Source organism: Papaver somniferum, unplaced genomic scaffold (genome assembly GCF_003573695.1).
Source record: "Papaver somniferum cultivar HN1 unplaced genomic scaffold, ASM357369v1 unplaced-scaffold_123, whole genome shotgun sequence".
NCBI lineage: Eukaryota > Viridiplantae > Streptophyta > Magnoliopsida > Ranunculales > Papaveraceae > Papaver > Papaver somniferum.
In genome coordinates, this window is record NW_020621381.1 from 6,882,694 (window position 1) to 6,954,782 (window position 72,089).

Below are 72,089 nucleotides of genomic sequence, written 5' to 3' on the forward strand. Positions count from 1 at the left end.
ATTTAAACGACTCAATAATGGAAGAGGAGGCTTTACTGAAGAAGGTTAGTGTCAGAAAACTCCAAACGTCCTCATGTCTTGTACTCCTCCAATCATATATTTGGATCACTACCAAACGCTGAAATACTATAGACTGATTTCAATGATTTGAACTCGTTGAAATCAATTACCAAAACAACCCAGTTTGGACTTATTTGAATCCAAAATTTTCATTCGCAGCGTTCCTGTGTAATGCAATGATAAAACTTCTACAAAACTCGAGTAGCTTCTGATTCATACGCCATCCACAAACAAACCAGTGATTGTTTCGATATCCATTATCAAATAACTCTTTAAAATTGTTGGAGATTTTATGCCTGCAATGGAAAGGAAACAACAGTCGTAATGGCTTGAGGCGCGTAGCACGCTTTCTTTAAAGCGTTATTTGCTCCCACTCGATTAGAGTTGTTGAAGGGATCGAATGCCAATCCCTTCCAGGATATAACAAGCCTTTGCGTGATTGACGATCAACAATATCGGCATATCACCCCTAAACTCTATGGTATTCCCACTCGCTTTACAATACAACAAGAGAAAGGATAAGATAATACAACACTGTTCTGTCTGATTTGCGTGAGTCCTTTTATAAGATCTCAAGAGACGTATCTCTTTCTTACCCATATGAAAAACTATTGAAAAATAAACCAAGATGCTATGAAGAAGACTGAATGGATCAACAATCATTGTTGATACAATAGTATGGATCAACTATGAGAGTTGACAGAATGTGGCTGCATCAACTGGTACAGTTGATACGTTGTGAATGGATCAACAAGTATTGTTTATCCAGTGGTACGGCATTTGGGTTGCAAGTATTACGAGCTTTAAGAGTGTGTTTGCGTGAGAATTGTCTAGAAGTTTCTTTGTTAGAGTTTGATTATGTTAGGAAAGTCTTTTTACTTGAGAGTCAAGTTTGTTAATCATATAAATAGGTTGTTGATCCATGAGTCGTTCATATCAATTGAAGAGAGTTTCTTTGAGTTATTCTTGTGTTAAGTTTTGCATTAAGTCTTTGATATCAGATTTTCTACATCTGGTATCAGAGCACTGATATCAGATTCTAGGGCTGTGGGTATGAGTTATTGAGTTGAAAAAGATGACGAGTTTAAGTTCAATTAAGGTACCGGTTTTTGAAGGAAAAAACTTTGACCACTGGAGGTCGCAGATGGAGAATATTTTTATATACCAAGAGTTATGGGATATCGTGAAAGATGGTTATGTAGAACCAGCAGAAGGAGCAGAAGTTGAAGGAGTTGCGCTAACTCTGTTAACTGAAAACAGAAAGAAGAATTCTAAAGCTACATATATTCCTCATCAGGGTATTCATGAATCACTTATGGATAGAGTTATCTATATCAAAGATGTTAAAAGAGCATGGGATGGATTGATAAGTTATTATACAGGATCTGACAAGGTCAAGAAGGTTAGGTTACAAACTTTGAAAAGAAAATATGAACTGTTGCAGATGGAGACAACTGAAACAATTTCAAAAAATTTCTCAAAGACATTGAATCTTGTAAATGAGATGAAGGCCAATGGGATACTATAGAAGATTCATCCATTGAAGAGAAGATCTTAAGAAGCTTACCTGAGAAGTTTGAATCAAAGGTTACTTCCATAGAAGAATACAACACAGTTGCAACTATGACTCTTAATGAGTTGTTGGGATCATTACAATCTTATGAACAAAGATTACAAGAGAAAACAGTTGCTGCAAAACAAGTTGAAGAGGCACTTCAGAGTCAAGTTAACTGGAGAAACAATTAAGGAAAACCTAATGCTGGAGGTTTTCAAGGAGGATACAATAATGAAGGGAGATCAAATAATGGGAATTATAGGAAGCCATTTGATAGATCAAAAATACATGTTATAATTATGGAGATTTTGGACATATTTCTGAGTGTCCAAAACCAAGAAAGACATTTGATAATAATTATAAAGCAAATTTCAAAGCTAATATTGCAGAAAGTCAAGAAGAAGAAGAAAAGAAGGATGAAAACATGCTACTTGCATGTCACACAGCAGAAGAACAACCACAACTTAAGTGGTATTTAGATACTAGTTGTAGCAATCATATGTGTGGAAGAAAAGATTTATTTGATAAGCTTGATGAATCTGTTAGATCAACAATAAAGTTTGGTAACAGTTCTACAATTCCATTTATGGGAAAAGAAAGAATTGGAATTGTACTTAAGAACGGTTCAAAAGCATACATCATGGATGCATTTTATGTTCCAGGTTTACATCAAAATTTGTTGAGTATGGGTCAGTTGTCTGAAAGAGGATATTCTATGAATATTTATAATGGTTTATGCTTCATCAGAGATAGAAAAAGAAGGTTGACAGCTAAAGTTCAGATGACCAAGAACATGTTATTTCCTTTGAATATTCAACATCAAAAGGAAAGTTTTTATAGTAGCAGTGTTCATAATGATTCTTGGTTATGGCATAAGAGGATGGGACATGTGAACTTTAACAGTTTGCAAACTTTAGCAAAGAAGGAGATAGTGTCAGGCTTACCCTTTATTGAGGTACCAGAATCATCTTTGGCAAGCAGCACAGAGATCCATTCATAGTCAACAAAGATAGAAGAGCTGATCAACAATTGGAAATTGTTCATAGTGATCTGTGTGGTCATATTGAAGTAACTTCACATGGAGGTAATAATTATATTATAACTTTCATTGATGATTTTAGTAAAAAGGCATGGGTTTATTTCTTAAACAAAAGAGTGATGCATTTCAAGCTTTTAGAAGTTTCAAAGCTTATGCTGAGAAACAAATTGGTAAGAGTATCAAGATCTTGAGAACTGATAGAGGCAAAGAATATACTGTTGTTTACAATTTTATGGAAGAACATGGCATTCAACATCAACTAACTACAAGATATACACCACAACATAATGGAGTTACAGAGAGGAGGAATAGAACCATAATGAAGATGGAAAGAACTATAAGAAGAACAAAAGATTTACCAAAAAGTTTTTTGGGTTATGCAGTTGACACAGCTGTGTATATACTCAACAGATGTCCTAAAAATAGTTTGAACAATATAACACCAGAAGAATCTTGGAGAGGTGTAAGACCATGTGTAAGACATCTGAGAATTTTGGGTGTATTGCATATGCACATGTACCCAAAGAACTAAGAAAAAAATTGGATGACAAGAGTCAGAAGTGTATCCTTGTTGGTTATAGTTCAGTAACCAAAGGATATAAATTATACAACCCAGAAGCAGGAAAAGTGTTTACAAGTAGAGATGTGATCTTTGATGAAGATTCAAAATGGAACTGGAATAATGGATCAACAACAAATGTTGATCCACATAACACTGGATCAACAATGAATGTTGATTCAAATAATAATGGATCAACACTCCTTGTTGATCCATCTACTGCTGTAAGATCAGTCCCAATTGTAGTTGAAGAAGAAATACAGATTCAAGACAATACTGAAGAGCACCATGAAGAAGCAACAACAGAAGCAACACCACAACAAGAAACTGCAAGACCAAGAAGGAAATATATCACACCTGCTAGGTTGAATAACTATGTTTTATCAAGAGATAATGAAGATACTGATGATGATGTGGTGAATTTTGCACTATTTGGAGATTGTGATCCTGTAGCTTATGAAGAAGCTGTTAAAGAACAAAGTTGGATTCAATCCATGAATGAAGAATTGGAGTAAATTGAGAAGAATAACACTTGGGAACTGACAACACTTCCACCAGGAAAGAAACCTATTGGTGTCAAGTGGTTTTACAAAACAAAATATAAGTCAAACGATGAAAAAGAAAGATTGAAAGCAAGATTAGTTGCTAAGGGATATAGACAGAGAGAAGGAGTTGATTACTCAGAAGTATTTGCACCATTTGCAAGACTTGATACAGTAAGAATGATTATTGCTTTAGCTTCACAAAAGAATTGGAAGATTTTTCAGATGGATGTGAAGTCACCATTCTTTAATGGAGTATTTGGAGAAGAAGTTTATGTTGAGCAACCAGCTGGTTACATTATGAAGGGGAAGGATAATGAAGTATACAAGCAAAACAAGGCCTTGTATGGTTTGAAACAAGCACCAAGAGCTTGGTATACAAGAGTTGATTCTTATTTCATTCATAAAGGATTTACAAGATGTCCACATGAGCATACTCTATATTTGAAAGCTGATACTCTTGGCAATCATATTGTAGTATGTTTATATGTAGATGATCTTATATTTACTGGAAATAGTCCTGAGATGATCAAGGAATTCAGGGAGGATATGGTGAAGGAATTTGAGATGACATACCTTGGTTTGATGTTATATTTTCTTAGTATTGAAGTACAACAAAATGAAAGAGGAATTTTTATTAATCAACAAAGGTATGCAGAAGGAATTTTGAAGCGTTTCAAGATGGATAATTGTAATCCAATTTTAAAACCAATAGAAGAAAGATTGAAGTTGACTAAAGATGGAACAGGAGAGCTAGTAAATCCAATAGATTTTAAATGTCTTCTTGGATGTCTCAGATATCTGACTGCTACAAGACCTGATATCATGTATGCAGTTGGTTTGGTTAGCAAATTTTTGGAGTCACCAAGACAATATCATTTACATGCTGCAAAACGTATTCTGAGATATGTCAAAGGAACAACTAGTTTGGGAATATTTTATGTTGTTTCAGAAGATCCAAAGTTAGTTGGTTTTACTGATAGTGATTGGGCTGGAGATACAAAAGGAAGAAGAAGTACATCAGGTTATGGATTTCAGTTGGGAACTGGATTTTTCTCTTGGTCATCTAAGAAGCAACAAGTTGTTGCATTATCTACAACAGAAGCTGAATATATAACTGCTAGAAATTGTGCTACACAAGCTGTATGGTTAAGAATGATGCTGAAGTCATTGTTTCAAGAACAAACAACACCAACAATAGTTTGTGATAACAAGTCTACAATTTCACTAACTAAGAATCATGTGCTTCATGGGAAAAGTAAACACATTGATATTAAGTATCATTACATCAGAGAGCTTGTCAGTAACAAGGAGATAGTTGTGGAGTTTGTTGAAAGTGAAGAGCAAGTGGATGATATTTTCACCAAGTCTTTGAAGTCTAACACTTTCATTTACTTGCGTGGAAAATTGGGAATGATTATCAAAGAGTATCTTGGTTTAAGGGAGGATGTTGGAGAATAAACCAAGATACTATGAAGAAGACTGAATGGATCAACAAGCGTTGTTGATACAATAGTATGGGTCAACTATGAGAGTTGACAGAATGTGGTTGGATCAACTGGTACAGTTGATACGTTGTGAATGGATCAACAAGTATTGTTATCCAGTGGTACGGTATTTAGAAGTTTACTTGGGTTGCAAGTATTACGAGTTTTAAGACTGTGTTTGCGTAATAATTGTATAGAAGTTTCTTTGTTAGAGTTTGATTATGTTAGGAAAGTCTTTTTACTTGAGAGTCAAGTTTGTTAATCATATAAATAGGCGTTGAGCCATGAGTCGTTCATATCAATTGAATAGAGTTTGTTTAAGTCATTCTTGTGTTAAGTTTTTCATTAAGTCTTTGATATCAGATTTTCTACAAAAACACATCCCTCGTGTCTATTGCGAACAACAGAAATACCTTCAAACTTGAACAGTCAAGTTCTTTCAACTTGTAATCAACCAAAATCAGTTATTAACCACTTTGGTTTTTATCTCTTCTACATCTCTATTTAATGAAATCATATTTAATCTATATTTGAATATTTGATCAGAATATTCAACAACTCACGTATACCATGCTATACGTGAAAAATCCTATTCGTACCAACTTCAGTTCTTCTCTGCACCTAAGCTTTCTCGGTCTCAACCCTGTTCACAGCCCAGTTTCTCATTACTAACAATCATACACGCTGCCAAGATCAAACTAACTCGACTCGTTCTTTCTTTCTCATCTTAAACTCTATCGATGGTGGTAACAGCCATGGCTCACTCTTCATCACTGATGTTGATCGTCAGTAACAACTTCAATCGAGTCTTCCGACTCCAGCACAAGCACCACATACTCTTACTTCATCTTCACCATAGCCTGAGCTTTCGATCATCGTCTCTTCCAGCATCAATCCCACAAGCTCCACCCATTCTTATCGTTTCGTATCAACAACAGTCATCTCCAAAACCAGCGTCAACATCAGTCATGGAAACAACATACCAAGCTCGAGTTCTCTTCATCCCTGCCATTAACTCGAGCTTCTCCATCACAGCTGACTCATCGTCACTTACAATCTCAGCATCATTGTCTCTGCCAATCACCAGCCACAACACCGTTCAACCAGTACATTCCATTGATCCATGCCACCAATCACTTCTCCTTCTCTACTGCTATCACCATTCATCGAAACTTCTATTAACAGTCGTAATCAATACATGGCTGGTGCCTTTAACAATTTACACTTCAACTGTCAGTCTTGCAAGACTGACAGTGCAATTTCTTTGTTTCCTTCTTAGTTAACTGCCAGTCCCGTGGAACTGACAAGCTTAACATACTCTTTTGCTCATAGTTTCTTCATATGATGTCGGAATGAGTTCGTTCTTTTGCTGATTGCTTCGTCCTCTTCAAGCTGATAGAAAGCACTCTTAGATATAAACGAACTCTCCTTGGTCTTTGTCCCTTCGCCGCTTGCGGCTAACTTCTTTTATTGCACAAATATGTGCCAATTCACTTCTTTTGGATGATTCACCTAGCAAAACATAAACAAAACAAAAGAAACGTAATATTCAATAATTTGCAAGAAACTAAGCAACTACTAGCATGGATTTGACACTAAATATATGCAAAATATGCACTTAACATCTATCAAAGAGAAAGATCCCTCAATCTCTGTTATAGACGAACCTAGTGTTCAAACGAAACAGATTAACATTGACATGTTTGTTTCTAATGAATATGACTTTGTTATTCAAGAGGAAACAACTAGAGAGAGTAAATTAATTCTAAACCTTGTTAGAATTCAAGCTGATAGATTCTAACAGTTAAAAAAACATGTCAATGTTCGTCTTGGTGTAGTAAAAGACTGTGGATCCAGTGAAAAGGCTCCTTAGAAAGAAAAACCTGAAGTTCGATCAACTCGTATCTTACTTGAGGCAAAGCTTAAAAAAGATGCCTTAGATGTTGAACATCTCTTGAGAAGACTCTCCATTCAAGGATGTTCAGAAAAGTCTATTATACCATCTACTTCTATTCAAACTGAAAGAGCTCCAGTTTCAGAAGTAATTTCAGATTCCCTTCCCACTCAAACTATTGTGGAGGGGATTCACACATCTATTGGAAGAAAGACATCTCCAAACGATAATGTCAGGTCTGAGATCTCTAATCACTCGCGTGATCAGAAAGTGTGTCTGTTTTGTGATTCAAAAGGGCACATTGTCCAAAAAAGGAAATCTAAGTTGAAAAACAAATATTTGATTCAACTTCAACACACCTTATATTTAATTCTTAAAGGTGTAACTGACATTCGTATGTCTAAACCAATTGGTTTTGGTTCACATACTGTGTTCCCTACCAAGAAGGTCAGTTCGATGAGTTCCTCAAATGCACAAAAGCATTATAGACCCGTTAACAAATATCGTCCAAGAAGAACTACTGTTCTCTCTCCTATCATTATTGGTGATAATAAAAATTCTGATGTGAATCATTTATCAAGTAAAGAATGCAGATATGAGCGGATGGATGATAACCTAAGATTGATTATTGAGGGATATAAGGAAATCGTCAACAAACTATGTACTCCATCTAGACAACACTCTTCAGGTAAAAATCCTTACTATGTGTCATATTATGATGATAGTAAATTTTATGATAATTTTTCACATCGTAAGAGTCTTCTTCCAAAGTACAGAATAAAGGGGTTTAACCAAAAGCGATATTCATTTGATGATCTAAAAGCTCATACTTGTGCAAATTGATCACAAGGTTGAAATCTCTCACACAAAAATCCTGGTTGAGAGATATGCTCAGGTATACTTGCGTCATAGTATTCTTGGATTCTCAAGCTATTTTCTTATCGTTCTTAGCATGAATATCTTTTTTTTAAATAATAATACTTGTACAAGTATTTGTATTTGATGTGTCATTGTTTTTCTTTTTGGTTAAACAAGGTGCTACTCATGTACTCTAAAACTGCTTCTCTGTGAGACATAGATTTTTAGAGTCATTAAGATTTCTTCAATTTGCAAGAGTCTTCACAAGGTTGTGTGCGTATCACTTTTGTACCTTTTCTGGGTCGAGATTGATCTCGTACATGTTTACCCGTGTAACTGGCACGAGTCAATTAAGGAAACCCTAAATTCCCTACCCTAACAAACCTTCTAAGTACCCGACCTATTGAGTTACGTAAGTCACGTACGTATACTCTAGGTTATTCTTTGGTTTATCAAGAATGTCATCTTCTTCATCTCACTATGGTGATTTTGCAAAGGGATTTCTTGAGAAAGGTTTTGGTTTCGAATCAAAAGGGAGGAAGAAAAGAACTCTTGTAGAAGATGGTGCACCTAATGCCTCATGTTTTTATGCCTACTCACACCAAGATGTTGAGAATGAGGATATGGTCTCTGCTGAAGTGGTTCATGACCTTCTTAAGTATTTTGAGGAAGCAAAACTGCAACTTGTTGATACAATGAAGGATCTTGATGTGGTTAAAATTGAGTTGAAAAAGGTTACTTCTGACCTTTGTCTCATAAAGTCACATGATAAAGAACTTCTCAATAAGGATATCTTCTTCGAAGACGTAGTTGATATTTTGAATCACAAGCTCGAAGGCCCCTAACCCCGTGAAGCTGGAGAACGTGAACTTTGATTTAGCTTGTGATCGGGTTCTAGCAGATGTTTTTTTTTTCTTTTATTTCTTATCTAGTAAATCTTCTCATGAGAATTTTATTCTTGTTTTGTTTAGAAGAATAACTAGAGTTTGGAATAACCATTATTGTGATTACACATAGGTATTCCAACGATTTCATCTTCATGTTTTTAAGTTTATTTGTTTAAATTCTAAAAAAATTGTTTTGGAAGATGATGATTGTAGTATTAATCTTTATGGTTTTATATATTGCAATATGCTATGGGATATGCATGTTTGCGTCCATGAACTATTATTGTCCCATACAATGTCAAAAGTTATCTCATTTATATGTCGATATGCATGTATTGATACAAGAATGAATGAACTTTTGACAAACAAAAGTTAAGCCTATTATGTCAATTATATGATGGAAGATAGGTTAAAATATTTTGTATACAAGGATTATGTCTATTGTATGTCGTTATGCAAATAGTGATGAAAATATAATGAATCCTTGTATATTCCGCAGTATTGATCTTTTCCTGATCCATATCTTATGTGTATACTGCAATGCTCCATAAGTTTTTCTTGTGTTGAGAATAAGACGATTGGGTTTATCATTCTTTTATGGTGAACTTAGTCGTAGCTCTGTAATTTCTCTTATGTCGAGTATTTCCAATTAAATTGATCACTTTTGTGTTTAATTTGATTGTGTATTCCGATTAGATTAATCATGGGTTCTCTTGTGGTTAATTTGATTGAGAATTTTTTGGATAACAAAATCGTTTTTTGGTTGTTGGTGTCCAAAGAAATCCTTCTTTTCTTGTAAAAGTAAGCTCGCTCTTGTTGTTCTTTAGGGAATGACATCAAATGGGGGAGAGTTCTTTTGAACTTGCGCTTAATTTCCATATATTTATGGGGAGTGCGACTGTGGAATATTTGAGGAGTTATCTTGTATCTTTATAATCTCCGTGATGAATGCATTTAGCTTCGGCTTTATGATTGCATAAAAACAAAGTTGATATGTACTTTTCTTTGGTCTCGAAGTGTCTCCATGAGAATTTCACTAGGATCCGTTTTCGTACCTTTGCAAATTTTATTGACAAAAAGGGGGAGAATTAATATGTAGTTCACACTACAAATACATATGGTTTTCGGATCATTATGCAAGGGGGAGTGGTTTTCGTGTTGAGACGAAGTATTGACTAAGGGGGAGTGATACATATCACCATAGTATTGTTGTCGAAGTTGTGATATGAGAACTTTGATGTTGTGTAATAATACTATGACATTGTATAACAATGATCGAGAGCTTTTGCATTTATTTTGTCATTGTTATGGCTACGGAACTTCAACAACGATGATGCTAAACTTACAACCTTTGGAATCATTGGAGTACTTGGAAGTGACGAAGATTTCGAGTAATTTTGAAGCACCAAGGAGATCAAGCATGTGGACTAGAAGCTAAAAAGTTTTATCTTTTTTGTAATCCATATGTATTGATAGTTTTTCCACTAAAATTGACAAAGGGGGAGATTATTAAAGCATTGCTCGGTCGAACTCACTTGCGTTGCTATCTCAAACATGTTTGTCAATATTAGTGATCAAAACTATATGTCTTGATTTCTAGTGAACTTATGACTAAGTCTCGGTCTAGGATAGTCAAGTGTAGTTGAAGCGCCAGACTCCATGGCGATCATCTTATGAAGATGATAACTACTCGAGGAACCGGTGGAACTTCATCTGACTAAAATGTATGTGGAGACTTGAACTTATCTATCACTCAAAATTCTATTCTATCTCCTACTCTTGAGAAAAAGTCGTATAGGTATGATAGTTTTCATACATACACATTTGCTATTTCGAGCCAAGTTTACTCGCCTATCTTTTTCTCGAAATATATGTTGGTAAGCTTTCGCTTTAACCATTTTCATCTTTACCCATGACGAAAGTCATGATGACGTTTCAATCTTGAAAATAGCTTTGATGACGATAGTCGTGAATAACAATTGTTATAACATTATAGAAGAATGCTTCAATGATTGAAATGTAGAGTTGATATTACCATCTACGGACATAAGCATATATAGTGTGTTTGCACATTAGTGTATAAATCTATGTGTCGGAAACCAAGTGTGTGCATATGTGTGCATGCGGTATTGGTGAAGGAGACAGGTTGAGTACGCGTACCCATGAAAGTTTTCATACCGAAAATTTCTGCTGGAGTTGTAAGTTTGCAAACTAGTAAACCAGTCACCTTAGGTACGCGTACTCACTGAAGTTTTTGAACCGAAAATTTCTGTTGATTTTGTAAACTCAAATCTGGTAGCTAAGGTACGCATACCCGTACGCGTACTCAAGCTGGTGATATCTCAAATCGGTAGTTCATGAACTTAAAACAATAAATTATAAGGAACGCAATATTTGCAAACCGTGGCTATATTGTTCATGATAGGATTCAAGTGGATCAAACCGATTTTGTTTCAATTGTGTCTATGAATAAAGACCTAAGCAATTGAACAACTCTTCAACTAGTTCTTATGAGTCATTTGAACTAGTTATGAGAAAGATGAATAGGTTAATATGAAAGTGCTCATATGGCTAACCATTTTTTAACTATTTGTGAACCAACTAAGTGTACACGTTTAGGTACGGTCACTCAAACCTAAATGAATACATTTCATTTGTGTGTGTGACAAGCTAAGTTTCGATATAACGGTTGAAAGATATTAGCTTGGTTGAATCAGGTTTTTCATCTAACGGTGATTATTGAATGCTTTGTTACCAAGGTAAATTAGATTGCAAACCCTGATTTGAAAATTATATAAAGGAGACATCTAGCATCTGGAAAAACTAATCCCCACACCTCCTGTGTGATACTAGTTGGTTTGCAAGAGTCGATTATCCTTTAACCTTAGGTTTCTTCTCTGTAGGTTAACGACTGAAAGACTTCAGTGGGAATGTGAAGCCAGACGAAACTACTTTTCTTGTAGTTGGGCGATCTGATCTTGCCATTTTCTATCGTACGAGTTCAATTGAATAATTGTCTTGAGATTATATCTCCGATAGGGCAAGATAAAAATAAATCACAAACATCTTCGTCTCATCGTTTGCAATTCCACAATATCTAGTTTCGCTACCATAAGATTTAGATTATTGTGAGGTGATTGATAATACTAGGTTGTTCTTCGGGAATATAAGTCTGGTTTATCAAAATACGGAACAAAAACTCTTGGGTATTTAATTATATAGAGTTTTCTGTGTGAGACAGATTTGTTTATCAAGTCTTCGACTTTGGGTCGTAGCAACTCTTAGTTGTGAGTGAGATCAGCTAAGGGAACCAAGTACGTAGTACCTGCTGGGATCAGAGACGTAAGGAGCGCAACTGTACCATGAATCAGTGTGAGATTGATTAGGGTTCAACTACAGTCCAGATCGAAGTTAGTTTGTAGTAGGCTAGTGTCTGTAGCGGCTTAATAGAGTATGGTGTTCAATCTGGACTAGTTCCCGGGGTTTTTCTGCATTTGCAGTTTCCTCGTTAACCAAATTTTTGGTGTTTGTGTTATTTCTATTCCACATTATATTTTGCTATATAATTGAAATATCACAGGTTGTGTGTTTCTATCGATCAATTGTGAAATCCAACCTTTGGTTGTTGATTGGAAATTGATTGATCCTTGGATATTGGTCTTTGGTACCATCCAAGTTTTTATCCTTGTATTTGATATTAACTCCTCGATATACTTTTCTCTAGATTGAGTATGACTGTCTAGTTGATTCTCTAGAAAGTATATTGGAGTTAGTCCATACAGATTGCTAATAAAAATATTGAGTGAGGTTGTTGTACCCTAGCATTTTCAGTGTTCTCCCAAGGATTCTAGAAATCGAGAGATATGTTCGCGTGCATTACCAGTGTCGTCATATAGGGAGAATTGAGGAGAGGAATATCCCCTTGGAAGAGGAACTCTTTGCACATCAGGAGGATATGGAGGTTGATGCTGGTGCATGTCCACCGGGTTTTCTCTGTCTCGATTTCGGAGAAGTCGTTCCAAATCTTCACGCGTGATGAAATAGGATGGCTGATTTTTCTCCAATGAACGGGCCTCTTCATCTACAAGGGTGTGTCCTGCTGAGGTATTGGTAGGTTTCTAAAAGACCTACAAACTAATACCGCAAGTGCACGGCGTCGATGTAGCTAATGTGCAAGTGCGGGTCGATCCACAGGGACAAGGTGTGTGTAGTTGAAGCTTAAGATTTCACTAAAACTAAGTTGTAACAAAGAGTCTTGGTTGTGTTAAAACACACTTGAGATGATGGCAGTGACTGAACTGAAAAACAGTAGAATGTAAAGCAAGTAAACAGGAACATGCTAGGGCTTTTGAATCCACCTCTAACTCACACTGATTATTCATCACTGACAGTAACATTGTTTTTCTATAACCACCGGCAAGAGGGATGTCAATCCTCTATATAGCAAGGGTCATTTTGATATGAAATCTCCTATCACAACTAAGGTATCTTCCCTAAGTATTAACTGTCTGTTTAAAGCACAATCAATCAAAAGAACAATATATAAAATTAAGCATGAGTTGCAGTTCAGCAACACTAGATGATTCTAACTACAGTGGATGCCTGACATCCAATGTGAAAGACTAGTGTTGAAGCCCTAAGATGGAGTTTCACTATGAGCATTTACACAGATCATGGCTACTGACAAGAGCATGAATAACAAGCAATAATCTAGGGCTTCATCTCAACCCTAGCAGAACAGGTTAGAACATAATTGACAGTGCAAAACAATTGAAAATAACACAAAACAGTTGAACTAAAAACAGGACATGAACAATTGAGGAACTGGCTAGTCCAGTCCTCTTGGTGGTGCACTGGCTAGTCCAGGCATGCCCACAACAGCACCAAACACCTTCTATTTATACCCAATTTACATAATTAGGGTTCATACACCCAATTCCCAAAAATACCCAAATACAGTTGAAATTAGGGTTTGTTGAATCTTACCCATACTTCTCTGATTTGCTTCATAGCCTTCGACCCATTCTTCTGCTTCCTCCCATGCTTCTTTGGTGCGAGTTGGTGCCCTAATCCTTACCCCTACTCCAACTAATATTAACCTAATTCTTCACTGAGAGGAGAAGGTGAAGATGTAGGCTGATAATAGGTGGACAGAAGAGTGATGGTGATGTGTGAGGGTTTGTTTACTCGAGCTTTGCTCGAGTTGGTGGAGGCAGCAGGAGAAGGTGGTGGGAATGGTGGTGCGGCAGGGTATGGTGGTGTTGCATAGGGTGAGGGAGAAAGAGAAGAAGTCGATGGAAAATGGATTGGGGTGCGTTTGTTTTGGGTATAGGGTATTTGGTACTCGGGTGTTGAGCGGGTTTAGCAATTGTTGATGAACAGCGAGGATGCGACGTTGGATGCGGAAGATGATGGATCGATCTAACGGCGAGACAGAAGGAAGCGAGGAGCGACCGTTGGATGCAGAAGTACAACGAAACTGACGGCTCAAGATGGAGTTAGGTGCTGTAGTGTTTGACAGGAGCTTCAGACTTCGATGCACGACGATGAAGCGACCATAGGATGCTGAGATGATCCAATCTGACAGCTAGAAATGGAAACGGGTATGGATATAGGAAATGGATTTGGGTGAGGGTTTTGGGCCTTGGGTATGCCAAGCCCATATCTTCTTTAAGGACAATTCTTCCTCTTCAAGCCCAGTTCTAGCCTTTTGGTCTTGCGCACAACATTCTTCGCGGCTTCCTTGTGTAATTCCTCCCGACTTTTCACTACTTTTCTGCTCTTTTTGCTCCGCTATTCATCCAAACTTTATTTATTACCTAAAAATGCAAAATTAGTTAATAAAAATATTTATTCTTGAAAACAAAGAAAATACAGAATATGGGATAAAATGTAGAATTAATGCACAAAAGATGAGTTAAATGCCAAGAAAAATATATTGAAATATGCACTTTTTAGGACTCATCAAATACCCCCAAAACTGAATTTTACTTGTCCTCAAGTAAAACAAAACTAAGGAAATCCTAACTATACCAATGTCGCTGGTCTCTCGAATGCATTTAGCATATGCACTAAGCCTTTTAAACCACTAAGTGTCCCTAGTGGACGAGTGAAGTCTCGTGAAGGTTTGCTTAGAACGTACCTACAAAGTTCTAGGTCAAAATATAAGCTCAGATTCCATCAAATGTGATATGTGCAAGTCAGTTTAAGCTCACAGCAAAATGGAGATGTCAATCTAGCTATCAAAGGCACAATCCTAGCACTGATAACAAATAAAGACATGTGATAAGAGTGTAAAGTGTATCTACACATGTGTAAAGAAAGATCGTATGTTATGATTACTAATCACCAAGAGATAGTTTCTCAGGCTAAGAACCAAGGTCGAAATCTAGCTAGCTGTCCGGACTTTACGAGAATTGTGAATGAGTTGGAGGTATTTCACAATTACTCGCGTTGTACATCAATGGCATACACCCTCCTTGCTTATTACAAGACTATTTACAACAAAAAGATGACTCTTTACATGACTACTCTCTTTTATTTTTGGAACAAGAGAGGATGGAATTGATAAATACTTGATTGATTTTTTTCATTTTTTTTTTTTTTTTAACAAGCAATACTTTTGATACATAACAAAAAGAAACAAAAAATTACATGACACTTTGCAAGAGGTAGCCCTTTTTGATGCACCCAGTTAAATTCGATGGTTGTTTTTCTTAATGTAACCTCCACCTTCTATCCCAACCAACCAAAGAACAAGCTAGTCAAGTTTCGTTCAGTATTCTAAAGTGATTGGCAACTAAAACTTCCGATAGAACACCTCAAGGATGAGGCTATACATGTATTGGTAGATCGTGCGCGTGCAAGTTTCTTATCACTATGTGAATTGTGCTAGAATCAGGGTGCCTAAATATCTAAGACTCCTAATAAAAATACATATTTGCACAAGAGTCAACATTTCAAGGTAAATGAGCTCCATTTTTATGATTTTTTTAATTTTTTTAATTATTTTTTTTTTTTTTGGAATTTTTGGAATTTTTAAATTTTTCAAAAAGAAGGAGTTCTTGTTTTCAATTATGGCATATTATCAAAGTATCTACTTTTCACCCCCAAACCTAAACTAAACATTGTCCTCAATGTTTCAAAATATGAACAAAATTATAATACAACATATGAAGAGGATCATGTTGAGTAGAGAAAAAGGAAAGAGAATACCCGATTTCGGCGAAAGCAATATTAGAACTCCGTTATTCAAGGCAAGAATCCAACATATGTCAGCCGAGATCATATTGGATTAGCAAAATATATACAAAAGGAACAAAAGGATTTTTAAAATTTTTATCTACTGGATTATATACAAAAAATTCACCATACACTAACAATCTAAAGAGTTGAGGATCAACCCAAAAGACAAAGTGTAGAGGTTTCAACAGCTTCACACAATAATAATATGATAGGCACGCAAGTGAAGCTGTGAAACAAAATGAGCTACCCCCAAACCTGGATTTTTCAACAGATAAAATTTTGGATACAAAATCTCGCAGTTTTTGGGGTTCATCATGCACAAGGTCTAACTCAAAGTGAACTTTGCTAGGGACGGGAAAACATGCATATCCTAACTGTGGCTCCTCGAAAGTATTGTATTTAGATGCAAAATAGTCCAAGAGGACTTGAGAGGCACACAGTTCCAGGCCTAGATTAGGTATTCTCATGAAAATTGGTTTGACAATATTGTGACAAACTAAATCTAGGTAGGATGCAAGGCTATCAGATTGTGACTTAGGCAAGAAAGTGACATCTAAGCGTCTCACATGCATGAGATCAAGAGTATCAATATTATCAGTCACATCAGCATTATCTAATTCACACTCAAGATGTGTAGCATGCTCATCATCACAAAAAATTTGCACAAGTCCTAATTCAGAATCGTGGTTATCCGACATATTCAAATTATCATCAACAGAAGCAATATATTGTGGTTAAGTATGGAATCAGACACATCAACTATGTTTTCCTGCATAGGATCATTAGTGTCAACAGAAGATTTACCTAAGTCATGTTCTTCACAGGATAATTGCACAATATCAAAATCAATATCAACATCACATGCATATGGAATATTAGAAGAAATATCATTCATGAAGGTCGGGGCAGAAAAGCCTAATGTATTTGAAACCAAAGGTTCCACAACATTTTCAGCATAGACATGTTCTTCTAACATAACATTATCATCATCATCATCATAGTAATATGCATAGTTGTCCCTATTAGCAGTTGTGGTGTCATTAGTCAACTCATGTTCCTCTAGATTAGGTTCATATTCAATATCATACACATGAGAAGGACTAGACATGCTATTTTCAAAGTTCAATTCATTACCACCTATATCATGTGATAGTGTCTCAATTTCCCTAATGGATTCCCATTGACGGGTTTTCTCCGCAATCTCAGCTAAAAATTTCCATGCATCATCCACAGTTTTATCAAGAAATTCACCATTACACATACACTCAACCATGGCTCGAGATTTAAAGTCTAGTCCCTCATAGAGGATAGCGACAAGTCTCCACTTCTCAAATCCATGGTGTGGACATTCGCTCAACAAATCATTAAAATGTTCAAAATAGTCAAAAACAATTTCCTCATCCAATTGGACAAAACAATTGATACTTTGACGAATAGCGATGGTCCTATGATGTGGAAAGAATTTTTTGAAAAATAGATCGGTGAGTTGGTCCCAAGTGTTGATTGATTGTGGTCTCAAACCGTAAAACCATGTTTTGGCCCTTTCCTTTAGAGAAAATGTAAACAAACGCAATTTCAGAGAGTCTTCGGACATATGATCAGGTTGCATAGTCCGACAAGTGTGTTCAAACTCTCTTACATGAGTATAGGGGTTTTCAGAATCGAACCCTCGAAATTTTGGAAGTATTGTATCATGCTTGCATTTATTTTAAAAAAGTTATCGGTTTGAGGTAAAACAATACATGATAATGGAGTTTTTATTGTGGGAAACATGTATTCATGGAGAGCATGAGGTTGGCCCATATTTAAAAAAAAAAAAAGGAAACTAGTGTGACACAAAGCCCACTATTTGGTTGATGAAAATTTGGTTTTTAAAGGCAAGGGGCAAAGCCCATTTTGGTTTTTAAAGATGGGGAGCAAAAATTTGGTTTTTGAAATTAGAAGCAATTTTTTTTTTTTTAGCCCAAAATTTAGTTAAGTTTGGTTCACAAAAGAGGCAAGCCCAAAATCCAAAAAGTTAAGTTTAGAGCAAGCCCACTATTAAGAAACTACAAGCCTAACAAACAACTAAATTACAAGCCCAAATAAAGAAAGAAATAAAAATAAAACTAATTATTACAAACCCACAAAAAATAAAACTAAAATTATTACAATCCCAAATAAAGAAAGAAATAAAATTAAAATTAAAATAATTATTACATGCCCAAAAAGATAATTAAAATTACAAGCCCAAAAGAGAATAACAATATAAACCCACAAAAAAAAATTACAAGCCCAATAAATTTGGGTTTGGGTTTAGGCTTACCTTTTTGGAGGGAAGCCCAGTTAGGCTTTGGTCCCTATTTTTTTAAGTTGCACAAGCCCAGTTGGGCTTTGGATCTTCCTAAACTTTTGTTGGAGAGGCCCAGTTGGGCTTTGGCTTTCCTTTGGCTTTACAACAGAAATCCAGTTGGGTCAACCCAACAGCACCAGGCAGCTTGGAGAAGGCAGCACCAGCAAGAATGGCTAGCTGTACCAGGTTCACTCCAACTGCACCAGGGCAGCCTAGCAGGCAGAAGTAGCAGCAGCAGCAGGGAGAAGAAGAAAGCAGCAGCACAGCAGCAGAGGCTGGCAGCAGCAACAGGAAGCAGCAGCAGCAGCAACACCTGTTGGCTCAAAAAGAGAAGTAAGTTTCTCTTGAAAAAGAAGCAATGAGGGATCAATACAGCAGTGATATGCAAACTAATATGCAATATGCAAGATGCTAATGCAAGTTACACTAAGATGCAGTTAACCTAAGATGCAATGCAAAACAGTAAGATGCACAGCAAGTTATGCAAAAACAGCAAACTAAGATACAAGAAAAACTTCAACAAAACAGCAGCCAAGTCCCCGGCAGTGGCGCCAAAAACTTGGTAGGTTTTTAAGAAAGCCTACAACTACACCTGCAAGTATACAGGGTCGAATGTAGCTAGTGATGGGAAGAAAGGGAAAGTCCTCAGGGACTTGGAGGGTGCAAATGTTGTTTCTACTTTTCTAGTGACAGTGGGAATGAATTTTGTGTTGTGTTGAAACACAACTGAGCTGTTTTGGTATGTGACTGAAATAGTGACAGAAAGTAAAGGTAACAGTGGCAGGGTACTAAGGCTTCAAATCCACCATTTTACCTATGCTAAGGCAATCTCAGTTTAATACTGCTCTTGTCCCTTGTTAGTTATCAGTCAGCTTCTAGGCTCAATACTCCCCGGCAGCAGCGCCAAAAACTTGGTAGGTTTCTAAAAGACCTACAAACTAATACCGCAAGTGCACGGCGTCGATGTAGCTAATGTGCAAGTGCGGGTCGATCCACAGGGACAAGGTGTGTGTAGTTGAAGCTTAAGATTTCACTAAAACTAAGTTGTAACAAAGAGTCTTGGTTGTGTTAAAACACACTTGAGATGATGGCAGTGACTGAACTGAAAAACAGTAGAATGTAAAGCAAGTAAACAGGAACATGCTAGGGCTTTTGAATCCACCTCTAACTCACACTGATTATTCATCACTGACAGTAACATTGTTTTTCTATAACCACCAGCAAGAGGGATGTCAATCCTCTATATAGCAAGGGTCATTTTGATATGAAATCTCCTATCACAACTAAGGTATCTTCCCTAAGTGTTAACTGTCTGTTTAAAGCACAATCAATCAAAAGAACAATATATAAAATTAAGCATGAGTTGCAGTTCAGCAACACTAGATGATTCTAACTACAGTGGATGCCTGACATCCAATGTGAAAGACTAGTGTTGAAGCCCTAAGATGGAGTTTCACTATGAGCATTTACACACATCATGGCTACTGACAAGAGCATGAATAACAAGCAATAAGCTAGGGCTTCATCTCAACCTAGCAGAACAGGTTAGAACATAATTGACAGTGCAAAACAATTGAAAATAACACAAAACAGTTGAACTAAAAACAGGACATGAACAATTGAGGAACTGGCTAGTCCATTCCTCTTGGTGGTGCACTGGCTAGTCCAGGCATGCCCACAACAGCACCAAACACCTTCTATTTATACCCAATTTACATAATTAGGGTTCATACACCCAATTCCCAAAAATACCCAAATACAGTTGAAATTAGGGTTTGTTGAATCTTACCCATACTTCTCTGATTTGCTTCATAGCCTTCGACCCATTCTTCTGCTTCCTCCTATGCTTCTTTGGTGCGAGTTGGTGCCTTAATCCTTACCCCTACTCCAACTAATATTAACCTAATTCTTCACTGAGAGGAGAAGGTGAAGATGTAGGCTGATAATAGGTGGACAGAAGAGTGATGGTGATGTGTGAGGGTTTGTTTACTCGAGCTTTGCTCGAGTTGGTGGAGGCAGCAGGAGAAGGTGGTGGGAATGGTGGTGCGGCAGGGTATGGTGGTGTTGCATAGGGTGAGGGAGAAAGAGAAGAAGTCGATGGAAAATGGATTGGGGTGCGTTTGTTTTGGGTATAGGGTATTTGGTACTCGGGTGTTGAGCGGGTTTAGCAATTGTTGATGAACAGCGAGGATGCGACGTTGGATGCGGAAGATGATGGATCGATCTAACGGCGAGACAGAAGGAAGCGAGGAGCGACCGTTGGATGCGGAAGTACAACGAAACTAACGGCTCAAGATGGAGTTAGGTGCTGTAGTGTTTGACAGGAGCTTCAGACTTCGATGCACGACGATGAAGCGACCATAGGATGCTGAGATGATCCAATCTGACAGCTAGAAAGGGAAACGGGTATGGATATAGGAAATGGATTTGGGTGAGGGTTTTGGGCCTTGGGTATGCCAAGCCCATATCTTCTTTAAGGACAATTCTTCCTCTTCAAGCCCAGTTCTAGCCTTTTGGTCTTGCGCACAACATTCTTCGCGGCTTCCTTGTGTAATTCCTCCCGACTTTTCACTACTTTTCTGCTCTTTTTGCTCCGCTATTCATCCAAACTTTATTTATTACCTAAAAATGCAAAATTAGTTAATAAAAATATTTATTCTTGAAAACAAAGAAAATACAGAATATGGGATAAAATGTAGAATTAATGCACAAAAGATGAGTTAAATGCCAAGAAAAATATATTGAAATATGCACTTTTTAGGACTCATCAGGTATTGGCGCCAGGAGTATTAAAAGTGATCCTCATTGGTTCTGGTTGGCGTGGTTCCTGCGGTAGCCTCTCCGTTAGCGTCTTGAGGAAAGTGAGTACCTCCTTTTGAGTTGAAGCCATGTCCGTCTGAGATTTAGCAAGAACTTCCTGTCTTTCCATCAGATCGTCAATGGTAATAGGGGGTTGGCCTCCTCTGGTTCCTCCAGTTTCTCGTCCCTATGGCAAAGTGGCGGAATCTCTTGTGACAACTGGGGGCGTCATGCTTGAAGAAATATTGGGGGTGGCGGCAGCAGCTCTGAATTTGGTGATCGGAGGTGTAACACCTGAGGGAACATTTCATGCGCCGCTGGTGGCATCAGGGCTTGTTGCTGATCCGGATCTGAGTTCTACCATCTTGAAATTGGGATTGAAAAAATGAAATTGAAAATTGAAATTGCAACCGAGAGATTGATTTCCCACTGTGGTCGCCATTTGTTTATGGGTAAAAACTATTTCTCCTAGTTTTGGTAAATTTGGGTGTGTGGATGAGAAACAAATCTAAACCTAAAACAAATGCATTGCACGAGAGTACTTTAGATTCGAGATATCAATCTGTACAATCCTGGCCTAAACCAAGAAATGGTCGTTCCAAGCTTGCTTTGGTCATAAAGTGAAGGAAAAGGGTTGGTCTTAGGGAGGGAAGCGAATAAGGTGTTGAGACCAAAATGGTTGATTCTGAAGGTGTGGCTATTTTATGACTTGTATCAGAATGTGGAACTGGCTTGCGGAATGTAAGCTATCAGTTATTTGGTGTTTTCTGGATACTGTGTTGTTGTTCTCTCCCAAAACTTGTTGTTTTGTGGAAATAGGTAAAACCTATTTATACAAGTCATATTGAACGCACCCTGATCTCGTAGAAAGTGGGAGTGATTGAGTAGTGGAGAAGTGGGATCATGTGTAAATGCCAGAGACCACGTTCTCACCATGTAGGAAACTGGTTAGTTACACCCACTAATTCTTACCACCACTAACTGCCCTGCTTTCTGACACTTTCTTATAATGGGCGTGTTACACGCCGCACGTTGTAAACCGCCAGACCAATACCCTGATGAGCATCCCCCAGTTTGTAACATATTTGATGTCTCGATTGTTTTCAAGGAAAACGTGTAGTAGATTGTTGTGTGTGGCAAGTCAAAGTTAGGAGACTTTCCACAGGGGAATAACACGTGATGCTATTTGGCTTGTCTTGGTTAGTCGCCTAAAACTTGCCACGGGCATGTCAATTCTGTGGAGAATTTGGACGGCTGAGACCGTAACTCATGAGAAAGGGTGGCCATTGATTATGGCCACATTCTGTTGGCGCCTGATGGTAGTACAATGGCGTCATCAGCACATGCCAATGGCGTAATGGCATATAGCGGCATGCCAGTGGCGCCTGGCGTAGCCATGGAAGCTATTTTGGCATATTGGGAAAATATGGCTCCGGTAACATTGGCCTTGTTGTTACATCAAACTTTAAAGCCTTAGGAGAATTACCTGACTTAGTTGGCGTGGAAACTTTAGCTAAATTAGGGTTTGGCATATCGAAACCCTAATTAGTGCGTGTGGCATGGCCGCGGCATGGTGGTACTTTATGAAACCGGTGCCATGGCCATATTAAATAAATTATGGCAGGCCATAACATGGGAATAACCACAGGCGCAAAGATGGCCACGGGTGGTTATAGAATGGCGCCTTTTCTAGGGTTTGGAAGGTCCCACATGGCTCACGACATGTTATAGGGCCAAAGTGGCATAATTGGGCCACGACTTGAAATTAGTGTTACGACTAATGCCACTAAGGCAGAGCCATGTTTGGAATACCCTAATTGGAACATGTTATGGTGTTTGGCCACGAACAAGAAATGGGTTAGTACATTGGCGCGCTATTTATGGTAAGTTGTCTCGTTCCGCATGTTTCTGTGGCAAAGTGGCACGTTTGGCATGTTTGGCATGCCGATTAGTGTTTTGGCGAGGCATGGCATGTTCAGCATGTCACTAATATGCCGGAGCGGAATGGCACGTTTGGCATGCCAATTAGCGTATTGGCGCAACTTTGGAAAGCGACTATCTGGCGCAACTTTGCCTCTTTTGATAGTGTGGCAGATTTAGAGCGACATGATTGGTCGATTAAAAGAGCGGGCCGGCCAAGCATGGGCGTGGCCGCACTTCCAGTGTGTGTGTGGCGGATTTAGAGCGACCTGATTGGTCGACGGGAAATAGGGCTGGCAAGTATGGGCCCATCCATGACTCATGTGCGTGTGGCGGGAATAGGGATCAGTTCGAGAAGCAGGGGTGTGGCTACTTGCAAGTGGCGCCGGCTGGCCTGTGACATGGCCACACCTCCTTTTGTTGCTACTCTTATTCCGCAGCTCCTTTTATTCCTTGTTTTCTGATTATGGGTAGGATTTTTCTCCTATTAATCTGTGGCGGATTAATTTCCTAGTTCTCCTAGGCTTAATTTCGACAGACAAGGTCTAATATACTTCGCAGGGGACAAAACCCTAATTTTTGCAAATTAGTCAGGGTAATATCTGAATCTTGTGAATTATCACAAAATTGTTCATTGCCAGAGAGTAGTATGCTTTCCGATTGAATACTTTATGCAAGGACCTTAGCCTTGATACTCGAAAATTCGTGCTGCTCTGCTGCGAGTGAACACAAATTGTCATGCCATATCAATATTAAGGGTTCAGCCGGGGAACATAGCACCGAAAGCATTCAAAGAAACTCATATTAATTGAATAATACATGCAAGGTGCCAAAATTTACAGAATATCTGGGATTGTTGCTACATGCACCATTATGGGTAAATTTCATGTAAATATATGTTGCTCAATAAATGCGTCGGTGAAGAGGTTGAACACTCATCACTTTTACATGGCTTCGTTTCTTTGCAGAGAGACGGCACATTAAATGCAGGGTTTTACAAATTTAGCCATGAACTAAAAACCACCATCAACAATACTGAATTTCCTCGTCAGGTTAATATCAGATTTGAATGACGCTCTTACTCAAGGAATTCTGGCACTAAGGGCTAACCCCTAAATCAATGATCATCCTCAAGCCGACAGTTTCACTACTTATGAGAAGCCGATGGACCAGGAAGTCACACATTTAATCGAGATTCTATATGAGCTCCTACACTTCTCTAGAGATCAACGTACGAACACGTTTGCCGCGCTCAACCAAATATTATCTGATGTGCGAATTGTTCCATCATCTCTGGTAGTTGAGGAAGTGTCCATGGCATCTGAACATTCGATCAACAATATTAACTTCACTGAGGAAGACCGAACGGCGGAAGAAGGACATAACCGAACCCTGTTCGTAACTGCTTCTATCAAGGACTCCGAATTCAGGAGAGCTCTCATCGAAACAGGCGCTTCTACAAATCTCTTCACTATGAAGACCCTCAAGGAAGACAAAGTTCCAAATAGCAAAATCATCCATCATCCCATACTGATGACGGGTTTTGAAGGGAGCCAGAGTCACACATACGGGTACGTCTATGTAGATCTGAAAGTAGGGACGATTCAATCCACTATCAAGTTCCATGTGATCGAGAAAGACCTTGATTATCACATGATACTCGGACGAACATGGATCCATGACAATAAGGTTTTCCCTTCGACATACCATTAATGTATGAAAGCTTTGCTCAATAGAAAAATTGTCCGCATTGCAGCTTCAGTGTCTCCTTATGCTACGGTTTATGATGCTGTGTTCCTAGAACCACCATATAGAATCCCCGAACCTCCAAGCAAGATCTACTGTACTCCACTCCCAGGTTGGAAATCTATTGAGAAAACTGACAAACCATCATCGTCAAATGCTAAATCGATCAAACTATCTGCCACACTGCTCAAACGTCGTCAGGGTCAAGGCACGGCTCATAAAAAATTCAACTCTATTACTAGTTATGATGCGGAAGGGAGAGTCATTTATCTCCGACGTAAAGATTAGCAATTAGAAGGGGAGGTCGATGAAAAGTCTCCCCGCCCTAAAGAATCATGTCAGAGCGAGCAATCGCCTGATGAAGAAATTCAAGATGCACCACGACAGTTGCAAGATGTCACGGATTCCACCACTGACGATCTTGAGACTATGAACATCGGAGCAGATGAAAACCCGAGGCCGATTTTAATAAGTTCTGCTCTCTCATCAGAGGAACGCGAAGGATTGATAGGTCTGTTGAAAGTGTATCAAGATATCTTCTCCTTGACGTACAAAGAGATGCCCGGCCTAGATGACAAATGAGTCAGTCATCATCTGCATATTACTCCCGGCTCGAAACCTGTCAAGCAACCGCCCAGACAGATAAGACATGATATCGAGGAACAAATCAAAGTCGAGATCCAGAAGCTACTAACAGCAGGGTTCATCAGACTCATTCAACATCCAACATGGCTGGCAAACATTGTCTCAGTCAAGAAGAATAATGGTCAAATCCGATACTGTGTGGAATTCAGGAACCTGAACAAATGTTTCACTAAGGAAGACTTTCACTTGCCCAACATTGATATGCTTGTAGATGCAACCAGTGGTCACGACATGTTCTCATTCATGGATGGTTACAGCGGATACAACCAAATCAAGATGTATGAACATGATGCTAACAAGACCGCGTTCCGAACTCCCATCGGAAACTTTCATTACACGGTGATGCCTTTCTGCTTGAAGAATGCAGGAGCCACTTATCAACGAGCCATGACTGCGATATTCCACGACAGGATGCACAAGCAAGTGGAAGACTATGTCGATGATATGGTGGTGAAATCAAAACTCGAGCATCCCACCTGGAAATTCTGAGACAAGTTTTAGAAATATGCAGAGAATATAAGTTAAAGATGAATCCTCTAAAGTGTCCTTTTGGTGTTTCTTTTGGAAAGTTTCTAGGATTCCTAGTCACTGCAGAAGGAATCAAGGTCGATCCAGACAAGACAAAAGTTGTCACTATCATGCCTCCTCCATGCACTGTGAAAGAGCTCCAGAGTTTTATGGGCAAGGTAAATTATATTCGGCGTTTCATTCCTGGGTTGGCTCAACTCATTTCGTCGTTCACTCCTTTGCTGAAGAAAGGAGCAAGTTTTACATGGACGACCGTTCAACATGAGGCATTTCAGAAATTAGATCAAATAATATTATCACATGATGTCATGAAATATCTGGTGCAAGGACGGACACTAATACTTTACACATCTTCCAGTGACGTCGCTATTGGAGCGCTTCTTGCTCAAAAAGATGAAGAAGTCATCGAACGTCCAATCTATTACTTCAGTCGTACGATGAGGGATGCTCAACTCCGATACCCAAAAGCCTAAAGAGCGTGTCCAGCATTGGTTCAAGCGATCCAGAAATTCTGGCATTATCTACTATCAAACAGAGTTGTGTTGGTGGCCAAAGTTGATCCAATAAAATTCTTACTGTCGAAACCTGCTCTGATTAGAAGACCGGTAAAATGGCTACTTCAGATGTTAGAGTTTGACATAACATGTGTCCCGCCTAAAGCAATCAAAGGGCAAGTAGTTGCAGACTTACTTGTTGTTTTTCTTGGAGAAGACATCACAATGCTGCATGAAGAAGTTCCCGGTGAGTTTCCAGAGATCCCAATCATTCAGGAAGAAACATGGCTATTGTACTTTGATGGATCCTCCACTCTGAGCAATGATACTGACAGAGAAGACGTTGTACTAGTATCTCCATCCGGTGAAGTCTTCTCACATTCATTCAAGATGGATTTCCACTGCACCAACAATTCGTCAGAATATGAAGCTTTCCTCCTAGGGTTATCTTTTGCCTAGCAAGCAGGAGCAATGCACCTAAAGATAATAGGAGACTCAAAGTTGCTGGTCAATCAAATGAATGGCGTATACTCTCTCAAAGAAGTAACACTCGCTCTATTCAGGACCGAAGCGCAATGACTATTAGCTCATTTTTCGGATGCAACAATTGTTCATAATGGCCGTACCAATAACAGACACCCTGACTGTCTAGCGACTCTTGCGTCCAAACTGAAGTTTGAAGGGTCAAAGAAATCCATCACTATGCAAAGACGTTCTGTATTATCTACCTGGCTTACTCAGGTTGAATATGCTCAAGCGAGCGACTGTCAGGCACCCATCATTCATGAATTGAGAAGTTCTCTTACAGAAGGGAAAATCAGCCTCAAGGAGTTGAAAAACTTTTTCCTGCTACATGGAGCATTATGTTATCGCAATCCTAATGGATCCTTGTCACGATGCCTTGGAGATGAGGAAGCGAGCGAGCAACTCAAATGCATACATGAGGAAATATGGGGACAAACCCTGGTGGTCACGCTTTACAGAAGGCTTCAAAGGCTCGGGTACTATTGGCTCTCCATGGAGGCTCAGTCGAGAATGTTACAAGGGTCTTGTCCCAATTTTCAGACACCACCTCATCATTTGGAAGTTCTAACAATCCACCACTTCGGGGACTGGAGAGAACCTTACATAAAATATTTTCGTGACAACGATCTGCCATCAGAGAAGAAAGGGGCGATCAAACTCAACCACAGGGCCAAACGCTTTGTCTACCTACAAGGGATTTTGTATCGCAAAAGCTTTGGTGAGAACCTTATGATATGCTTGGCCGGGCATGAAATTCCCATAATCTTGAAAGAGATGCACGAAGGTGAACACCAAGGAAAGAAGAAACTATTTCTCCAAATCCATGAGAAATTGGCCGACCATGGAAGACGATGCAGCTGCCTATGTTCGGAGATGTCATCAATTCCAAGTTCATGGTAACCTCAATCACACTCCTTGTCTCCCATTACATTCCGTGAGCAGTCCATGGCCCTGCTGCAGCTGGGGACTAGATATCGGAAAAATCAATCCAGCATCTTCCAAGTAGCATGAATACATCATCACAGCAACAAAGTCTTTCACCAAATGGGTTGAAGTTATTCCTCTTCGAAGCACCACTGGAGTCAAGACTGAAGCCTTCATCAAAGAATACATCATATGTAGGTTCGGCGTTCCTAAACATATCATCACCTATAATGGAACTCGAGGAATATGATATCAAACAAGTTTTCTCCACACCATACCATCCCCAAGGAAACGGACAAGCGGAGAGCACTAACAAAACCTTGATCCAGATTCTTAGTCGAACAGTTCATGACAATCCACGAACGTGGCATGAAGAACTGCCCATGGATTTATGGGCCTACCTCACCGCACCAAGAAGCTCAATTGGGACTTCACGATATTCTCTCGTCTATGGCGTCGATGATATTCTCTCAGCTAAGATCCAGATTCCCTCTGCAAGAATTGCAGCAGCCAGTGGAGTGCAGTGGGATGAAGCTGAAGTGTCTAATTCAAGAATTGCTGAATTGGACATGCTCGAGTCAAGAAGGGCCAAAGTACAAAAATATGTGGAAACTTACAAACAAAGGATTTCCAGGGCATACAACAAAATGGTAAGACCTATAACATTTCAAGTAGGAGATTTGGTTTTGAAAACAACAAAGCATATTCAACAAGACATGTCCGCTCCCATGTTCTCTCCGAAATGGGAAGGGCCTTATGTAATCATCAAGGCAGTCCAACGGATATTACAAAATCTTAGTTGTTAATGGAGGGGTTGAAGGAAACATCGTCAATGGCAAGTGGCTCAAGGCATATTATGCTTGAACGATCAGTAAACAATTATATGTTAAATTTCAAAATGTAATTTCTATTTCTCCAAAGAGTATGCATTATGCTCATTCTTTCGAAATTCAAAACATATTTCATGAATCTCACAAAATTCCTCCAATCATCCTACTTTATTCAAAAACACGTCTTAAACCTACAAAAAAAATCTCTCTCAAATGCTCACTCAGAGCAAACCATCCAACAACAAGTAGTTCTTACTGAAGGCCATGTCAAGCCTCTTTTGAAAGTTTTCGTTCTTCACTCTCAAATCCTGGATAGCTTTCTCAACCCTTACCGACTCCAGAGCGAGTGCCTTTTCCTCTTCTATGATGGCAGTTGTAGCAGAAATCATATTTGCAGCATCAGCCGCTCTATCAACCTTGATAAACTCGAGCCAGCTTATATTAAACCGCAGGGTCTCACAGTTCGAGATCATATCATCCCATTTATGCAACTCTTCGTTTTTGACATCTCGCAGGTTTATATCGTTCATTTCATCAATAATGGGCAATAACCCAGCAACTGTGGTCAATAAAGTCTGCATAAAACCTCTTCATACCTCAGTAGTAACAATGTGCCCATACTTCTTCCAAATTTTGGTGTAAAGGGATGCATAACACTTGGGGACGATGAAACCACCAACTAGTTGATTATCTGGGCAAGCTTTGGCCATGGGAGTCCATCCGCTGGGTACTCACGAACAGAAACCCTGGAATCAGCATCTACAGAGTTGGTTGAGTTTTCGTCAGCATGGTTGTCACCATCACCGTCAGCTACAATCACAAACTTTCCATTCTTTCTCTTCCTAGCCTCGACAACAACATGAACATCAACCTGCGACGATGAAATATTCAGTTTCAGTAAAATTGGATAAACGCTTAATCAGAGGAAATTTTCGTCAGAAACTCATGGATGTTCCAACTTCGACACGAGCTTACTTATAACGAGCAGGATCCTTAACAGTCCGCTTGGGCCTTAAACTGTAATAGGAAGAAGAAATTCGTTTCCCCTGATAGCCCTGCAACAAATCATTTTCTTTGGTTAGTCATTCTGATTACATGAAAATAAAAGAAAAGCATGCAACCTACCGAGATGGACCCCCCAACCCCATGCTTTGCCAAGGATCCGTTTTGAAAAGAAGCACTGCTACCAGACATGATAATAATGAGGTATGATCGTGATCAAAATTTCTTCTGATAATATACAGGATCAGAAGAAGATGTGTCGTATGAATAGAAAACACTAAGTTTTGAAAGTAAAAACACAAGACGGTGGATACTAATATTCTAAGAATTGTCAAATCAGTTGTGATTTCTACTAAGACTCTAGATCTCAAACTAGATTGTGTTGGTGATGTGGAAGAAGAGCAACGATACTGGGGACTGACAGTTCAACCAGGTGTCGTCAATACTTTGACTAGGAATTGATCATTTGTGCAAATCACGTCTCCTTAGTTTGCTCGTGCAGTCATACTTCCGAATATTGTGATTAACTTTCACACACATGGATACGGATCCATTCAATTGAAAGCATGAGAAGGATTGGGAAGAAGATATAATAAGGGATTATTATTCGAAAAGTAATTTCTAATGCAATGTCTTTATAGTCAAACCGCTCAAATAATCTGAATAATATCTACTTCAACAAAAATAAATGATCTCAGAAAGATTTGCAAGCAAGCTTAATCATCAGATTCAGATGCGTCAAACTCATCGCCGTCTCTGCAATCGCCATCTTCTGTAGAGTCTTCGTCGGACTCCTCTTCAGAGCTATTTTCAGAATCAAGAACTTCTTCTATATGATCTTCATGGTCGCCATACATTGCATCCAAGTAGTCATCTTCTTCATATTCGGCTTTGAAATCATCTCTACCCAACCGCTCAACCCTTATACTAGGCGGGTGTGGCTTAACTTTGCGTTCGATAGTCTCCCAAGCAGATTCAATTCCCTCCGCATATGAATCTGAAGCTACACCATCGGTACGAGATCGAATTTCATCCTCAGTTGCTAGCCTTTTTTGCTGAAGTTGACACCTTTTTTGTTGATAAGTGGCTAACTTCTCATTCTCGACTTCTCTCTTCAGAAATCCCTCACGAAAAACTTTCATACGATCGAGAGGCATACCATTTATTATCTCCTTAGCATCCTTCAGTGATCGATTCATTTTGGCACGTGCCTCTGCAGCAGAAATCTTCATCTCTGACCTACGAATCTTGGAATCCTCCTTAGAAGAGCTAGAAGAATGGCCACTGCTGGAAGTCACCATTATCTGGAGCTAGAAACATAAAATTCATGGGTATGCCAATATCAAATTCGCAACAAAATGGTAATCCTCAACTCTTACCTATTTACGGTTTCGCTAATTGTAGTGATAATAACGTAAGACTTCGAAAATCTTGCTCGCTCCTTCAAACCTGCAAAGACGAGCAAAATCCATTATCTAAAGTCAACACTTGGCTTTTCACGAAATTTTGAATAATTCTCATAATTTTCATCGCGTGAGCAAATTCATAATCTCACCGTGTGAACAATCACTACCGTGTGTACACACTATAAAATGACGAATTCATGGAGACATTGTTTGCTTTCAACAATTACTCAAACTCAAAATTTGATTTTTTTACAAAATTCTAACTCACGTAAATTTGGAACAAAAAATTAAAATTCTTTTTTTACGTGAGTTGTAAAAAAAAAAGGGGGTTTCCTTATGCTCGTATGAACATTTATCTACGAAACGAGGACCTTTTCTACTTTTGTGAAAATCTTCGTATTCGAAATAAAATTTTGTTTTCATGAAACCCCATAGACAAAATTTTCTCTACTGCAACTAGACCATGTCTATTCAAAAATTTATATATCTCTTTCACATTAGGGATTATTGCTCGTTTCTTAAACTAACGAAGCTATTTTTTTAAAAAAAACAAACAAGTTCTTATAAAACTTACGCATGTTATTGCACATATGGATTTTTTTTTAAACTAACGAAGCTATTGCACATATGGAGTTTTGTGAATGAGTCCAAAAAAAACAAGTTCTCATAAAGCTTTTTTATTTTTCCAACCAAATTCTGATTTATAGTCAAAGGTTTAAAAGAGTTTAATGAGTCCAAATCTATGCATCCCTCATAATCTGGGGTGTACGTTCCGGGTCTCCTGATTGGTTGCCAAAGTCTCTGAAAACCAGCCTCATAAATCAGAGTATTCCTTTCTTATTTTCTGGTTTGGAAAGTAAAATAAATAAATCATGACTCCCCACATTTCCATCGTGTCTCCCAAAAGTTTGACAATTTCCAAATCTCCTTACCGTTCTTAAATATTTTTTCATTATGTAAAAACGATGTATGAACTTTTAACTTAACCCTAAATAGTCTTATCACCAAAATTCTTTCTTCACCACCAAAACATAAAAATAAAATTAGTCTATGAAACTCAAAATACATATTCATTAATATTTGATTTTAAAAAAACGGATCCGTAACAAAAGTAATTTAAGATCAGAAGCACAAAATCAAATGTATCTGATTATTTTGTAATACTTATTGATTTCTTCCCAACTTTGAAAAAGCGTGGGTCTAACAACACCACCAAATATTTCGCTTAGCAATCTGTATGGACAAACTCGAATATAATTTTAAGAGAATCAACAAGACTCAATCAATTAAAAGTATATCAACGAGTTTATATCTCTATCTTGATTTGATTTACCCAAGCAGGAACTGCGAGTTCTGATCAAATGCAAGGAATAAATTGGATGGTACCAAAGACCAATATACAAGGATCAATCAATATCAATCGACAACCAAATGACGGATTTCCAATTGATTGATTCAAACGCACAACCTGTATTATTTCAATTATAAAGATAAAACAATATAATGCGGAAATTGAAATAACACAGACTACCAGAAATTTTGTTAACGAGGAAACCGCAAATGCAGAAAAACCCCGGGACCTAGTCCAGATTGAAGACACATTGTATCAAGCCGCTACAGACACTAGCCTACTCTAAGCTAACTTCGGACTGGACTGTAGTTGAACCCCAATTAATCTCCCACTGATCCAAGGTACATTTATGCTCCTACGCCTCTGATCCCAGCAGGATACTGTGCACTTGATTCCCTTAGATGATCTCACCAACAACTAAGATTTTCTACGACCCAAAATCGCAGGCTTTGACAATAAACAAATCTGTCTCATACAGACGAGTCTATCAAAGGATCAATCTGTCTCCCACAGATAAACCCTAAAGGTTTTGTTCCGTCTTTTGATAACAATCAAGGTGAATAGGAACCAGTTGATAATCCGGTCTTATATTCCCGAAAAACAACCTAGAGTTATCAATCACCTCACAACAATCTTAATCGTATGGTAGCGAAACAAGATGTTGCGGAATCACAAACAATGAGACGAAGATGTTTGTGATTAATTTTTATATCTTGCCTATCGGAGATATCAATCTCAAGCCAATCAATCTGATTGTTCTCGTACGATAGAAGATTCAAGATTAGATCATACAACTACGATAAAAGTAGTATCGATCTGGCTTCACAATCCCAATGAAGTCTTTAAGTCGTTAACCTGGTTTTAGAAGAAGAAAATCAAAGGTTAAAGGAGAATCGACTCTAGCACGCAAACTAGTATCACATGTAAGGTGTGGGGATTAGGTTTGCACAATACTAGATATCTCCTTTATAAGGTCTTTCAAATCAGCCTTTGCAATCAATGTTATCTTAGTAACAAAGCATTCAATATTCACCGTTAGATGAAAACCTGATTTGGATTCAAGCTAATATTTCTCAACCGTTAGATCAAAAACTTAGCTTGTTACACACACTTGACAATGCACGCTTCTAGGTTTGTTAACCGTACCCAAACGTATGCACTTGTTGGTTCAATAATAGTTAACCAAATGGTTAGCCATATGCGCATTTCATATCAACCATGTTCTTCTTCACCATAACTAGTTCAAACGACTTCAAATGAACTAGTTAGAGAGTTGTTCAATTGCAAGGAAATCTTATGTACTACACAAGACACAATTGAATCAAAGATGATTTGATTCACTTGAAACGGTTCATGAACTTTTATAGCCACGGTTTGAAAACTGCATTCCTTAGTCTTCTTAAGTTTAAGTTCAGAAATCATCTTCAGATATATAACCTTCTCAAGTTCGCAGACTAGGTTCGCGGACTTAAGTTACCGGGCAGAGTTTACAAACTCCAGCAGAAATTCTCGGGTATGACAACTTCTTCGGTTCTCGGACTGAGTTCGCGGATTTAGCTTCACGCAAGTAGTTTATCAACTCCAGCAGAAATTCTCGGGTTTGAGAACTTCGGCAGTTCGCGTACTGAGTTCGCGAACTTTGCTCACGTCATTCTGCCGGTTCTCTTGATCAACAAAGTTCGTAAACTTTGGTTCAAGGAATATGACTTATACATAAATGTGTTTCCACAACAATGCTTATGTCCACCATTGGTTATGTAATCTAAACTCTCATTTCAATCATTGAAACATTATTAGAGGATGTTATACAGTTGTTACACCATTTCTCGTCAAAGCAATTTTCAAGATGATTGAAACATGTCATGACTTTCGTCACATGGTAAAGATAAACTTGATCGAAGCGAAAAGCTTACCAACACATATTTCGAGATATAGATAGGCGAGGTATACTCGGCTCGAAATACCAAATGTGTATAATCCGAGTCTATATATATAGTATATGACTTCTTGTCTCAAAGAGTAGGAGATAGAGTAAATAGACTTTTGAGTGATAGATAAGTTCAAGTCTTCACATACCTTTTTGTCGACAAGTTCCACCGGTTCCTTGAGTAGTTCTTCTACTTTTATGATGAATCTCCATGAAGTCCTTGAGCTCAACTACACTTTCTATCCTAGTCCGAGACTTATCTATAATATACTAGAAGTCAAGACTTATAGTTTTGATCACTAACATTGACAAACATGCTTGAGATATCAACGCATGCGAGTTCGACCGAGCAATGCTCTAAAAATCTCCCCCTTTGTCAATTTTAGTGACAAAACTATCAATACATATGGAATACAAAAAATATAAAGAAACTCTACTAGCTCCTATTCCACATGTATAATCTTCAACATTCCTCGAAATCTTCGTCACTTCCAAGTACTCCAATGATCCCAAAGGTTGTAAGTTTAGCATCACCGTTGTTTAATATCCATAGCTATAACAATGAGAAAACATAGTTCTCGATCATTGTTATACAGTGTCATAGTATTATTACACAACATCAAAGTTCAATTGTCTCACAACTTCAACAATAATACTATGGTGATATGTATCACTCCCCCTTAGTCAATACTCCATCTCACATGGAAACCACTCCCCCTTACATAAGGATCCAAAAACCATATGTATTTGTAGTATGAACTATATATTAATTCTCCTTATTTTTGTCAATAAAATTGGCAAAGGTACAAGAACGGGATCATAATGAAATTTCCGAGAGAGACATTTCATGACAAAAGGAAAAAATACATACCAACTAATTCAGATGCAATCATAAAGCCGAAGTTAAATGCATTCATCAAGGAGATTAAAGATACAAGATAACCCCTCTAATATTCCAACAGCCGCACACCCCTCAAGATATGACCATTAAGCACAAGTTCAAAAGAACTCTTAGATGTCATTCCGAAAGAACAACAAGAGTGACCTTAATTTCAAAAGAAAAGAAGGATTTTATTGGACACCAAAAACCATGAGAATGATTTTCTATATCCAAAAAACTCAATCAAATTAATCACAAGTAAACCCATGATTAATTTAATAGGAATACACAATCAAATTAAACACAAGAGGTGATCAATTCAATTGATTATGCTCAACATAAGAGAACTTATGGATACACGAAAATACTCAACTAGATTAATTACAAGAGAACCCATAATTAATCTAATTGGAATACATAACTAAACTAATCACAAAAGTAATCAATTTAATTGTCATTTGTTTTGCTCGACATAAGAAAACTTACGGAGCAATAACTAAATAACCAAACAAGATGATTAATTTAGTCGATATGCTCGACATAACATATCTCACGGAACACCAACTAGGCTAATAAATAAACTTGTTGTATAGTGCTCAACATAAGATGCATTACGGAGCCTCACAGTAATACATAAAAATATGGATCAGGGACGATCAATACTGCGGAATACACAAGGATTCATTCTATCTTCAATCACTATTTGCATAATGACAATTAATAGACATAATACTTGAAAACAAAAGACTTTAACCTATCTTCCATCAAGTGTTTGACAATATAGGTTTAACTTTTGTATTTTTCAAAAGTATATTCATTCTTTTACCAGTACGTGAATACCGATCAAAAACGACTTTACTTTTGACAGAGTATGGGACAAACATAGTTCACGGACGTAAACACCAATATCCCATTACAAATTACAATATATCAAATCATAAAGATTAATACTGCAAAAACATCATCCTCCAAATATTTTTAGAATTTAAACCAAATAAACCTAAAAAATAAGAAGATGAAAAATAATAGTTATATGTATTCACAATCATTGTTATTCAAGCACTAGTTATTCTTCCAACTAAGCTAAAAATAAGACATACTAGGCAACAATGTCTTTGAGAAATTCCTTATCATTCCCGAACTCCTTGTCGTCAACAGCCATTGGAATATAAGGTTCGTGGAGGAAGGAGTCAATACCAACGAACCGTATTGGCTGATAATGTCGAACTAGGGCCTTCTGAATTTCCAAAGATCTTAAAACGCAAGCCTTTATTTCACTAATATCCTTTATTACTTCCTTCAAATCATCAAGAACATCGGAAAACTTCTGAAGTTAGAAGGGACAGCCTTTGGCTTTCTTGTATTGCTCATCTTTCTTTTCAAGGAAGGATTTACTGGAGATTTTTGTTTTTCCTTGATTGATGGCTTAACAATCATATTGATATCTTTTCCATCCAAAGACATGATGCTTAGATAACAATTATAAACAACTGGTTTTTGTGAGTGTAATTCACAATCTCATCAAGCAGTCTTAAGATATAAAAGATATCAGATAGGAAAAAGGAATATAGGGTTCGCAACCTTTAAACAGGTTCGTGGACGCCCAACTCTAAACCCTATAAAGAGTAGAATTGTCGATAATAACCCTTTACTTTATTTGATAGACAGGAAAAACATATCAAAAAAAAAAAAACTTTTCTTAAAGCCTGAGCGGTACACAATCTTATCTCTTTTGATCAGGCACATGAGACAAGATTTACCAAACAACACAATCAATTTGTGTTGTGGTGAACAACAATTTGTCCACCATTTTCCTCTAGAGAGGAATCCTCAGAATTTTGTCTATCAAAGCGATTTGACCATAACTACTTCTCTAATTGTCTTATTTTCTCTTTGGAAACCAATTTCTTAGACGAAGATAAAATCCTACATACCTCAGCAGTCTTCTGAGCAAGTTTAAGCTTCCTTGCCAATCGATTTGCTCTTCGTTGAAGTTTGTTGGCGTGCCTCACTTGATGTTTGTACTTGAAACATCTTGATAGTTCATGACCCTTCTGAGAAGAAAACGAGCATGTCAAACTTGGATAGTATTCAGGCATCTGTGGTGTGAACGCAGCTAGACACATAGTAGATCCTGAAACGTTACAACCAGAGTTTCGAAAGGATGGGTCAATTGATTCTTCCAGCTTGATTGGATTCTCCTCTTTACCGAAACCATCAAGGTTGATATATGTATTGCTACAATTATCAATGTTTTCACATAGAAGACCGACACTTGATTTTCTGTCTTCATCAGAATCATAGATCTCAGACATCTCATCAAGTGTTACAGCAAGACCTTTGTTCCCAGTGTATTTTCTACGATTTGAGCACTCGTTTGAAAAATGACCAAAGCCTTTACACTCAAAGCACTGTGGCATATCCTCGTCATCAGCCTCTTCAGCGTCCCTGTTTTTAGGAGGAACGCGATTGTGAGGTTTATCTGAAGACCTAGGTTTGTCTCTTGAAAACCGTTTCTTCAGTAGAAGATCCTTAAACTATCTTGTGATCAAGGTGACTGATTTGTCAAGATATTCATCCGAAAAATCATCCTCAGGCCGATCATCCTCAGAGACATAAACACTTTTACATTTATCAAGTAATTTAGTGTTCTTCTATGCTTTAAAGGCAACATCCTTTCCGATTTTGGATGTTTGCTCATGATCAAAGATTTTTAGCTTTCTAACCAATGTATTTCTGGAAAGATTATCAAGGTTATTTCCCTCAAAGATGGCATGCTTCTTAGACTCGTATCTAGATGGTAGCGATCTGAGAATTTTCATCACAATGTCCTTTTCAAGAATAGTCTTACCCAATGAAAAAGATGCATTAACAATTTCAGACACTCTGTGATTAAACTCATCAAATGTATCTTCATCTGCCATACGAAGGTTCTCCCAATCGGAATTAAGATTTTGAAGTATAGATTCCTTTTCACTGGAATTACCTTTAAATACGGTTTCTAAGATATCCCAAGCATCTTTAGACCTAGTGCAATTTGACACATGGTGCTGAAGATTTGGGGTAATGGCATGTATGATTGCATTCAAACCGTCGGAACTTCGCCGGTTCGTGGACTGGGTTTGTGTACTGAGTTCGCGGACTTAGCTTCACGCAAGTAGTTTGTCAACTCCAGCAGAAATTCTCGGGTTTGAGAACTTCGGCAGTTCGCGGACTGAGTTCACGGACTAAGCTCACGCCATTCTTCCGGTTCTCTTGATCAACAAAGTTCGCAAACTTTGGTTCAAGGAATATGACTTATACATAAATGTGTTTCCACAATAATGCTTATGTACACCATTGGTTATGTACTCTAAACTCTCGTTTCAATCATTGAAACATTCTTAGAGGACGTTATACAGTTGTTACACCATTTCTCGTCAAAGCAATTTTCAGGATGATTGAAACATATCATGACTTTCGTCACATGGTAAAGATAAACTTGATCGAAGCGAAAAGCTTACCAACACATATTTCGAGGTATAGATAGGCGAGGTATACTCGGATCGAAATACCAAATGTGTATAATCCAAGTCTATATATATAGCATACGACTTCTTGTCTCAAAGAGTAGGATATAGAGTAGATAGACTTTTGAGTGATAGATAAGTTCAAGTCTTCACATACCTTTTTGTCGAGAAGTTCCACCGGTTCCTTGAGTAGTTCTTCTACTTGTATGATGAATCGCCATGAAGTCCTTGAGCTCAACTACACTTTTTATCCTAGTCCGAGACTTAGCTATAATAGGCTACAAATCAAGACTTATAGTTTTGATCACTAACATTGACAAACATGCTTGAGATAGCGACGCATGCGAGTTCGACAACTTTTAGGGCTTTAACAAATTCTATAACTTTTCAAAATCTTAGGGTTTTATTTTGAAGTTTCCAATCTGGGGTTTGATTTAATTTTATTTCTGATAAAAGCTTTGAGTAGTTTCAAATGTACGTAAGTATACCACCTCAATCTCAAAACTAACTTATGATCAATTAGAATGTTAACATGTTTGAAATCTAATAATCATTTAATAAAATCTCCGCAAATCCAATAATTAAGAATATCAATTATTTGTATGATAGGAGGTCCAAGATCATTTCCCAGTGCTTGTGGAATATCAAATGAAAATGAAAAAAAAATACAATTCAAGAAAGCAAAGCAAAGCAATTATGTAAATCTAGGAAGAACTTAGAGTTGCAAAGAAAGAAGAAGAATGTGGAGTTTATAAGGAAGATTTAGTAATTTATGGATCTCCTTTATGAATTTATTGTATTTTTTTAACCTAATTTTAAGGAACGTGAAAATGTTGGGATACCAAAATACACCACCAACTTTTTCGTAGGCAACCTGTATGGACTAAGCCCAAATACAATTCCGAGAGTTACAATTTAATGAATCTCAATCAGGAATTATATCAAGAGTTTATCTCTCTTTCACAATCAACATGTAAACAGAGACAAGTTTGTGAACCTGATTATACTGTGAGAGTACTTGGACGATTCCAAAGATCAATATCCAAGATCAATCAAGTCATATCCAACAATAAAGATGGACGTATCTACTTTGATTGATTTTACGTACAACCTGTGATATTTCAATTATATAAATAAAAAATATAATGCGGAAAAGAAATAACACAGACACCATAAATTTTGTTAATGAGGAAACCAAAAATGCAGAAAAACCCCGGGACCTTGTCCAGACTTGAACACCAAACTGAATTAAGCCGCTACGGACTCTAGCCTACTATCCACCGTCACAATAATTCAGTTACATTCGCTATCCTTACGCCTCTTGAATCTCGCAAGACTTTGTACAATTGATTACCTTAGATGAGTTCCTTTACAACATAAGAGTCGCTTCAACCTAAGTGAAGACTTTAAACCAATCTGCCTCCCATAGAAAAGCCTATACGTGATTTTCGTTCTGATCGTCAGATCAAGGTGAGATAGGAAATTGTTTGCATTAGACTAGGTCTATAAAACCTCAAAATCCGGTACTTACGACTCCCAAAGAGCATCCTAGATTATTATTCACCTCACAAGTAAAACCTACTACGGTTTCAACAAATAATCGTTATGGAGGAATATACTTGTGGAATCACAAAATCTGAGACGAAGAAATTTGCAATTTCTATCTACCTTGATTGATCGGAGTGAGACTCAACAATCGGTAGCAAGATCAGGATACATGAACTATCAAGATAAAGATAGTCGGACCTGGCTTCACGAATCCCTAAACGAAGTCTTTTTAGTCGCTAAACCTAAAAGAATTTAAAGAAGATGAAGAATCTAGTTTACAACTAGGACACACAAGAAGAGTTTCAGGGATTAAAAAATCTAAAATTTCTTGAGGTTCTCCTTTTACAGACGAAGGTTGCTTTAGATTTAAGCTATGTAGCTTTAGAATCAAGTAATATTTTTCAACCGTAAAATAAAAATTCAACTTTAGATAAACACAACAAGATATACACTCTAGTTAGGATGAACCGTAACTGAGCCGTATACAATGACTTGTTCATGAAAGTTTAGTCGAAATTATCCAGATGAACTATAAGCTTAACCATTTTCATGTAACACTTATAGACTTTAATCTTGAGTCACAACCATAAGTTGTAATGTGATTAAATATGTATAGAGGTGTTTTTAGAGAGTTACTCAAATGTTTATTATCTCATACAAATAATTTTGACACATCTGAAAATATTCGACCGGGTAACTTACTTCCAGTTTGTGAGTTATTTTTGTCATAGTATGTATACCGGGTATGTGTACCCTTAAGACAAAAATGGTTCAGGAACTTTTGGTATCCGTACTAGGTATGTGTACCTTTCTTAGTTCACGAGACAACAAAACTATTTAGTATCCATACTGGGTATGTGTACCAAAGGTCGTTGTCAAACTATTGCTTCGTCGGACCTATAACAGTTACGCTAATATGTGAACTGGCATGTATACTGTCCTATATCCAGATTTACAATAGTTTTATATCTCCCTACTAAACAATTTGAAACATTCCCGAATAACATCAATGACACATGTCACTGTTCCAGGCTATTTTCAAATGATTAACTTGATCATGATTTAACTCATAAACAATAAATTGTTCTTAACCAAATTCATCAAGTTTTAAATAAATGTTCTTAAGCTTAGTCATTCATATTTCGAGAATAATTAACAAGATAAACTTGACTCGGAATCTTTATTGTGCAATTTAAAGTCCACTTAGTCATGTGACTTAGTCTCATAGATAGAAAGGTGAAAACTTAAGTAATAGGTTGGTTCAATCTTCACATACCTTTTGTCGATGAAGTTCTCCAAATGTCTTCAGTTGATCTTGGCCTTCAAATGGTAGAAAGCGGTGATGTCTGATATTCAACTACACATTTCTAATCCTTATCCGAGAGCTGGCTAAATGTAGACTAGAAATCAAGATATGGTTTTGATCAACTAAATTTCACAACAAGCTTGAGATATCAACGCTTGTGAGTTCGACGAGCAATGCTCTAACAGAAAGAAAAAATAAGGTAACATAAAAATATAGCACAAAAAGAGGAGGTTTTCAAGACTTTGACGACCAATCAGAAAAGCCGGAAGGTGCACCCAGGCTTATGTGGGGTGCACAAATTTAGACAGAAAATTAATTATGTCATAACTCACACAATTAACACTCATTGAACATGGAACAGTCAAGACATCGAAAACATAATAAATATCTTTTTTTATGCAAAATTTTATGAGCATTAAAAATACTTTTAATAGGAAATTATGTTTTGTTTTAAAATATATGTCCCAACATTTGTACGCATTGTAACTCGATAAGGGATGGATTCATGCTTATATATGCAGACAACCCTAATACAACATTACACTTAACTAGGATAGCAAAAACAATAAAAAAGTAAATATAAATACTCTATAAGAGTCTGTTTGGTATATCAATATTAGCAGTGCAAGCCATTTCCATTTCCAATTACATATAAATGTAATGATAATGCATTAAAACTACATGTAGTTCAATGTTTAGTATTTGACATGAAAATAAAATGGATGTAATACAAAGACGAATTTCTAATTTTAAAATCTAATTACTAGAAAATTAAATATTAAAAATAAATAAAAAATAAGTGTATATTAAAAATTACAAAATAAAATGTTAGAAATAATAAGTTTCTATAATAGTAAAAAAATATTAAAAATATAAGTTTTCTTATAAATAATATAATAAAAATTTAGAAGACAAAAAAATAAAATAATAAGAAAAGAAAGCAAAAAATTGAAAAATTAATTAAAATTAACATCTAATAAGTAAAAAAAAAAAATTCTCTATATAAAAACAGAGTTTTTTCGAGCGTTGTGGCTAACCGGAGCTTCTGGTTGATTCTGGCCCCACCATTTTAATTTATTTTGGAATTTTTTAAAAATATTATAACAAAAAAATCTTAGAAAATATTTTTTTCCTCACCATATATCCTGCCTGAAAAAATTAAATTTTATAGGATATTATAATTTACCAAAACGTTGAGAAATCATAATTACATCCAAACATAAATAATTAAAATCACGTTGAAATAAAATACATCAAGATATAATCATCACATGATTAAACCAACCATGAAATTTAAAATAAAAAAATCTATTGTCAAATAATTAAAATCAATTTGAAATAAAATACATCAAGATATAATCATCACATGATTAAACCAACCATGAAATTTAAAATGAAAAAAAATCTAATGTCCGATTACACTTCTTAAAAACAAATAATCCTAATTACAATTTCAAGTTGTAAATAACTAACTAATCCTAATTGTACAATTCAGATCCGTATAAAACTAAGATTACAATTTCGCGATAAGGCTAAAATGTTATTGATCAAATTTATATGATTAATTGAAATTCAGAATAAAAATACCTGGAATTATGGTTCATCGTGCATTAATTAGATTATACTTCTTATGCGCTTCAATGAATTAGCTGAGAAAATCTTTGACCATCAATCCTGAGAAAAATAAAAAGTAAAGAAACGGAAAATTCAGCTTTGTTCCATCACGAAAAAAATCAGCATTATTCATTCGAAAGAAAAATATTACACGAATATCACAAAAAAAAAAAATTAACCAAAAATACTAATATTACAGATATTTTTCATAAATATCTAAAACTTTTAATATAATTAATGAATGTGAAAAATACTATAACCCCCTACTATATGAGTTCAACATATAGAAGCCCCACAAAATGGATCCTTCATTGTGAACTTCATACTTTCACATTTTGATATTTCTAGACCCAATACTTTCATTTCCAGGGCTTCATAATGAAAATGTTTTTTCGCAATGACAACTTTACCTTTTTCTATATATACATGAATAAAATCAGTAGATATTTTCATTTCTCAAGTTTCTTTCTCTCTCTTGCCTCTCTCTCATCTGTAGAGAAAACCATTTCTAGGGTTTTCTGAGATTCATTTTTCACCTTGCGAATCGATTTGATTCAATGGAGGTTTCGTAAAAATCATTTGTCATTGAACATCTTAAGATACCGCTTTCTGGAGATTCAATGGAGAATTCCTAAACTTAGTTCGAACACCTCTTATCTTTGTTCTGGAAGAGGAAATCAATCGAAGAAGAGAAATCAGTTTGAATCAATTTGATCATCAGTTAATCTATGGTTTCGTCTCTGTTTCAATGAGTTCTTTGTTGATGGTAAAGAAGATCGAGAAAGTCATCAGCAGTGAAAGATCGAGAAGTCTTCATCACCGTAAATTATTGAACAGGTAAATTTCTTCTGTTGCAATCATTTTAATTCGATCTAAACTATTAATTGATAGATCTCAATATGAAATTCAAAAAATATTTTCATAAATCTCAAAAACTGAAAACTTCAATTTCATTTTGTTTTTCTGACTTGTTTCATGATCGGAGTTTAGATCTATAAACATCTCGTCTTAATCTTTCTAAAGTTCTTGACTAAAAATCGATCGTTCTGCATATCCTTTATCTTAATCAAAATTCAAACTTCAGATTCAAAATCAGAGCGTTTTAATCTATGTTATCCATCAAGTCGTTTTGGATTTGACTTAATTATTATTTTTGACCTATTATGGAACTCTTATCTGTTGTTAGTTGATTGAAATAGCTTCAATTGACATATTACTTTAACACTGTTGTTGTAAAATAATGAGGTTTTTATATATAATTGATATATAATTGAGAAAATACTGATCTATATGAGTAGAAACAGTTCCAAAAGTATCATCAAATGAACCTCAATTGAGGATAAAGGCAGTAGTTGGTTCACAGTGAATAAACGTCTCTGAGAGTTCAAACAACACACAATTACATGTCATTTTATTTGTTTAGCTTACTAGATTCATTGGTTTTGTTTTTATGATTTGCTATGTTTGTGCATATAAGAATAAATGATGCGTGGAATGATCATAAGAATGGTATGAATTTGGTTTTTATCTTCTCTTGCATCTTATTGAAAGAAGCTATGTCAGGGCAACTATTTTACCTATACAATGTTATTGAAAGAAGCTATAGTATGAATTTGGTTTTCATTCGGACTTCAAACTATTTCACCTATACAATGTTGTAACTAATTCTTTCCTATTACAATATCTCAGGGCCGTTACTCTCTTTGCTTTTGTAATAAAAAAATTCAACCAGAATGAAGGCATAAACAAGAAAGAGAAGCTCTGTGATGCTGGAGTCTATCACTAAAGAATCAAGTTACAGTTGCAGGACATCAACTCTCAGATTCAAAAAGACATGTAGGTGGTTTAACTGTGAAGTAAACAAATTGAAGGTGAAGTGATGGTAATCTTTAACTTATCTTATCTCTTATTTGCAAATATAAGTTCACTGGCATCGGTAAATCTAAGAGGAAACGCCTGGAAACAAGATTCCTTGGTAACCACAATTCTACTGAATTACCCATATTGTTGTGTACCTTCTAGTTACACCATCTAAGTGGCTGTGTAACTACTAGTTACACAGACTAAATAGATGTGTAATTTCTAGTTACACATGCTAATTAGATGTGTAACTTTTACTTACACATACACTTTGAATGTGTAACTTCTTGTTACATAGATTTTACCTACATAGAGTAATGGTTGTTACTACTAATAATTTATGTGTAAAATTATTATGTTACATTGTTAACCAGTGAGTTGTTGTATTTTTTCTCACGACAGTCAGAATCTCTTTGTTCGACTTTTTACTTGAAAATGTTTCATTCTTTCCATTAAGGTTGCATTCTTTTCATTCTGGTTCGATTTTAGTTTGATCATCTTGAGTCTTAGCCTATAAAAAGCAGTTTGATTAAAGAATTTGTGGTGGTGTTGATGGTGGAGGTGCAGGTTTTGGAAGAGGATGAGGAGTAAGTGGTGGTGGTGGATGTGGGATCAGGTTTTGAGGATAATTTGGATTTGGAGTTAGTGGTGGTTGTTTGGTATGAAGCTGAGAAGTTTGGTATGGATGTTGGAGTTGTACTATACACTGTAAGTTGGATCTACTTTACATTATGTTTGTTTTAGCTTTTTTTCTATATGTTAATAGTCATGATCTTGTTAGAGCATGTGTGAACAATCGTAAGTTGATACCGGTTCTTCAGGTCGACTATTTATTGGTTTCAAATGGTATTTTGTTGGTTTTATCTGGTACTGAAAGGAATCAAGGTAGTGAAAAAGACCAAAGAAGAGATTGATTCATTTTGTTAGCGAAAGGGACGTTTTTAGATTCCTTCCAGTGCTACATTGGAGTCTAAATCTAATTTACTTAGTTAGACCATAAATTCCATTTATTGTTGTTTGACTTGGAGGATTGAACATTGAGGTGGGTAGTAACACTGAAAAGTCTTTCGAGATCAATATTACCATATTCTTTCTAAAATAAAAGTCCATTGATTTTACTACGAAACATATCTCGATGCACATCGTGTTTTAAATATGTTAGCCAGCTATAAGCTCAACTTATATCTACTATGAGAAGGATATTATGTGATTTTCTATAACCATATCCTTGCTTATCAGTTTGCAGCAATGTGTACTCTACATGACAGTTTGCACGTTTAACTAGCATTGGTATACTATGGATGTGTAATTAGTGGTTACACATGCTAATTAATTGTGTAACTTCTAGGTACACAAGCTAAATGGATGTGTATCTACTAGTTACACATGCTAATTTGATGGGATATGCATATGAAGTTCTTAGAGGTATACCTGCTGATCTAATTGAAACTCGTCTGCTAATCTACTGGTTTTGTGTTGTTTTCTGCAGGAAAACACATTAGGAAGTTGGTTAAAGATGGATTCATCAGCTGCAAACCAACCCAGATTCACTCTCGATCTCATGCACGAAGAATGACAAAAGCCATGTGTTAGTTTAGGCCTTCATAAGAACAGTTGGATTGCTGCAAAAATGTTTGAGAACCTTTCAGACTATTAGTAAATTGCTTACTCTTAATCTTTTCTAGTATGTATCTAAATATGTATTTCTGTGGAAGTAATTTCTAAATAATTATAACCATTTTTGGATCAATTGATGTCTATGCAGGTCTCAATGTGGTTTGCGTGCACTGACAGGACACTCTAGCAGTTTATGTCTGGATAAATAAGGATGTTGGCTACTGTCAATGTGAGCAGTGATGATCCTTTGCTCATGGATGATATTGTTGACTATGTCAAGTACTTACAGCTTCAGATTAAGGTATTTGTCCCTCTTATATTCATGTGTTTCATTTGGACATGGATAAATTGTGCAAAAAATGACGCAATAGTAGCATCTCATCCCATATGCATATAAACTGTTGAGTGCACATCTCATATTCCTGTTTCACCAAGTCTAGACACTGCTTGTATTTAGACTTAAAAATGAGTTTTCACATTTTTGTACATGCTATCCTGCTCATTTTTTTTTATTTACTTTTCCTTGTATTGGACTAGACTATTTTTTCTCTTAGTTTCATTCGGTTAGATGCTTCCTAGTAGACCTTTTAAATGTTTCATATTAGACCTTTTGATATAAATAAGTAACATGGATGTGTAACTCCTAGTTACACTTGTCATATATATGTGTAACTTCTAATTACACTGGATATATGCATATGTAACTCCTAATTACACATGCTAATGAACCTATATAATTTGTAGATATCACTGGAACTTGTTTATTCGGCTCTGGGTCCGGCGTGGGTTCATTCTTACGTAAGTCCGGATGCAAATGCATTTGTAGCTTCTAATTGATATACTAGACAATTTAATTTGATTGTTTTGCATTTTACATCGTACATGCTTGTTGTCATTCTTGTTGAATTGGCTTGTTGGATAGTCATAGGACAAAGACAAGCATCAAGAATTAGAAGTTTGTACTTGAAAACTATACTAAGTCAAGATATTGCTTTCTTTAATAACGAAACAAATGCAGGAGAAGTTGTTGGGAGAATGTCAGGTGATAATGTTCTCATTCAAAATGCAATTGGAGAAAATGTGGGAACATTTTTTCAACTTCTAGTGACATTTGTAGGAGGTTTTATGGTTTAATTTTACAAATTAAATGTGTAACCAATTAGTATGGTTGATAAACGGAGAAATTATTGTAAATGAATATCAAATTAATACATGTATTTTTTGTATGTGCATTTTTGATGTGTAACTGCTGAGTACACATCCATATGCATGTGTAACTTCTCATTACACATGTCATATGGATGTGTAACCTTTGGATACAGATATTATATGGATATGTAACTTCTGGATACACATATGTACAAGTGTAACTTTGCATTACCCATGTCATATGAATGTGTAACTTCTGGTACACATGCCATATGCATGTGTAACTTCTGCGTACACATCCTTATATTGATGGTGGTGGCGGTGGTGGTGGGTGGAGGCGGCGGCTGTCAGTGGCGGTGGGCTTAGTGGTGGTCGGAGGTAGTTGGTGGCGAAGGTGGCGGTCGGTGGTGGTGGTCGGAGGTGGTTGGCGGTGGTGGTCGAAGGTGGTTGGCAGTGGCTGTGGTGGTCAGAGGTGGTGGGAACATCTTCACACTATATTTTAATAATTTTGGGCGTACATTTAAATTTTATTTAATTATGGGCTTGACAATATGCACAAGGGTATCAGGCCCTTAACTAAAAGAAGTTTAAATCTAGGCTCCGAAATATTAAAAGACATTGATACCCTTGTGCATATTGTCAAGCTCATAATTAAATAAAATTTAAATCTAGGCCCAAAATTATTAAAATATAGTGTGATGATGTTCCCACCACCTCCGACCACCACAGCCACCGCCAACCACCACCGACCACTACCGCCACCAACTACCTCCGACCACCACCGTCAGCCACCTCCGACTACCACTGCCAAACCACCACCGCTTGTTAAACCACCTCCGACCACCACCGCCAGCCACCTCCTACCACCACCACCAAACCCCGCCGCTGCCCGCAGCCACTGATAACCGCCGCCGCCGCCAACCACCTCCTGCCACCACTACCGAACACCACCAACATATGGATGTGAACACAGAAGTTACACATGCATATGACATGTGTATCCAGAAGTTACACATTCATATAAAATGTGTAACGCAAAGTTACACTTGTACATGGATGTGTATTATGTAGTTACACATGTGTACGTAGAAGTTACACATGTGTACGTAGAAGTTACACATGCGTATGGCATGTGTATCTACAAGTTACACATCCATATGCATGTATAACTTTTATTACACATGTTATATGTAAGGTTATCTACAAGTTATTCATCATAAAATACATGTATTGCTTTAATTTTGATTTACAATAATTTATCTGTTCATCAATTACTACAATTATAGTAATTGGTTGTTTGAACACAATAAGCGAATTAAAACACGAGATATCGAAAGCGAAATCCTAGAAATAATCCACTATATCCTGTATAATAGAAATGTTTCCTTCTTTTTTTGTCTTTCTCGATTCCAATATATTTGCACATCTGCAAACAAGAATAAACATCCATGGAATTAGGTTGGATGGACAAAAAATAAAAAAATTATAAAATTATAGAATAATTGCAAGGCAAAATTATAGAACAAAAATCACATAAAAGGCACATGATAACTTATCTCTGAAGCCTAGTGTAAGGAGAATGAGTTATTTTTATTTTAGCATGTGTAACAAGGAGCTATACAAGCATCTAACTTGTGTAACTTCTAGTTACACATGCAATTGAGTTGTGTAAGGAGAAGTTACACATGCGTATATCACAAAAACTAAATCAGTGAAATCTAGAACTGTACGACAACAATATTGGAGACACATGGATCAGGTTTGAATCTCATAACATTATATGCAACATCTAGAAAATGTGTCTCCATACCGTCAGATTTGGGGGCTATATTAAGAGCAATTACTGGAACATAGGAAACGAAATAGGAAAGTGAATTAAATCAAAATATAAATATTATCCAAGGTAGAGAATTGCAGCACAACATTCCCAGCAACAAAAATTCTGGTGCGGACTATGCGGCGTCAGTAAGATAAGATAGCAGAAACCATGAAACAAATGGCTCTCAGCTCAACATACCGGTGCTTGGCAGATACTTTACACATTTTGCATGAGATAATATCGCAGCCTCAGTTTCACCAGGTTGGCTATGTTACGACAAATCGCCTGCAGTTGCAGAGGCCAACAATTAGTTTTGCAGAGAACAGATGTAAGTCCATCAACATTATAGAAACAAAAAAAAAACACATTTCTAAAGTCAAGAGCCTCAGACAGTATCAAACTTTTAATAATTGAGCATTTTTAACATGCTAAACTAAACAGAATTGCATAGTGCTCATACAGTACTAAATAATTGAAAATCTTATAATTACTCAAAACAAAAATGTGCATCTTCAATTTCCTCCAAGACAGTAAGCCCTCATCCTGCACTTCAAAAATAAATCAAAATGCCCTAAGAAATTCCTCTAATCATTGTATAAGAAAATAATTTCTTTGTATCCTATTTAATTCAATTGGCATGTGTATTTATAAGTTACACATCTAATTAGCATGTGTAACTAGTAGCTACACATCCATTTAACTTGTGTACCTAAAATTTACATATCTAATTAGCATGTGTAACTTATAGTTACAATCCAAAAAAGGTCAGATAACTTACAACAAATAGACATTTCTCTTCTTAATCCCTTTTAAAAATAGACATTTCTCCTTATTAAAAGGTTTTTTCCTACCAAAGTTAGCAATGAAAAGTATAGAATTACACCTGAAAAGAAGACACTGTGCATTTTATTCTAAAAGAAACTTGAATACCTAAGATTGAACACTAGGGGAGGAATTTATCTTAGATTCTCTGGCTCCATGCTTTCACATCTCGCTATGCGCACTAGCTCAGCATCCATCACTGTTGTGATAATTATAGCACAAATTAGTTATAAGAGATACAACGATGCAAAATATCAAATTAACCCTATTTCGTATTCAGATAACTTCCTGTTCGATCTTATATATGCAACTGATAAGAAAGTTTTAAACATGGGACATTCAGATCCACGAATGTGCTTTAGCTCAAGGACTGCAATACAGTAAGACCAAAGTAAAACATTCATCATTAGGCTGTTATTACATCTACCAATCTAAAAGGAAATTCACTAACTAAACACTCATAAAACAAGCATGTATAATCAGCTGGTACACATAAAAACGCATGTGTAATTTGGAGTTACACATGCATATGAAATGTGTAATTGGAAGTTACACATGCAAATATACATGTGCAATCAACAGTTACACATGTCATATCAGGGTATTTTGTATTCATTTGCATACTAAACTAACCATCGAAGTTGCACTTAGATGAACATCTGTGACGAATAGTTGGTCTGATTTGTTCCTTTCAGCATACTCGTTGAACGCTTTGAAAGCAAAAGAAAGCATGGTCTACACCATGACCCAAACCACTAGCTGCATAATAAAAACTTGAAATGAAGTAAGAACACTGATAACAATACAAATACTAAGATGTAATAGAGTGAGAGCATTATAGCAACACTGAAATAAAAGGATCTATTTAATGTTATCAAGTAATTTAAAGAACCTGGAAAATAAGTATATTAACCAATAAGTAAACTATTTAATGTTATTGAACTGCTAATGATATTGAAGGCATAATTTGCGCAAACAAGTTAACGAAATTGAATGCATGTAAACAAGTTAACAAAATCAATAATTGGAATCAACTAATTACTTGTGATGACCAACACCACCGTTAGCACCAGCAGCAGAAACTTAAAATGGTTCATCCTCTTTATTCTCACTATCTCTTCAATTTATCAATTCTGAAAAACACCACAACTGACTGCAAATCCTCCTCCAAACCTGCTCCAATACCACCACCTCTACCACAGCCACCTACTAATCCACCTCCAGAACCTACGCCTCCGCCACCAATACCACCACAGATTCTCCAATCAAACTCAACATGTGTAGGACTCAAGATAAGCAAAATAAAAACACCAACAAGTCAATAACTGAATCCATTGGAATTATGAGATTTCTACTAGTATTATCAACAAATCCAACTTAAACAACAATATCACCAGTAACAACAACAATCCAAACGTACCTAAATTCAAAACTTTTTGATTCATCAAAAATAATAGTGTTATGTTCCGATCTGAATAAAACAACCAAAACAGAAATCCAAAAACCTTATCAAACTAATAAGAAAATAGAACTACTCAATGAGAAAAACATATTGAATCAAATCGAAAACCTTACATGAAGTAGCTTCGAAACAACAAATTGGAACCAACTGATTGATTTGAATTCGTAGATTGATGATCAGTCGTTAAACCTATTTGAATCAAATCGATTACATGAGATGTCTTGGAATCAACTGAAAAATCCAGAGTAAAGGACTCAAATCAAATCGATTGGATGATTGAGTTGTTAAATCGATTAACTAATCTATAAATCAATTGAGAGGAAAGAAACCCCTAGAAAAATCTGTATAGCTTTGGTCTGAGATTCAATCTGAAAACTAAAAATGAATGATTTGTTCATCGGTTTGTACTCATCAGCAGAGATCGATAGACATCGATAGAGCTAAAATCATTCCTCTCTGTAATCGTTTTCTTCTGTTTGATTTGAAAACCCTAAAATTCCTCAGAGCAGAGACGCGAGAGAGAGAGAGAGAAACTGAAACTGAAATGAAATCTAATAGTTAGTTTCATTGCATATAAATACTTAAGGGTAGTCTTGGTATTATTAAAATTCGTAATAATTAATTATGGGCCAGATCTGAAGAAAATTTGACTTTTTGGGCCTAGCAATATCATTTTCCTAAAGTATGGAGTTGACAATGAATGATCCAATTTAATGGGGCTTCTATATGTTGAACCCATATAAAAGAGGGGATATAGTATTATTGGAATTTTTTCCCTAAAATGAATCGATAGCTAAAAAAGAATTATTTTCTTAGATTTTTTTTTTGGTAAATATTAACTTTCATTTCAAATTAGAGAAGCAAATATCTTTCAAAATTTCTTGATAAATATAAGACATTAATTCCAAAAGTAATAATATTCTCTCATGGATAAAAAATGAGCAAAGCTCAAGGAATTTTGATATTCCTTGGAAAGGTGCGCTCGCAGTCCAACTTTGGAACAAGGTAGCAACCATGTGGCAGTTGAACTCATTTTGACCCGGGGAGTTTACAAAAGCGGTTTATTCCAAACATACCCTCCCTGTCCAGGTTAGTGTAACTACTCTGGGTTAGTTTAGGATAAAAGGGTTGGGTGTTTAACTATTCTCAAATTTCTCTTTTAGTCTCAGTGTGTCTATCATCTTCATCTTCACTTTCTGTTTCACCATGTTTATCTTCATATGAAAGTTTCCAGAGTCAGAGACCGATGGATATGAATTCATTAAATCCATTTGGGGTTGTTAATTTTAGTCTTGGTGATTTTGATTTTTTGAGTTTCTTCGATTAAATTGTTTGGGTTCTTCCTTTTACTTCAGTGATTTGATTTAGTCACAGACAAATTTGAATAGTTTTAGGGTTTAAGAGGAGACCGAAATTTGGTTCCATCAGTTGCCTCCTCGTATTATATGTCTTTGGGGTAACAAAACTAAATCTGAATTTATTTGATTTATGTTGCTCTCAACCATCCCTTTTCTCTAAGAGTGTTTGGCATTAAAGGTATGTTTCTTTGTATCATGCATTCAGAAGGTAACTAGTGCAGGTGGTGGACATGGATGGTTTTCTGACAACTTCAATGGAGCAAATCTTGATTGATTTTATTGGATTCTGGCCTGACTTAGCGTGGGTGAGTCGATTGCTTTCTTATATTTCTGAAAGCTATATGTATATAAGAGTTCAAATTCAGTGTAATTCAAACAACATTGTAGCAATAATATCTATCCATTAGCTTTATACCAAAATCAATAAATTCCAACAGTTAGCTTTATACCAAAATCAATAAATTCCAACAGTTAAGGGTAAGGTCTTCCACTAATGTTTTACTGTGTTTGAAATGGCTTTAAAAGGAAATGCTTCTTTATTACAGTCAAAAAAGAGAGTTTGTGTAGCTTGGAAGACATACCCTAGATAGAGTTATCAGGTTATACCAACGCCCATGGTCTTTCAAGGCTTAAATGCATTGTTGGAAATGGAAATTTTCAGCTAGTAATGGGATGGCAAGTCATTTGACAGCATATTGCTTTTCCCTTTCCTTTTAGCCTAACTATCTGTCATCTTCTTCCTGTCTCGGAACCTTTATCTATTCCACAGCCTGCTCTCACTCCCATTCAGTGTGACCCATTGTCCGTCAACAAGTACATGTTCTTCCTTCAATATTTTGTTTCCAGTCTCCCTTTCTTCCTAACTCATATCAATTTCTAGAAGGCTAGTAGAGAAAATATAATGGGAAAAAAATCGATTTTTAAATTTGTTGGAAGCTCCAATAACAATGTTGAAGATCATACCTGCATCACTAAGTTTAAGTTTCATGAACTTGATGTGGCCGCAGAGGATTTTGCACCAGAATCCCTTTTGGGAGAAGGAGAATACGGGCGAAATTTGTGAAATTTTGAAATGTTGTTTCAATTATCACTAAGTTCGGTAGAGATATATTAAGTTAGGTTTTCATCTGTTCCATGAAATTGATTTTATTTATTTTTTAATGTGTGGATGCAAATGGAAGAGTTAATGAAGCCCATCCTTCATTGTTTGTTGTTTGGTATGTGTGTAGTTAGGATTGCAATTACAGTATAACGGTGGTTCCAAGTGTTATATGTCAATAATATTTCTTTAATTTTCTACCTACAAATATGGAACCAGACTATTTACAGTCTTATATAACTTCAGCGTAATATGTACCGATACTTGATAGATTATTGAACAGTGTTCAAATACCCATTTTTATGTGTCCTTTAACCTCAACCAATTTCTCGAAATCTAGTTATTTTACCATACCATCTTTAACCTGTTCTGTTCTGGTCTTCTTTTAATATTTTTTTTGTCTTCTAAAGTTTTATAAAATGCCTAATCTGTCTTATGTACCACCGGAGGTTGTATGCAATAGTTGTGTTCTGCAAATCTATTCTCAGTTTAAACTTAAGTTTTGCTGCCATTTGAATTTTGTTTCGTTTGTGTTAACAGACCCACCCAAATAATGCTTCCCATAATATAAATTGGGTACCTCTCTTAAATGGTCGCATAATATAAGTTTCATATTTTTTGTGTTTTTCTTTCTATCTTTGTTTGTGGAAGGCAGTACTGTGTCATTGGGAGGCAGTACTATGTAACTTTTCCAAATTTCTTGTTATGTTTTCTCTTGTGTCCATAAAAAGAGTAATCAATTTATATTCCCGTACCCATTGAATGCTTTATGACAGGCAAGAATGAATCTTATTAGGAGTATGTGTTGTTCCAGCAATTTAACCTATTGTAAGCCTGAACATGGGGATAGTGGTGTGCAGTCAATGAAACACACATCAGAGTATAACATCAGTAGGGTACTAACGCATATATTTTTGCCGTTTCTAGGTTTACGTAACTCTTAATTTTCAAATACCACATATTCTCGTATTTTTTATAATAAAAATAGTTATATGTTTATTTTTAGGTTGTCCATTCTATCCCTAGCGGAAACTTCTGATGGTCCAGGTACATTGGCTCAGTTCCCCAGCCCCTCATCCATTTCGCCGCTAGTCAGTCATAAGTGGATAATGCAGTTCTGTTTCATTTGTGCAGTAAATATAGTGAACATCCACTTCTCTTAGTGGATTATGATGTTCAGTTCGATTTGTATAGTAAATATAACCACTAATTTTTTGTAGGGCTCTCTAAGTGGATAGTGAAGTTATTTGTCCTCAGTTGGATTTGTATAGTCAGTGTAATGAAAGATCCACTTATTTTATGTATGTTCCCTAAGTGGATTAAGCAGTCTCGTAACTTCTTTTGGATTTGGGTAGTACATACGGTGAAGGACGCAATAATTTTTTGGGTAGGCTGTAACAGTTACAGTTGTTTATATGACCAAGGAAGTATCCTATGTTTATGTTTGTTGTTAAAAAATCGCTTGTTTTGCAACACCCTGTTTTTGTATGTTTTTCATGTAGAATTCATCTCCTATGAACCGGTATTTATGATTTGGACGTGGTTTTGTAATCATTATGGTTTATTTATCAATCCAGTGATGCTGCATCTCCTCATGTGTTTGGGTCTAAGCGCAAGCGCAGATGGTGTTCATCCTACTGCTGCCAGTGGGGGTTATCATGCTTTGCAGGAATGAGTATGTGGGAATGTGAATGATTGATGTTGTGACTGTATGGTTGGTCAAATCGATGAAACCATTGTCGAGTTGAGTGTACTATATTATGTTTGAATTGTTAAATTATACACCCCAATTTTTAATCTCCTATTATGCATATGATTGCCAATATTTGGTCTACATTTTATTCATTCCCATTCGGGTGCGTTTTCTGTTGGCATTTGAATTTTGTTATGTTTGTGTTAACAGACCCAAATAATGCTTCCAATAATACTTGTTGGGTACCCCTCTTAAAAGGTCGCATAATATAAGTTTGCTATTTTTTTATCTCTGTTGCTTACTATAAGTTGGGTAAGGCTTTTAACACGTATGTATAATATAACTTGGGCACCTTATTAACAAGGTCGCATAAATTACAATGGGAAAATAAAAAAGATAGTCCTATAAAATAAATTGGGTACGAAACTAAGAGTGTCGTATAAAATAAATTGGGTACGACACTAAGGTGGTCGCACTAAATAATCTGTTATGTTGTTGATGATGTAAAAATTACAATTCATAGTGATCAATCCTAGCTAACGAACATCTAAATTAAGTCGAGGCCAAGATAAATTACCACATTTGTAGTTACTGACAGGTTTTGCTAATAACATTGAAAGGAAAATTTGGCCAAATTAGTAAATTTCCAACAAAAACACAAACACAAAAACAAAAAAATATTTATTGACATCATTAATTTCATTTATAAGAGTGGTATCTTTATGATTAAGCATCCATTTGAAGACTAGTACCGGTAGGCAACAGTTGGAAGAAAGTTTAATTCATACTATATATTACAAATGTAACAATCAGTAGTAATATATTCTTGACTCGATATCTTAAGAATAAATTTGAAAAGAATATAGGATGAGATGAGAAACTCTTGCTTACCAGTCCTGAGATATTGTAAACTTCTTAAAACAATATTTTGAAACAGACTGAATCAGCAATATGTTAAGACCACATTCTTCCATACCACAGACTACAAATGGAATTATGCCGAAGGTAAAGCTTCAACTACACCGAGTTCATCTGAGGATATTACATCCAAAAATTGTGGCCCGTCGAGTAAGATAGATAATATGTAATATACAAAGGCCAAATGAGAGATCTGTACCACCTCACAACCTTCATTTTAAGAGATGATTCCTGCCCCTGCTGCACCAGGGTTCCCTCTAGAGGAATTATACGACTAAATGTTTTGTAGTTCTTGAATACGTTATCCATGTTGTTGAGGGAGTGCAAGAAATGGTTTGAAGGTCATCAGTAATCCTACCACTTCAACCATATATTTAGAACAAAGAAAACCATCTCACTGCCTGCACATATTAAACAGGAAAAATGACACTTGGAAATGGAATATCGAAGTGGGTTCGCTAAAGATGTACTTTGGAAAAGAAAATGAACTACGAAAGTGAAGGTTCGATAAACATCTATTGGATGCTGATTTCACAGAGGGGTGTATGAGTGGTTGCAAACTCGCAAGGAATAATTTAGAAACACGGTTTGATTTCAAACTCAAACTGGCATAGGACTATATCCGATAGATTTTCATACCTGGAAGAAACGAAGCATTCTTTCGCGATTGTCCCCATGAAAACCTGCATATATCAAGCTCATGATATTAAATCCCAAACATGTAGAACAGTAAAATATTCTTCAACGAATTGAAGTCCATAGTACCACACAAAATATTCATGTATCACTAACTTGAAGCAAAAGAGATAATTACAAAGCACCACCACCATATGGACCAAAGGCTTTGAAAAGAGACATCCAAGTCATAGAAATGCCATTTGCAGCTCCCCTTTGGTGCTGAGACTATTATTAATATCATTAAAGTAAAAATGTCGAGTTAAAAGCACATTCAGAGACTGTTATTTATATCACTAAAGTAAAAATGCAGAGTTAAAAGTACATTCAGAAAATGGAACATGAAACTAATTGGAGAACTACCACTGCATTGTTCTGTAGGATGAATAACCCAGTGATAATTGATAGCTGTTTAATAGTATGTATAGAATAATGTTATAAGATTAAAGTTTAAAAATTAAATTACAAAAGAAAACATTACAATTGCTAAATTTATATATTTGATTATTATTGAAAGAGAAAAGCGAAAATAATATATGAAGGCGCCACAGTAACCTCTGAAGTTGATATAATATGTATTTATCAAACCTCAATTGATATTCCATTATGTTTATCAAACCTCAATTGATATTCCATTACAATCAGAACTTCAAAGTTATCAAAAAGGGGAGTTTGAATAAGAAATCAAATAACCATTACAGTTACAGAGATCACTAAGAGAAGCAGTCACATGGTTTTATACTTTCTCTCATGCAAAAATATGGTATCCGCAATGTTAGGTTCCAACACTAAAGTTGCAGGCAATATAACAAGAACAACAATAGGAGACATATACAACAGAAATTCGTCTAAGGTAGAGTGAAGCATTATAACTAGAACTTGGGTTCACAATGTGCACAAATTTAAAGATCATCTTCCATTTTCAAATACTCACCAATATCACTCTGATGAAGAACAACGATACCATTAAGGTCTAACTTCCTACAATCTTGAGTACTTTTAGCTGATATCCAAACCCTAAAGGCATTGGCATCTACAGTCTACAGAATCTTGGTATGACCCCCCATATGTATTTTTGATTTCCTAAGCAAAATCAGAACCTTCTAGCTCTTTTCGAATCTGAGTAGTATTTCTACACACGAGTTAGTGTTTGCTTTCCTATAACTCCAATCTGATACAACTATTATGAGGATATCAACCCAATGAAGAGAACCACAAATATTTAGGTTTTTGATAGTAAAAAAAGGGTTTTAAACACAAAAAAAATCCAATTACAATCACCCTACTATCTGATATAAAAGAAAAATTAAATGTAGGAATTACCTATACGTACTAATATAGTGATACTAATTAGTGGCAGGTCCACCCACTAAAGTCCAGTAACCGGAGGTCCATAATTAAAAGAAAACATAAAAATGGACCCAATTTTTTAAGCCCAGGTCCTGTACACGTGCGGAACCTATTAAGTAGATATTTAAATTTCCCGAAATAGCCTTCTACTATAACACAAATATAATCTAGGTTTTTTCATATTTTTTTCCATGCTCAGATCCGTTTTTCTCTCTCCCTCTCATCTTCTCTGCTACTGCCTCTTACGAAATCTTCTCTCCAATTCATTTTTTTATGAAGATTGCTTACGAAGATCTTTCGTGGTTTCCAGGTAATCTTCTCTCTTATTATGCGTACGTAATCTTCTCTCCATTTTTTTTTGTTTCTCAACTGAAACATGAAGATCTGATCGAGTTCGTGACGTTTTCATCTTCGTATAATGGATGCTTGATTGTTCTTTTAGGATTTTTAATATCTAATCGTTTTACGAATGATTGATTGTTTATTTTATTTTTATGAAAATATTTCAGATCTAGATGAATAATCACGTTTTTTGTTCATTTCTTCAGTAGATTTGGTTATATCAGTTTCATCTTGTTGGTTTTAGATTTGTTTGAGTTTGTTTTTGTGTATGAATCGACAGTACATATCTGCAGTACTGACAAAAACCTAGATTTACAAAGTTTTTTTATTTGATTCAGAATTACATATACAAAATATATAAATAAAAGTGTTTCAATTCTGTTTTTGCATAGATTCGTTAGTTGTTTTTGACATACAACTGTTTTTAGATTATGAATCAGCAGTACATATATGTCATACTGAAAAATACTGCTTTGATTTTGTTAGTTTTTTTATAGTATTATCACTTTTTTTTGTCTGATCCAGAAGTATATATATGAAATATGTTGGGACTAGGAATGGTCCTAAAAATTCTACTGCAAGTGCACAGTGTCGGCAAGCAACACAGGGCAAGCACAGGTCAGTTCCACAGGGACAAGGGGGGCAAATGTGATCTTTCTTATTGTGACACTAAACAGAACCAATCATTAGCATTCAACAGCACTAATCATTAGCAATTATCAGCATTTATTTTTCACTAACAACCATTAACAGAACAGGCATTAACTTCACAACCATAAACATTTATTACTGAGCTAGCATTAACTTCTCAATCATAATCAGAACTAACATTTATTTCAAACAGTTGCTTAACTTCTCAATCATTAACAGTTGCTAATCATTAACAGTTGCTAATCATTACTCATAACTCACATTTATTTCAAACAGAAGTCACAAAACAGCATTAATTTCCCACTAACAGTTATTATCTTCACTGCATTGATTTCAGATTAACCTCAATTTCAACACAGTATTTATTCCTGAAGCATTAATTACTAACTACTAATCATTCTCATTAACTAAACACTAACATTAATCATTAACCACTGACTAAACATTAATACTAGCATTTATTTCTGGAGAACTAATCATAAATCATTAAAACCAATCATTCACAATAACTGAGCAGCAGAATTTGGAGGCAAAACATTACACTAATTCAATCACTGAGATTGAAGCAAAGTTACACAGTGAACTGAAGATGGACAAGCAAATGAGGAGGGTAAAAATTCTGAACAGTAACAGGGATAGGGTGAATCAGATGAATGGAAACTAGGGTTGAGAATTCACCTCTCAGCCCATACTAGCATGTGAACTAATGAACTACTTTAGCTTCTTTGAATAGATAAATTACCTCCAATCACTAAATCAAGGCAAGCATTAGTTGTCTGTTTAAAGCACAACTAATCAAACACAATAACAAGCAATGTAGAGTCAGTGAACAAACATAGAGGAATTCTAACTACCTAGGATGCTTGACATTCTAGGTGAAAGCAACATGTATTCATCAACAAAAATTCATCTTACACAATTATCTTGGCATAAACAGCAGCACATCAGCACACAAATTAGCATTCAGGCTAAGGGTTTCATCTTAGCCCCAGTTAAGATGTTTAGTTCATAGTTAGAGAGCCTAACATGATACTAAGAGGGTTATTATACATGGAGAAAAGCTACAGGGACAGAACAAGAACAAAAACCAATTGATAGAGAAAATTCTTACTGAAATTAAACTTGGGTCTCTCTCCTCTCCTCACAATGTTACACAGTGTACAATTTATACCAGAACACTAACCCTAATTGTAAATCCCCAAATCAGAAAATTAGGGTTTTTTTAAATTACACAAAATTTAACTTACAAACTCCCAAAATCTGCTCGACCCATGCCTCCTCTAGTCCTTGATGCTCTTCCTCTGCTCCTATTGTCCCCTAATTTCGAGTTATTTTACTCACCCCAAAACCTAGGGTTTCAGAGGTTGTGAGGAGAAGAAAATAACTAGGCTAGGGATATGGGGGTGTTGTCGGTGAAGAGATAGTAGTGGCAGTGATGGAACTGGTGGTGGTGACGGAAGTGACAGCGGCAGAGAGGGGAGGTGGTGGAGTTGCAGAGCTCTGCAACTGTCGGGTGAAGGAGATGAAGTTTTGGGAAGAAGGAGGTGTTTGGGTGGTAGTATAGGCATCGGTGCTAGGGTGTGAAGCGGGAACATCTGATTCGATGTTTGGCGAGCTGATCCGTAGGATGTGACGATGGTAGGTGGATCCAACGATGAGATGGGAGGCTGTGGGTAGCGACCGTCGGATGGAGGAATGCAACGAAAAGGACGGCCCAAGATGGAGATCGGCGTTGCGATGTAAAGCGGGAGCTTCGGAGTTTGATGTGCGATGATGGAGCGACCGTAGGATGCTGAGATGCTTCAATCTGACGGCTGAAATCCGATACGGGCTTGGGTAGTGGAAATGGGTTTGAGAAAGGGTTTTGGGCCTTGGGTATGCCAGGCCCATAACTTCTTTAAGAACAATTCCTCCTTCTTGAGCCCATTTCTACCCTCTTGGTCTTGTGCACAACATTCTTCGCGGCTTCCTTGCGTAATTCCTCCCGGCTTTTCACTACTTTTCTGCTCTTTTTGCTCCTCACTTCATCCAGATTTTATTTGTTACCTAAAAATGAAAAATTAAGTAAGAAAAATATTTATTCTTGAAAACAATGAAAATACAGAATATGGGATAAAATGTAGAATTAATGCACAAAAGATGAGTTAAATGCCAAAAAATATATATAAATATGCACTATTTAGCACTCATCAAATACCCCCAAACCTGAATTTTACTTGTCCTCAAGTAAAACAAACTAAGGAAATCCTAACTATACCACTGTCGCTGGTCTCTCGAATGCATTTAGCGTATGCACTAAGCCTTTTAAACCACTAAGTGTCCCTAGTGGACGAGTTGAAGTCTCGTGAAGGTTTGCTTAGAACGTACCTACAAAGTTCTAGGTCAAAATATAAGCTCAGATTCCATCAAATGTGACATGTGCAAGACAGTAGAAGCTCACAGCAAAATGGAGATGTCAATCTAGCTATCAAGGCACAATCCTAGCACTGATAACAAATAAGGACATGTGATAAGAGTGTAAAGTGTATCTACACATGTGTAAAGAAAGATCTGAAGTCATGACTACTAATCACCAAGAGATAGTTTCTCAGGCTAAGAACTGAGGTCGAAATCTAGCTAGCTGTCCGGACTTTACGAGAATTGTGAATGAGTTGGAGGTATTTCACAATTTCTCGCGTTGTACATCAATGGCATACACCCTCCTTGCTTATTACAAAAGAAACAACAAAAGATGATTATTTACATGACTCTTATTTACATTGACTCTCTTTTATTTTTGGAACAAGAGATGATGGAATTGATAAATACTTGATTTTTTTTTTTTTGGTATTTTTCTGATATTTTTTTTTTTTTTTTTTTCTGAATATATACATCGTTTTTTTTTTTTTTTTTTTTTTTTTTTTTTTTTTTTTTTGATAGAGAACACAGAACACTTTTGATACATAAACAACAAGAAATAAAAATTACATGACACTTTGCAAGAGGTAGCCCTTTTTGATGCACCCAGTTAAATTCGATGGTTGTCTTTCTTAATGTAACCTCCACCTTCTATCCCAACCAACCAAAGAACAAGCTAGTCAAGTTTCGTTCAGTATTCTAAAGTGATTGGCAATCGTAACTTCCTATCCAACACCTTGAAGATCGAGGCCATACATGTATTGGTAGATCGTGCGCGTGCAAATTTCTTATCACTATGTGAATTGTGCTAGAATCAGGGTGCCTAAATATCTAGACTAAGACTCCTAATAAAAATACATATTTGCACAAGAGTCAACATTTCAAGGTAAATGAGCTCCATTTTTATGTTTTTTTTTTTTTTTTTTTTTTTTTTTTTTTTTTTTTTTTTTTTTGAATTTTTTCGATTTTTTCAAAAGAAGAAGGAGTTCGTTTTCAATTATAGCATATTATCATGGTATCCATCCATACCCCCAAACCTAAACTAAACATTGTCCTCAATGTTTCAAAACATGGAAAGAATTATACAACAATATATGAAGAGGAACATGCTGAGTAGAGTAAAAGGAGAGAGAATACCCGATTGTACGGTGGTAGCTCGATTAAAACTCCGTTATTCAAGGCAAAAATCCATCATATTAGCAGTCACAATGGATGAGCACAAAATATATACAAAAGGAAATTTAACTAACACATTATCTACAAGAAAATTTGGTTTTTAATGGGATTGGACTTTTTGGAAAATTTTGGTTTTGTCGGGAGACATTTGGTTTGGATGGGAAAAAGAAAAATTTTGGTTTTTAGGGGAAAAACATTTGGAAAACTGTTTGGTTATTTAGGGAAAGAGTGGACTAGTTTAGTCCACATAGACCGGGTCCTCCAGGTTGGTTGTTTCAATGTCGGGTGGGAATGGCTCAAGGAATGGCTTTAATCTCTGCCCGTTGACTTTGAAAACGTTCTTGTTGGAGACATCCTCCAACTCTACAGCTCCATGAGGAAAAACTGTGCGTACTAGGTACGGACCCTTCCATCTGGAACGCAGTTTTCCTGGAAAAAGATGTAATCGGGAGTCATACAGCAAGACTTTCTGACCAGGAGTGAAGGATTTGCGCAGAATACGCTTGTCATGAAACATCTTCATCTTCTGCTTGTACAGCTTGGCACTGTCATAAGCCTCATTCTCAATTCTTCCAACTCGTTGAGTTGAAGTTTCCTTTGAATTCCAGCTTCGTCCAGAGAAAAGTTCAGCTCCTTGATTGCCCAGTAGGCACGATGTTCTAATTCCACAGGTAGATGGCACGGCTTTCCATACACTAGACGATAGGGGGACATGCCAATTGGTGTCTTATAAGCTGTTCTATAGGCCCACAAAGCATCATTCAACCTTAATGACCAATCTTTCCTAGACGGGTTGACCGTCTTCTCCAGAATGTGCTTAATTTCCCTATTAGAAACTTCTACTTGTCCACTAGTCTGAGGGTGGTACGGAGTAGCAACCTTGTGAGTTATGCCATACTTGCGTACTAAAGACTCAAAGTACTTGTTACGAAAATGTGAACCGCCGTCACTGATGATAGCTCTAGGGGTACCAAAACGTGCGAATATGTTTTCCTTTAGAATGAAAGTACCACCTTGTGGTCATTTGTTCTGGTTGCTATGGCTTCTACCCACTTAGAAACGTAATCAACTGCGACTAGGATGTACAATCTACCGTCAGAAATAGGGAATGGACCCATGAAGTCGATCCCCCAAACATCAAAAATCTCCACAATCAGAATGGGGTTCAATGGCATCATGTTTCTCCTCGAAATGCTTCCTAGCTTTTGAAGCGTTCACAAGCAACACAATAATCATGGCAATCCTTGAACAATGATGGCCAATAGAATCCACACTGCAAGATCTTTGCAGCGGTTTTCTTGGCACTGAAATGGCCTCCACATGCCTGGTCATGGCAAAAGATATCACATCTTTCTGTTCAGTGTTGGGGACACATCTCCTAATGATTTGGTCCTGGCAATACTTAAACAGATATGGGTCATCCCAGAAAGTGTTTAACTTCAGCCAAAAACTTATAGCGGTCTTGTCTCGACCAATGTGAGGGCATCCTACCTGCAGCAAGGTAGTTAACGATATCAGCAAACCAAGGAAGGTCTGAGATAGACATCAGCTGTTCATCTGGGAATGATTCTCTAATCAGCTCAGATTCATGAATAGACTCTAAAGTTAATCTAGACAAGTGATCAGCAACCACATTTTCACACCCCTTCTTATCACGGATTTCGATGTCGAATTCCTGTAATAAGAGTATCCATCGAATAAGGCGAGCTTTAGCATCCTTCTTGGAAAGAAGATACTTCAAAGCCGCATGGTCTGTGTATATGATGATCTTAGACCCTATCAGATAAGATCTAAACTTGTCTAATGCGAAAACCACGGCAAGTAACTCCTTCTCGGTAGTCGAATAGTTGAGTTGAGCATCATTAAGAGTTTTACTAGCATAGTATATCACATATGGTAGTCTATCAACACGTTGCCCTAGAACAGCGCCAACGGCATAATCAGAGGCATCACACATGAGCTCGAACGGCAGTTTCCAATCTGGTGGTCGGACTATAGGAGCGGTGGTGAGGAGAGTCTTGAGTTCTTCCCATGCCTTCACACAAGAAGCATCGAAGTAAAGACAACATCTTTGGCAAGTAGGTTACACAAAGGTCTTGAGATTTGGCTAAAGTTTTTGATGAATCGCCGGTAGAACCCAGCGTGACCTAAAAATGATCGAATCCCCTTCACAGAGTGGGGTTGAGGTAATTGCTGAATGAGGTCGACTTTAGCTTTATCTACTTCAATTCCTTTTTCCGATACGATGTGTCCTAGAACTATGCCGGAGTTCACCATGAAGTGGCATTTTTCCCAGTTTAAAATCAGATTCTTTTGCTTACATCTTGATAGCACAAGGACTAGATGGTCCAAACATTCGTCAAAAGAGGAACCAAACACAGAGAAATCATCCATAAAGATCTCGAAAACTATCTATCATGTCTGAAAAAATGCTCATCATGCACCGCTGAAAAGTAGCGGGTGCATTACACAGCCCGAAGGGCATACGTCTAAAAGCAAATGTCCCAAATGGACACGTGAATGTAGTTTTTTCCTGATCTTCTGGTGCAATATGGATTTGGTTATAACCGGAAAAGCCATCTAGAAAACAGTAGTGACTGTGTCCAGACACACGTTCTAGCATTTGGTCTATGAAAGGGAGCGGGAAGTGATCCTTCCTTGTTACTGTGTTCAACTTCCTGTAGTCGACACATACTCGCCATCCTGTGGTTGTACGTGAAGGGACTAACTCATTCTTTTCGTTCCGAACACAGTAATGCCTGACTTTTTAGGCACAACTTGTATGGGACTAACCCATTTACTATCTGAAATCGGATATATGATACCCGCATCGAGTAGCTTCAAGATCTCACTCTTAACGACTTCTCTCATGTTAGGGTTAAGTCTCCTTTGCATTTCCCTAGATGGTTTGGCATTCTCTTCAAGATTAATGTGGTGCATGCAAATGGTGGGGCTTATCCCTTTGAGATCTGAGATGGTCCATCCTAAGGCTTCTTTCTGCTCCTCAAGGACTCCTAAAAGCTTGTTTTCCTGTTCTATGTTTTGTGAAGAAATGATAACAGGTAAAGTATCAGAAGGACCTAGAAATGCATACTTCAAAGTCTCAGGTAATGGTTTCAATTCCTGGTTGGCCTTAGGCGACTCATCCGAAGATATAACAAACTCCTCAGAAAGTGGGGGTTGTTCCACTGTATTCTGCCACTTAGTGATGTCCATTTGAGGTACAGATTCGAGCAAAGATTGGACTTCACTAGTGTATTCATCATCATATAACTCCAGTTAACACCTTCCAAACATGCTTGCAGGGGATCTTTTGACATAATGCTAGTCAATGAATCTTGTATCAAACTCTCAATCATATTGACTTCATGTATCTCCTCATCATCAAGATTCACAGGTTGTTGACTAACATTAAACGCATTCAATTCTACAGTCATGTTTCCAAAAGAGAGTTTCAACACTCCGTTCCGACAGTTGATGATCGCATTGGACGTCGCCAGGAATGGACGTCCTAGAATGACAGGAATGTGACAATTTGGGTTTTGGACAGGTTGGGTATCTAAGACAATGAAGTCTACAGGAAAATAGAATTTTTCAACCTTAATCAAAACGTCTTCTACCACTCCACGAGGAACTTTGACAGATCGATCTGCCAATTGGAGAGTTATAGGTGTAGGCTTCAACTCTCCAAGACCTAACTGCACATAAACAGAATATGGCAGGAGGTTCACACTTGCACCTAGATCTAATAAAGCTCTATTGACCGTGTGTTCTCCGATAGTGCAAGAGATGTTGGACAACCTGGGTCCTTAAACTTGGGTGGAGTTTTGTTGAGAATAATGGAACTCACTTGTTCAGCTAAGAAAGCACGCTTGTGCACATTAATCTTGCGCTTTTGAGTGCACAAATCTTTGAGGAATTTGGCATATGCAGGGATTTGCTTAATTGCCTCAAGAAAAGGAATGTTGATGTTGACTCTTTTGAACAGTTCTAACATCTCATTGTAGTGGGTGCTTATCTGTTGGCGAACTAACCTCTGAGGAAAAGGAGCAATAGGAACATTAGGAGGTAGAGGGACATTCCTAGCAGTAGGTTTGTCGGCTTCACTAATGTGCTCGGATTCTTTTTCTGGACTAGAGGTTTCCTTAGGTGGTGTAGGCAATGCTAAGTTTGGCTCAGATTCACTTGTTTGTGGTATGCCTACATTGTTCTCAACAACTTTACCACTTCGGAGAGTGGTGATGGAATGGACTTGATCGGGTGAGGTTCTTTCGCAAGATGATGATGTTGTGCCTGCTTGAAATATCCTCTTTGGTTCTTGTTGGGGTTGGCTAGGAAGTTTACCCTTTTCTCTTGTATTCAATGCATCGCAAATTTGACCCATCTGTAGTTCTAGAGCGGTGACTCGCTGATCAGTTGCTTTCTCGTTTTTCATCAGATGTTGGGTCAATTGATTGATACTTTCTTCAATGTTGGACAATTTCTTGTCAGCAGTGTATTGAGGGTACGACTGCTGTTGAGGATTTCTAGGGTATTGGTAGCCTTGGTTGTTTTGATAGCCTTGATTTGGTTGAGATGGTCCTCCTTGGGCAGGGCCTTTGGACCATGAAAAGTTGGGGTGGTTTCTCCATCCTGGATTGTAGGTCTGTGAATATGGGTTGTGCTCTTGTTTTTGAAACATAGCATTTGCTTGCTCAAGCTTAGATTCCTGGAATGCATGCATTTCCGGACATCATTGACTTGGTGATCAGATCCATTACATAGAGCACAGATAGCCATTTCGACATGTTCACAAAAGGTAGTGGGAGAAGGGTTTGCGTTTTTCTGTAGTTCTAACGCTTCTATTCTTCTTGCTAGCGCAGCCATCTTTACACTTCCTTCAAAATCAGACTCAATCCTATGGACCCTAGCTACAGGTGTAGTCTTTCTAGGTTCACGAATGGATTCCCACTGTTGCGTCTTCTCAGCTACTTCAATCAGGAAGTCCCAAGACGCATCAGCAGTCTTATTTACAAAAAGACCATTGCACATTGACTCAACCGTTGTTCGGGTGGACACATCTAGACCCTCATACAAAATTTGCACAAGTCTCCATTTTTCAAAACCATGATGGGGACATTGGAGCAATAATTCATTGAATCTCTCCAAGTATCTAGCTAGGGTCTCACCCTCTAATTGCACAAAGCTATTCAGACTTTGACGAATTGTCGCAGTCTTGTGATTTGGGAAAAACTTTTTGAAAAACTCCTTGATGAGGTCATCCCAAGACATGATGGATTGAGGCTGTAAAGCATACAGCCAGGCCTTAGCCTTATCTTTAAGGGAGAAAGGAAAAAGCCTCAACTTTAGGATTTCGTCAGACATTTGAGTGAAACGCAGAGTTCCACAAATCTCCTCAAACTCTCTCACGTGATGGTACGGTTTTCATTTTCTACACCTCTAAAAACTGGAAGCATTTGTATTGTGCTGATTTCAGCTCATAATGGCCATTGGCTTCGGGTAGCACAATACAAGATGGTTGACTAGTTCTAGTTGGGTACATATAATCCTTGAGTGTACGGGGTTCTCCCATTGTTTCTGATTGATCTGGACTGTCTACCTCAGAACTAAGGATTTCGATTGGATCGTCCGGGTTAATTCTAACGAGTCTGTTGGTTTGGTCTCTGTAGGTCACAATCATGTCCTAGCAGGTACCTCACTAACATGTTGGTCAGAGCAGTCGGAAACAATTTTTGAACCACAAAAGGCCCAATATTTTGGTTTAAAATGGGTTTTTGATTTGGTTTTGAGTGGGTTTTGGTTTCACAAGGGTTTTGGTTTATAAATGTAGAGCCCTAATTTTTTTTTTTTTTTTAAAGTTGGAGCCTAATGGATGGGATATACACCTAAAGTCCAAATTAAAAGACAAGCCCACAAAGATAAGAAAAAGAATAATCACAAACAATAAATACAAGCCCATAAAAGAAAAGAAAAAAAAGAAAAAAGAAAGAAATTAAAAATTATTACAGGCCCAAATAGAAAGAAAAGAAAGAAAATTGAAAATTATTACAAGCCCAGATGATATAAATACAAGCCCAATGAATTTAATGAGGCCCAGTTGGGTTATCTCATGGGTTAGGCCTACCTGAATAGCACAGCCCAGCTGTTCGGTTTAGTTGCAAAAGCCCAGTTGGGCTTGGATCGTCCTACGCGGCTTTGGTTTGTCTGAGGCCCAGTTGGGCTTGGTCACTTCTGCTTTCGCAGCTTACAGCCCAGATGGGCTTGTTCAGTTCTGCAGCTTCTTCAGCTTTCAGCCCAGTTGGGCTTTGGTTCAGCAAGGCTGCAAGTGCAGCAGCAACAGCAACACAACAGCAGCAGGAGTAGCAGCTTGGGAGAGGCTAGCAGCAGCAGCACAAAGCAGCAGCAGGAGGAGGCAAGCAGCAGCAGGAAGAGTAGGTTGACAGGGAAAGAAAACTGCAGCAACACAGCAGCTTGGTAGCCCAGTTCAGCAGGCTTAGCACAATAGCAGAAAGAGGAGCAGCACCACAGCACAGTTCAGTGAGCAGCAGCAGTTCAGCAACACAACACAAGAAAGAAAGAGCAAGTGCGCCGCAACCGAGTCCCCGGCAGCGGCGCCAAAAACTTGTTGGGACTAGGAATGGTCCTAAAATTCTACTGCAAGTGCACAGTGTCGGCAAGCAACACAGGGCAAGCACAGGTCAGTTCCACAGGGACAAGGGGGGCAAATGTGATCTTTCTTATTGTGACACTAAACAGAACCAATCATTAGCATTCAACAGCACTAATCATTAGCAATTATCAGCATTTATTTTTCACTAACAACCATTAACAGAACAGGCATTAACTTCACAACCATAAACATTTATTACTGAGCTAGCATTAACTTCTCAATCATAATCAGAACTAACATTTATTTCAAACAGTTGCTTAACTTCTCAATCATTAACAGTTGCTAATCATTAACAGTTGCTAATCATTACTCATAACTCACATTTATTTCAAACAGAAGTCACAAAACAGCATTAATTTCCCACTAACAGTTATTATCTTCACTGCATTGATTTCAGATTAACCTCAATTTCAACACAGTATTTATTCCTGAAGCATTAATTACTAACTACTAATCATTCTCATTAACTAAACACTAACATTAATCATTAACCACTGACTAAACATTAATACTAGCATTTATTTCTGGAGAACTAATCATAAATCATTAAAACCAATCATTCACAATAACTGAGCAGCAGAATTTGGAGGCAAAACATTACACTAATTCAATCACTGAGATTGAAGCAAAGTTACACAGTGAACTGAAGATGGACAAGCAAATGAGGAGGGTAAAAATTCTGAACAGTAACAGGGATAGGGTGAATCAGATGAATGGAAACTAGGGTTGAGAATTCACCTCTCAGCCCATACTAGCATGTGAACTAATGAACTACTTTAGCTTCTTTGAATAGATAAATTACCTCCAATCACTAAATCAAGGCAAGCATTAGTTGTCTGTTTAAAGCACAACTAATCAAACACAATAACAAGCAATGTAGAGTCAGTGAACAAACATAGAGGAATTCTAACTACCTAGGATGCTTGACATTCTAGGTGAAAGCAACATGTATTCATCAACAAAAATTCATCTTACACAATTATCTTGGCATAAACAGCAGCACATCAGCACACAAATTAGCATTCAGGCTAAGGGTTTCATCTTAGCCCCAGTTAAGATGTTTAGTTCATAGTTAGAGAGCCTAACATGATACTAAGAGGGTTATTATACATGGAGAAAAGCTACAGGGACAGAAAACTGAACAAAAACCAATTGATAGAGAAAATTCTTACTGAAATTAAACTTGGGTCTCCTCTCCTCTCCCTCACAATGTTACACAGTGTACAATTTATACCAGAACACTAACCCTAATTGTAAATCCCCAAATCAGAAAATTAGGGTTTTTTAAATTACACAAAATTTAACTTACAAACTCCCAAAATCTGCTCGACCCATGCCTCCTCTAGTCCTTGATGCTCTTCCTCTGCTCCTATTGTCCCCTAATTTCGAGTTATTTTACTCACCCCAAAACCTAGGGTTTCAGAGGTTGTGAGGAGAAGAAAATAACTAGGCTAGGGATATGGGGGTGTTGTCGGTGAAGAGATAGTAGTGGCAGTGATGGAACTGGTGGTGGTGACGGAAGTGACAGCGGCAGAGAGGGGAGGTGGTGGAGTTGCAGAGCTCTGCAACTGTCGGGTGAAGGAGATGAAGTTTTGGGAAGAAGGAGGTGTTTGGGTGGT

At 36.9% G+C, this 72,089-nt stretch overlaps 1 long non-coding RNA gene across 2 annotated transcripts; it reads left to right on the forward strand.

The window, feature by feature from the left end:
- The first annotated feature begins 53,298 nt into the window (after positions 1–53,298).
- On the forward strand, positions 53,299–56,523 carry LOC113331086. Of its 2 annotated transcripts, XR_003350695.1 has the most exons (3): positions 53,299–53,597; positions 53,705–53,804; positions 56,176–56,523. It is a non-coding gene; the product is annotated as an uncharacterized LOC113331086 (long non-coding RNA). The 2 variants fall into 2 exon arrangements; XR_003350694.1 differs by having other exon boundaries at positions 53,299–53,804.
- Positions 56,524–72,089: the final 15,566 nt, after the last annotated feature.